At 43.6% G+C, this 51527-nt stretch overlaps 1 long non-coding RNA gene and 3 other non-coding genes across 4 annotated transcripts; 2 read left to right on the top strand and 2 right to left on the bottom strand.

Annotated features, from left to right (window-relative positions):
- Positions 1 to 15958: 15958 nt before the first annotated feature.
- TRNAL-AAG (transfer RNA leucine (anticodon AAG)) lies at positions 15959 to 16040 on the bottom strand. The gene has a single exon. It is a non-coding gene; the product is annotated as a tRNA-Leu (tRNA).
- Positions 16041 to 18888: 2848 nt separating this feature from the next.
- TRNAM-CAU (transfer RNA methionine (anticodon CAU)) lies at positions 18889 to 18961 on the top strand. Its single transcript has one exon. It is a non-coding gene; the product is annotated as a tRNA-Met (tRNA).
- Positions 18962 to 28907: 9946 nt separating this feature from the next.
- TRNAM-CAU (transfer RNA methionine (anticodon CAU)) lies at positions 28908 to 28980 on the bottom strand. Its single transcript has one exon. It is a non-coding gene; the product is annotated as a tRNA-Met (tRNA).
- A 79-nt stretch (positions 28981 to 29059) lies between these two features.
- On the top strand, positions 29060 to 50376 carry LOC143685222 (uncharacterized). Its single transcript, XR_013176474.1, has 3 exons — positions 29060 to 29320; positions 37710 to 37766; positions 50251 to 50376. It is a non-coding gene; the product is annotated as an uncharacterized LOC143685222 (long non-coding RNA).
- The last annotated feature ends 1151 nt before the right edge of the window (positions 50377 to 51527 follow it).

The raw sequence follows: 51527 nt of genomic DNA, 5'->3' as shown, positions 1-51527 counted from the left end.
TGTTGCCTTGGGGGAACATTGATAGAGAGTGAGGAATAATGAAGAAGCAATTGCTATTTTTTATTGCAAGCTCATAGTATTATTTGAATTCTTGATATGATAATACCAAAATCTCTGCCGTATGTGATCTAGTTCTGATGCTTGCAGTCTCTTCAAGCTGTAAATTTTGCCTTTTAGTATGCCTTGTAGTTTTTTGTTGAAAACTAGACATGATGTATTGGGTAAAAGGAATTGAGATAAACAGGTTTTCAGTGTAAGATTTTATACTTGGCTAGGAGTTAGGTTGTGTTTTCTCAGGTGTCTGTTTTTGTCTCCTGGTTGTCGTGGGCTCTCCTCAGGCTCTCCTCGGGCTCTCCTTCCCGTGGGCCTGAGTCCTGAAGTTCTTTTCAGCTTTAATTCCGTGTATCGCACAGGATCCCTATGCATGTAAAATGTAGGTGGAGGGGAAGTGTTCTGTGATCCCACGACTGGGTCTCAGACTTTTAGTGAGCCTGTGCCACCTTCACAAATGCTTCTCCGCTTTTTTCCCCCACGATGGTTGAAACCAGAAGGCATGAGAGGGTTGGATTTTGGTACTTTCCCCTACAGTAGTTAGGCTCGGTAAAATTGTCCAGGGCTGGGCTTTGCTAAGGAGAAAAAATTCTGGGGGTATTTCAAAATAGTTACTTTACTCTCCCACATTGGAGACACAGGGACTTTGTCTTGGATCTTCACAGTGAGAACCTGGTAGGGCTTCTGGAGGTAAAACACATGACAGTGTGCACATGTTTGGGGAAGGTCCGCTAAGGCTGAGTCTCCAGGAATCTCTACTTCTCAAGGTAGACCACATTTATTGTCCAGGATGGATGGATCTAAAAAGAGCTATTGATTTTGTTTTCAGCTTTGTTTTTGTTGTGAGGACAGAAGCAACAACTTCCAAGTTCTTTCCATGTCAGATGGGAAACCAGAAGTCCCACAGTATTATTTGACTTCTTTAACTCAGAATATATATTTCTTTAATATAAACAAAAATTGAATGAGAAATAATGGATGGGATCTGAATATTTATAAATCATGGCATACAACATTAGGAAGATATGCACTGTTTCAAAGGATGAAAAACACATCATCAATTATTGCAGTATAAAGGATGCATAAAGTAGTATAGTGGAAAATCAGCTTGTGAAAATAACTTGGGTCCAGGATATGGAAACCCTGAACACTAGGTTAAGAAGTGTGATCCAGTGAAGATTTTTTCCAGGAGGGATATGAAATGATTGGAGTAGCCCTTTAGAAGATCTAATATGGCAGATCCATAAGGGATTAAAGAAGGAAAGACTGAAAATTGGGAGGCCAGCTGAAAGACTATTATTGCACAAGTCTAAGAGAGAGAGACGGAGAACAGTAACTAGGACAGGGGCAGGTTATGTACAAAAGCCAGTTTCCTGTATAAGATATAAGAAGGAATTGAAGAAAATTTTGAAATTTTGACCCAAGGTTCTGGAAGAGAAGATATGCAATTTACAGAGAGGGCCATATTTGCAAAGATTGATTGGAAGTGGATGATTCCATCAAGAAAAGCTTCCTGGTAAAGGTGAATTTTGTGTTCATCCTTTAAGGATTGGCTTTGAGGTTCCATTCACCAGAGAATGGATTCCTGACTCTCCCAGATACCTCTAGTCAAATTGACAAACCCACTCACAAAATGTACGACTGCCCGAGTCCATGCCAGCGTGGTGTGTTACATTCATTTAACAGCCACAGTCAGGGGAGGAACTATTATACAGGCAGAGGCAGTGGCAAGGAATACATCTGATAAAACAGAAAAGATAAAGCTAGAATGGGCATAGCCCAAATACACCTAAAGAGTGGGAGAAAGACCAAAGGTGATGGTGGAGTTATACAGAGAAGGTCGGGTTTAACAAATGAGTTTGAGTGCTAAATCAGTATACTGATATTTCTTTTAGTCACCAATATCTTAGAGCAGCTAGAAGTAAAAACCTAGAATTGTAGAACTGTAATCCATACCAAACTCTGAAATCTGTTCTATAACTAATTGTTATGATGTGCTTTGAAATGTACTGCTTTTTTGTATTTATGTTATTTTTCACAAAAAAATTGATTGTGATGATAAATGCACATTGTGAACCATTGATTGTATACTTTGGATGATTACATGGTATGTGACTATATAATATATATCAGTAAAAAAACAGAGAAGATAATAAACCACTTTTAACAGGAAGCCCATGAATTTGCATACAAAATGACAGAAGAGAAAAGTAAAATCTAATCCTCAGTTCCTCCTAAATATTATCTTTTAGGTACTTGCTTTTTAGTGGCTTGATCTGCTTTCTTTTTCTTCCCTGCCACCTGGACAACTGGATACTTTGGACCTGTTTCTGGGATTGAGGTAAAGTGGTGACAGCCAGTGCTCCAGCATAATGAGAATTCATTTCACTTGTTGAAGCATATATTTCTACCTGATCTTTCCAAAACTCAAAACTCTCACTTTCTCTCTGAAGATAAAACAAAACAAAACAAAAACAAATGCCATCTTAGCTGTATGTAGAAAGTGACATCACCAGAGCATACCTCTTCTCATTTGGATTTGCATCAAGCAACTGTCTTCAGCTATAGGATCTTAGCAAATCAGTTGCTGAAGGGTTGGATTCCAAAAATCCTGAAAGAGGTAGGCAAACACCTTCAGGTCACATCTGTAGGAGACATCAAAGGTCTTGGCATGGCAGATAGGGTGCAGGTAATTCTGGTGGCAGGGGGTATTTTCTCCTGGCTTCAAGTCTGATAAAACCAATTTTCCCCAGCGTGCAGGTGGTACTTCAAGGGCTGCCACTGGCAAACGAATCTTCCTAGAGAAACAACATCAGTCTATTACTTACAATTTTGGTTATGATTACAGATTACATCAGTACTTCCACTCACTACTGCTGTCTTAACAGCAAGGGAGAGCATGAGGTAGTGCACCCGTTTTCAGAAAGTATAAAGTATTATGTTAACGATAATGACAATAATAGCTTCTGCATCCTAGATGCCTTATGTGAATTATCTCATGTAATGCTCCTAATAAGTCCTTGAAGTGTATATATTATTATTGTCCTCATTTTAGAGTTGAGGAACTTGGAACTTGAAGAAGGTAATGAATTTTCCCAAGCTTTACAGGGCTCACAAATTTCCAGCACTCAAACACCAAGTGAATGCTTTGCAACCATTATGAGCAAACATTGGTTTTCTTATTTCTGTCGTGTTTGGGGTACACACTTATTTGGTCTTTTCAACCACACTGAAAGCTCCTTGGGTACAAGGTTCATGCCCTCTTTTCCAATTGGCTTAAGCACAGCGCTAATCACATTAAGACCCCCTTCTATTTCTTACGTGGGCTGGTACAGTTTCAACCTCCCTACAGCACGGATACTATCTTGGAGCAAGTCGCTCCTCAGGACAAGGTAGAGCTGAGAAGGCAATTTAAAAGGTGCTCTTAAAGACCACATCCTTGATCAGCTGGGAGACAGGGATTACCCAGCACTCTTCACCTCCAGAAGTCAGCCTTTCCAGGGGCACTTCAGAATAAGTTGCTGCTCAGACCCGTGCCGTACACCCTCCCCTCTTCTTCTTCTCACTTCTAAGGAATTGGGGGTGTGGAGAGCATGTCCAGGGCAGACGCAGATGGGCAGTGCCCAAGAGATGGAGAAGATTAACCCAGTCTGCTCCTGCGGCCTGTCGGTTCCTCATGCGGAACCTTCTAAATGGATTTCAGAGGCTCCATTTCACAGTTCCTCATCCATGAGTCAAAAGAGTTAAACAAATGGCTACTTAGTTGGTTTCTTGTCCTTGTGGAAAACCTCACCCATGGGGTTGAGGTTTGAGACCAGTCTATACCGCTTAATTTGTTTAGCTCTGGGGCCTAACAGGTCGTCCCTTACTCTAATCTTATGTGATGGATGTCATGAGAAAAACATCAGTTTCAGAGACAGTCATTTCTGTGCTTGAACCTGAACTTTGTCACTTACTAGCTGTGATACCTTCAACATCATAAAACCTGTTTCCTCATCTTCAAAGAGCTCATTATAACACACATACAACAGGATTGTTGGGTTGATTAAATGAGATTATATCTGGGAACAGCTGGTGTATGGTAGACTTCCAGGATTATTAGCTGCTGTCCCATCAACGGTAGGAGGGTAAGTCAACGCTCCTAAATTAGCACGGAAGGGCTGATAGCATGGGTGGGCCTCACCTTCAGATCAGCTCTGTGTGTGGATTATTATTTTAAGCCAGAGTAATTGCAAAGATGATTCACTTGCTTCAAAGTAACTTGGAGTGCTTGTTAAAAGTGCAGATTTCTGGGATCATCACAGAATTGGAATTTAAACCTCTTGGAATGAGTTCCAGGCAATAGTATTTTAACAAGCTCCCTAGATGATTCAATTGCTTGGAAATAACTACATCAGAGGATAATTCTGTTTTTTTAATTGGAGAACTGAAGTACAATTTCTAGTGGGGCCAATTTATTTATTTTGGGACAAATACTCTTATTTAAGGACTGAGGACACATAAACAATTATATATTATTGTTGCTATAATTTAGTAACATTTGTAAAACAAATAACACAGTAAGATTCTCTAGAATCAATAATATATGATATGGAAGTTGAGAAAAGGTCTTCAAGGATGGGGAACATTTTAATCATCCCCATCAAAAAAGGAGCAGACAGGAAAGAGTATGAGCAGAGATGCCTCAAAGAAAGTTCTGGAGAGACCAAAGAATCTCATGTGTCTGAGGCTGAAGAGTTTCTGGTGGAATGTGGTGGGTGATAGGATGGGAACTGATTGAACAAAAGCTGGAAAATCAGACTGAAGAGTTTGACTAGGCCTTGAAAAGCAATGGGATTGGTTACTTTTTAACCAAGTACTGAACATATATCTTATTTATACAGATTAATAACATTAGTAAGAACTACTGTGAATTTTTTTTATTATGTGGTGTACTTGATGGTATTATCAGTTCTTAAAATTAGTCTACAAACTCTGTTTATTGGGTTACATGGCTACAAAGTGATACAACAGAGACCTAACACAATGTGTGTGGGACTGTGGAACCCGTGCACTTTCAGCTAATAAGCAGAATCACAGATATGTCTGTTTTGCTCCCTTGATAGTCAGTTCTGTGCCTAAAGGTAAGACACCCTTTGTTGTGTTTTTGAAAAATTCTTATAGAATACTTGGTATTGTATTGAAATACAAATTCCAAAACTTTGGAATGTTTCTGATCACAATATAAATTTCAAAACTAAATTTTGATTAGAGTTGGGAAAAGCTTCTTTTTAGAAATAAACCAAAGATTCTCCATGGTATATGCTGAAAGCTTAAAAATTCATCAAGTTTCACCTTTTTTCTTGGCATCCAGGAAGACACACACACTCTCTCTCTCTCTCTTTTTAATGCTGTATAGGGGGTCACATTTCATTATTTTTCTATCCCATTATTGCAGTACCATTTGTTGAATTTTTTTTTTTGTTTGTTTTGGGGAAGTGGATGGGCTGGGAATCCAACCCGGGTCTCCCGCATGGCAGGCGAGAATTCTACCACTGAACTATTCTCGCACCCACCTGTACTCTTTAAAACCTATATTTGATGTTCCAAGAGTTTATCCACCTATCACCTGGCTCTTATTTGTTTTTATATTTTTGATTGTTCTGTTGTGTATCAATGAAAAAGAATTAAATTATGCTGTGTTAACAAAGTAACTCAAAATCTCTGTGGCTTAAGGCAGCAAAAATCTATTTTTTTGCTCATTCTACATATCCATTGAAGGATGGTTGGGGTGGGTTTTCAACATGATTCTCACTCTAGGACTGTGGTGATGGAGCAGTTTTATTGGAAACGTTGCTGGTTTCCATAAGCAGAACAAAAGAAAGTTCTGGAAGGTTTCAAGATGGTAACTAAATATCTGCAGGATGGAAGTGGTGCACACAACTTTCATTCACAACTTAGTGCCAGAATTAATTACATGGGCTCCCAAGAGCACAAGGAGGTCAGCAAGGGCAGCGCCACCACCAGCCAGAGGGTTAAGGAAAGAGATATCTGCTGACCAACACTGTAACTACTGTGTACTGTATATAGTACCTTATTGTCAGCTGCCCGAAAGTCTTCTTCAATTTGTCAGGAAAAGTCATAAGTGGGAAGGGAACGGAAAGCAACTCCTGTTTCAGCTTTGAAGGTAAAACAAATTCTTGAAAGCCTGTTATTTCAAGAAATTGCACTCCTAAGCTACAGGATCGAATGATTAAATTGTCTCCTATATCCTCAGTATTCATTTAGCCCGTAACTGCCACTGAGTACTCGGTGACGTGCTAGGTGCTGAGGATCCAACGGTGAAGAGGAGACATACGTCACTCCACTCATGGAATTCCACCAGGAAATGTGGAAGCTAAAAAACACTAAAAACAGAAATAACAAATGCTCTGACTGATGAAATACAGGGTGCTGTGGAAGTGCAGATGCTTCGAGAGACCCACAAGGTGTCAGGGTTTCCTGCACGGTGCAGATGCAATGTGGACAGGTGGGAGAGGCTCCTGAGCTCGGGGCGCCCCGCTTTGCTTAGAGAGCGAGGTGGGAAGAGAGGTTTCCCGGGAAGGTGTCACTTCTGTAATACGTAAAGACGGTGAGGGAATTAGTTGCATGAAAGGGTGGTGAAGAGTAGTACAGGGGGAGAAAGGGACATGTGAAGGCTGAGCTGGGGAACTACACCTGGTTAAGGGCTGAAGTGGGCTTGTGAGCCGGCCTGAGATTCTTGGCAGAACAAAGCAGCAGAGGAGCTAAAAAGGAGTCACTTGAGAAGAAAAGACTACAGAAAACAGGCTCTGGAGAAGAAGCAGTCTTCCCTTGTGACACTTGGAGAAAGTGATAAGATTTTCCTCATTAGGATAGCAGAAAATATTCTCGGAGTTTAAAAACATGTTTTAATAGGTCAGTTGGGAAGGAAGAATACTTCAGTTAGATATAAAATAATAGGATACTTGAGGCAATCTAGTGGCAGCTGCAATGTACTTTTTGAATCACTTTATTTTAAAAAGACAGAAAAATTAGAATACAAAACACAATCACATTGGCAGCCTCTTCAACAGAACCCATGACAAATATCCTCACAGCTCCCACACGTGAGGGGTGGCACTGGCCGTGAGAAACAAGGCCACACGGTGTAGCAACATCAGAGGGAAACAGAAATTAAAATGGACCTGATGGCCCTGAGGGCCAGGGAACTGAGGACCAGTGGCAAGCACCCACCAGCCCGAGGCGTGTCCACCAGCGAGTCCTCGGAAGGCCGCCCTCATGGCAGCTGCTTCCCGGGCTCCAGCTCAGCAGTAAGAAATCCAAAGGAAGGGCCGATGCGCCCAGTGCTGTGCGCCACGAACCCTTGAAATGAACCAGTTGAGGCTGCTTTCTATTACAAAACCCCACAGCAGGTGGAAAATGCTGGGCGTGGAATCTAAACTGATTTGCACAGACATGTCAGGAGTAAATTAAAAATAATCCATACAAGTGGACAGCACAATCTGCGCGGTGGTAGCACAATACTGTAAGTGTAATGAGCAAAGAGGAGGTGAGTGTAGTTGGAAGAGGAAAGTTGGAGTTGTGCATGGCACCAGAAGGAGAGCTGGAGGAGAAAATCTGGGACTGTATAACTCAGCAAAACCTAGAGTGGACAAGGATGGTGTTTGTTGTATAAATGTCAGAAAGTTCTTATGTGAGCTAGAGCAAATGTACATCACTATTACACGATGTCAATAATGTGTTATATGGGAAAAATACAATTAATGCAAACTAAGGTCTATGGTTGACAGTAACTTTGTAACACTCCTTCACTAATTGTAACAATATGGCACTATATCAAAGCCAGATGTCAGTAACAGGGGAAATGAGGGGTAGGAGATTTTTGCCTTTGGAAGAGATGCGAATGTTCTCCTATTGACTGTAGTGGTGAATGCATAACTGAGTGATTAAACCAAGATTGATCGTACACTTAGGATGGATGGCATGTAAATGAAACTGTGGCTTTATTTTTTTAATGCTTCAGGAGAGGTGGCACGTACGAGTCCTGGAGTCCCAGCAGGCAGTGGGCCTGGGGCTGCTGACATAAGACAGGAGGGGCAGCCGCAGCTGCTTTCCGAGGAGCTCCTGCTCCCAACATGGCCAAAATGCTTTGGAGTTTTTAAGCGAGTCTAAGAAAAGTCTGAAATAGACGAGACTGTAGAAACAGAAGCTGCAGCAAGGGGGAATTCATGCCAAGGCATCAACTAAAAGGACAGCCAGAGTTAGTGGAAGGAAATCCTCCTGGTTTTGTATTTCCCACGGAACTAGTATTTTATGCAGGTGATCCGTCAACACAGAAGCAAGACTCCGTCTGATCCTATGCGTTTGCCTCAAACGTCACAGCTCTGCGCAGCGCTCCAAACAGGCGCGTGGTGTTGGCGCTCGGGTGCCGCGCGGCCCTGGCGGCGTGTGGGCACTGGGACCCGTCACCCGCGCTGCCCTGTCCCTGCGGTGACAGACGCCTTCCGCCTCCAGGCTGCCCAGCAAAGCCAGAGGGAGGCTCCAGGGGGCAAAGACGCTGCTACTGCTCTGCTTCCACCTGCAAAGGGACATGGGGAAGAAGAGGAGAAAGGGATAAAGGGGCATTTGGGAGATAGCTGATTTTTGAGCAGTCGTTCCAACCAGGAACCACACTGTCCCCTCGGGGCTGTTACTGACCATCTCCTGGGCTGCGCTGGCAGACCACCGGCCCCTCCGCCCCCACCCAGCGGAAGTCAGAAAGTCCTGGCTGCTTGGACTCTAGGTCTTATCACCACAGCTGCACTTGGATCGTGACAACGATTCCCGTTGACTTTTCAAGTAATTTTATCTTCAAAATACCATGAATGAGAACTGCCTTTATCTCCATCTCTTCCCATTAACATGCTCCAAACTATTGAATGATTTGAAATAATTGCAAATATATATTTTAAATTACTCTATGATTTTATATGAAGGGCTCTAGTGCATTAAGTTACAGACACCTATGAAATTATTTGAAGAAATCCTTTTTGTATCTGTACCTACTGTACAGAAGACTTTAAGTAAAACAACATTTGCTATTTTGTCATCTTTTTCTAGTTTGCGTTGACTATTAAGGTGATGTGTCCTTCAAAATTAAAGGCCTAAAAGAGCAAACTGACTAGCCGAAAAATTAAAATTACATTTATTTGTTGGCTAGCAGCATCACTATGTAAATTATACCTTGTCCTCTACTACCATAAACGTTGCCATGGCATTTCTAAAATAAGAGCTTTACAGTTCATTCAGGGAGGTTCAAAAAAAAGCAGAAAGCACTGACAGATCACACGCATCCATGGTGAACTATAAAATAGATTGTGGTCCAGACTCCAAGCACGTGGGGTTTTAAATTAAAACCCAGTAGAAATAGGGTGACTGCTCTAACTGATCTAAGAGTTCTAAAGGAAGAAAGGCATTGGTTTAGCTGGCAGGTTCAACCTGGCATTCTGTTAACAAAACTCAGCACAACTATTTGCATTTGTTATAGCCTCTTCTGCTCTCTGACATAAATATGTAGCTGTAATTATTATCTTTTGACTTAGGATTTGTAGCTGACAGCTACAATGCATTATGAAGAAATCTCTTGAAAATCATCTTTCAGATTGTTTTATAGAATAAACTTACAAACTGCTACTAGAGTATTCTCAAGGACTATATGTAAATATAAAATGTATGCCTGAGACTGGTTTTTGCAGGAAACTGGACTTTGCCTCTAAAAAGCTTTTATATATACATTCATAGAAAATCCTCATTGTTTAACCATTCTGGGAGCATAAATCATTCAATGGATCATGTCTGTATGTTGTGCAATGACTGAAAAGCACATAAATGTACTCTACTTTGAATTTTGTAAAAAAAAAAAAGTTGTAGGTTATCCTTACTTCTCTGTCCATCTCAAGTCGTGTGTGTTGTGTGTGTGCACACGTGTGTGTGACAACACATTGTAAAGACCAGAAATTATTTTTAAAAAATGAAGGAAAATGGAGACCTAAAAAAATGATTCAGATTAAAGATTGGGGGTAGACTGAGAAAAAAGCAATTTCAAAAAAAAATGAACACTTCATAGTAACAGAGAAGAGTCATTTCTGGGGACATAAAGCTAAGAAAGATGTTTTATCCTACTCACCTGCCAGACGTGGGAGCCACCTTACAAAAAATAAATGAAAATCATGCTAACTAAATACGAATAACAAGAAATACTGTTGTTGGTGACTACACAAAGTTATGAGAAAATGAACAGAAAAAAAGTCCTTCCAGGCAATAAAATAAGTGCAGAAACATACGCCTCTCAAAAGAGATGTAAATTTTCATTTGACATTTCAAAAAAAAGGAAAAAGAAATTAGGACAATGATAGACGCTATGAAAGATCAGGATAAATAAGAATGACAAAAAGTCAGAAATGATACATTTGGACAAAATGAAATTGTTAAAAGTTAGAAAGCCCAGGAAAGAAGAAGAAGTAAAAGGGGAAAACACTGCGGATGAGAAGACCAGACCAGAAGCAGCGCAAGGCGAGTAAGAGAGCAGGTAAAGCACGAGGGGGCCTGAGGCTGGAGGAGGCGGATGAGCGCGAGAAAAGGACAGTGGAGAGCCCGGGCCACGGGCGGCGCGGCGGGCAGACAGGCTGGGCGCCCTCTCGTTCTCCTCCTCCTGCTCCTCCCTCTCCCGGATCCTCCTCCTCTTGGTCCTCCCCCTCCTGGGTCCTCCTCTTCCTGATCTTCCGCCTCCTGGTTCCCCCTCCTCCTGCTCCTCCCTCCCCCAGGCCCTCCTCCTCCTGATCCTCCCCCTCCCAGGTCCTCCTCCTACTGGTCTTCCCCCTCCTGGGTCCTCCTCCTCCTGCTCCTCCCGGGTCCCCCTCTTCCTGCTCCTCCCTCCTCCGGGTCCCCCTCCTCCTGCTCCTCCCTCCCCCAGGCCCTCCTCCTCCTCCTGGTCTTCCCTCTCCTGGGTCCTCCTCCTTCTGATCCTCCCCCTCCTACTCCTCCCTCCCCCGGGTCCTCCTCCTCCTCCTGATCCTCCCGCTCCCAGGTCCTCCCTCTCCTGGGTCCTCTTCCTTCTAGTCCTCCCCCTCCTGGGTCCCCCTCCTCCTGCTCCTCCCTCTCCTGGGTCCTCCTCCTCGTGATCCTCCCTCTCCTGGGTCCTCCTCCCTCTGGCCTCGTGGACACCACGGGCAGGAGGGGTGCTGCAATTCCAGGCAACAGCCCCCCTCCGCGCCTTCTCTATGACAGAGGTGGGATCCTCAGACAGGCACTCCCCTAAACGGAGCCAAACAACCTCCTGGAGTTGAGGGGCGAGAGCTCAGGTTTCAGGAAGGACTCAGGGGTTAGAACTCACGTGGCAAATCATGAAAGCGGAGAGAGCTGAGTAGAAGGAGCTCTGAGACAGCAGACGTCCTCCTGAGGCGCCGGCAGTTGGGAGCGCTCGGTTGGCTCCATGGTCCTGCACGTGTCCTCCTCACGGCCCTGCTCTTGAGCCTGCCTTCCTTTGCGGCACCACAGGATGCTCCAGGCTCATCCCATCTACTTCCTGTCCTAGCGTTGGTCATTTCCCCGCAGAGCGCTGGTTCTTTTATTGGAGGATAGTATTAGGAACTAAGATCTGGGTGCTTAGGCATGCTCAGCGCTGCAGGGTTTTTGTTGTATCAGGTCCCCTCAGCTAACAGAGTTGCAAAATGTGTTCGTGTACTTGTGTGTGTGTGCACATAAATGTCTAAGCACGTGATACACACGCAAACATTCCTAAATGACCGTGTGCATCTACAATAAGCTAAATGAGTTCACATTGCTATCTGCAACTCTCATCCTTGACCTCATGGAACATTCTAGGCTTCGCCTCTTGCTCCTTTGTAACCTTTCAGTCAACAGAGAGAAACCTGGCCCTCACCACCCACACCGTTTAGGTCGATGTTCAATTCCAGTATATAGATTTACTGGTTTCAGAATTGTCAGAATGCTCGGAGGAAACAACTTTATCAACTCTTTAGTCTTACAGATTCCAGTACTTTACAAAGTTACTTAGGTCAGCACCTTTTTCTCCACTCCCATCAATGAAGTTATTTTCTACACTTGTAAAACAGTTGAAATTCATGTGTCTGCTTTCCATCCTGAGGCCCTGATACAGGAAATCCTTGCAACAGTTACTGGGTAACAAAGCCTTCTGTTCTCAAGGCTTATTTTGGTTACTTTCTCACAGATTCCAGTTTATGAGCTGACTTTGTAGCAAACAGCTTAGAATGTCCTGCAGCATCCTGACCTCATTTACAGTATTTAAGACATGAGATCTACTACTCCGTGGGGTTTGAACACTGTCACAAGTGCATGGAAAGGCAGTTCAAAAATCACCTGTTCCCTGCCAGTGTGTCTTTAACTGAAGAAGCGTTATGAAAGCAGTTGCTGTGTTTATGCTCACAGCCAGAATTCTGTAACATTGTGCTGTCCTACAATTACTATCAGAAAACAACTGGTGTGAACCAACACAGCACGCTTGTGATCTGCAAACCACAGACTGTTTACACATTTTGTTCCACTGTCAAGGATGATTATCTGACCCTTTCCTTTTCAATAAATATTCCACTAATCAGATCCACTACTATGATGGCAGTTTAAACAGAGAAATCTCACAGAAAACAAGACAAAAGTGTAGTTGAATTGGACAATTAATCCTCCACATTCTTAAGCTTAAAAAGACTTCAGTGTTCCTGCATATCCAAATGACAGATGCCCATAATAAAATTCACATTTAATGCACTCAAAGGCACATTCCATACTGAACTTCTCATACATGGATAATGTGATTCAGAAAAGAGCTTTTCATCCATGTTTTCTAGAAGAAGTAACATATTCAGAACTTGGGAAAAATTTAAAACTCCTCCAAATTCAACTAATGAAAAGGATTAGTTTTTGTAATAACATTTCAGTGAGCTTTATATTTAGAATAGCAACCATAGTCAAAGCTAAAATAAATTAACACTTTAAATAATTTATATAAAGTCTGTTTAAGTCACACACAATTCTAAAGTAGAGCAGTTTCGTAAAGGACTCCAGCTTATCATGTAATGAAATACCTAAATGAAAACATGTGATGTAAATAGAGTGAAATAACTAAAAGTTAATATTATACTTAAGGGTTCTTATTCTTAATATTGTAAGTGTAAGCATAACAAACAACAGAGATTAGAATTAAGATACAATTTACTTATTATGATTCTGCCTTTTATTATTTTGTAAATTCCTATAAACATCTGTTCAAATGCTATATTTGAAAGGCACATACTATTTTTCATATACTCCCTCTTAGTATTTTATTTAAGTGTCAGTCTATTTCCCTAATAACTATTTGAAAGTTCTTTATTATTTCTGGATATCTATTAACAGGAAAAATGACAGCTTTGTATACTTGCTGGTGTGATCCACTAAAATTTTAAGCTCCTGACTTTTCATTGTGAGATGGAATAAAAATGTAACGTTTGTTTGAAAGATGAAAAACTAAACGGAAAGAGTGGGTTCAGTAAGAGTGCAGGGAGGAATAGGGACCGAGACTGCCCCGCTGGCTGCAGCTGCTGCGCCCAGAAAAGCGCGTTCTCGCATTAAGCCAGCCCCGCGGGTGCCATCGTAGGCAGGGCCTTGGAGGGGCGACTCCAGATGAGGCGAGGCCCCCGCGTCCAGGACGGGCCTCGGGCCTCCACTGCATCCTGCCTCAGCACAGGAGCAAGACGCTGAGAGCCAGGAAACCCGAGGCGGGGAGCTGCCCGCGGACCCCTTCCCCCCGCACGGGCCGTGGCAGAGGCGCCGGGCGCCCGCCTGGACCGTCGCCAGCACAAGCCTCGCTCTGCCCATTTCTCTCGACTCAGAGCGGTGAGCTAACAACCCCTCAAGGCCACCCCGCCGTTTCACCGCAAGTACTTTCAGCAGCTTCAGAAACTGAAACAAGCACATTTTGTTAAAAAGCAATGGATTTCTATTTAATCTTCAAACCCTCCCAGCCATCCTGTTGTCACTAAACAAATGAGGGGGGTGAGCCCCAGTGAAGTCACAGAGTTCATCATAGAGCACACAGCTGTGAAAGGGACAGCTGGGAGATGAGCAGGGCACTCAGGCAGGGCTTCAGAGCATCCTATCACAGGGACATCTAATGGGGTGCTGCAAAGGTGAATATTGACTATTCCGGCTGCTCCCTAGGGTTGCTACAATAATGTGGGGATCATGGTTACCCTAGGATTCTTCTGATTTTAGAGAGAAAAGAAACCAGAAAATAGGCCTGCTGATAGCTTATGAGAAGGACAGAACAATCTCTACAACTCATACACATGCTTCCCCTCTTCCTCGCTTTGTTGTTTCCTATAGTATTCATCACCGTCTGATTTACTATTTATTTCCCGTTTTTATTTGCTTGCTATCTTTTTCTCTCCTAGATGGCAGGCTCCATGAGGGAAAGGATTTTTTGTTGTTGACTTTTATTTTTAACTGTTCAATCCCTGGTACCTGGGGCAGTACCTGGCACAAAGGCAGCAGTCAATAAGAGAATGCAGAATAGTGAGGTGAAGCTTTTCACCCTTTACACCGACAAATAAAACAAATACAATTATCGTGGTAGTGCTGACTGATAGCATTTTAGGAATTATGTTAGTTTGTTGTGGCTGCTGTGACAAATGAGTACAACCCTGGGTGTTAACAAGCAAAGGGATTGTGTTTTCTCACACTTCTGGAGACAGGTCAGAAATCACCACAGGCTGGAATCAGGTGGGGCAGGGGGCACCCTCCAGGGCCTCAGAGAGAACCCGGTCCGTGTCTCCTCAGCTTCTGGTGGCTACAGCTCCCCTCTTCTGTCTGTGTGAAATCTTCCTCTGCCCTCCCCTGCGAGGACATCTGTGGTTGCATTTAGATCCTAATTTAGTCACATCTGCAAAGACCTCCTGCCAGCAGGCCCCGCCACCTTTTGTCTGTTGTTTCCTGTTGTGTTTATGCCCCAGGTTGTATCACAGGCTCCAGGAGGAGGACGTGGATGTGGTTGAGGTCGTTTCTCCCCTACACAGGCTTCCTGCACTGACCGCCCACGGGGTCTGAGTGAGGGGTTCAGGGCAGCAGCAGCTTCAGTTTCCTGCTCTATCTGGGTGTGCACTGTGGACAATGTGACCTGACTTAATGCATACGAACAACTGAGGCAATATGTGGGGTCAGGAGGCGCTAAATAGGTGCTCATTGTCCTTGAAACAATGTCCTGCTGGTCACACTGTGAGGAACGGGCCTTCCTGGGGGCTGTGGATGGGTCAGTTAGTGACCTTCAGGGAAAGCCACAGAAACAAGAGTCACCAACATGACCTCCACTCATACGATTTGACTGACAACTGCACTTGTAGAAAGTTCTTTAAATACAAGCTTATAAAATGCTGAAGAGGAGCTAATTCATTACAAAGTATTATATCGTTAAAGCGGCTGATGAAACACCTTGAGACACGCCCCTGAAAGGGAATAAGATGGAGAAACACAAGGGGAAGCAGCTCTCCCTGCACTGGTGTGGACACCGCTGCAACAGCCCTGAGCTGAAAAGGCGAAGTGGGGAAAGCACAGGTCCCCGTGGGCGTGGACAGGCGAGGAGACCCCTTGGCAGCCTGAAAGCCCGGCCCGGGGATGGCACCGGGTGCGGTGCAGGGGAGGGCGCTGCATTTTCCTGATTTCCAGCCGCGTAAAAGTTTTCCTCATTTCAACGTGAGCATGTGTCCTTAGTCTCGAGGGAAAGCTGCACAGTGGTCGGAAGTCTGGTGACAGCGGCAGGTCCACGCTGTGGTCAGCGCCAGGTGCCCTACGGGTGAGGGTGGGTCTCTGCCGCCGGCTTCGGGTGGGGCCCGTGGGGTGAGTCCACAATAAAGGAGGCTGGCAGCGGTGGGATTCGAACCCACGCCCCCGGAGGGACTGGAGCCTTAATCCAGCCCCTTGGACCGCTCGGCCACGCTACCCCACGGCCCTGAGGGCGGGTAATGGACACAGGAGATCCGCAGGGAGTCTCCTACCCCTGCGGGCTGGCCACACGCCCGCCCGCGACCGCACAAGCGCCGAGAGAGCTGCGCGCGGTTCGCGATCAGGCCCCGGCGGGACCCGCGTGAGCCTCTGGGTTGGGTCCCCGCGCCTGGCGGTGGAGGAGGCGGCCCAGGCGCACGTCCACCCGCTCCAGGGGGGGAGCCCCTCAGCACCTCGGGGTTCCGGACCCCGCCGGGATGGGGCGCCCTGGGAACCCCACGGGATGGGGCGCCGGGTCTGTGGCAGCGCCGGGTCTGCCGAGGGGTCCCTAACGGCTGCCACGGAACACAGAGGCGCCCCCAGGCTCACCCTCGGAGCTCGCGTCCCGGGCGTGTGTGGGCGGGACCCCTCGCTGTGGGGGTGGGGAGGGCGCGTCCGCGCGCACTTCCTGCTCCATGTGCTCCTGCACTGAACCCCCCAACCCCGGGGCATCAGTGCGCGTTTGGGGCGGGGTCCCCGGCGCCTCTTCCTCTGCCCCCTCGCACGCCGCGCACGAGGCGTCACGCGCAGCCCAGGGCATCCGCGCGTCCCGCAGCCTCCTGCCGTCACCTCCCTCCCAGGACTCGGGAGGCGGTGTGGGACGCGCGGGGAGCGCAGGAGGCGTGCGGGGAGACGCTGCGGGGAGCCGCCGCGCACAGGCACGCATCAGAGCCGTGTCCTACTGGCGTTCGCTGCACATCCTCCTTGGCCGCGTTCAGTGTCTTAAGCAATGCCGCGTGAGACCCCCACGTGCAGAGAACGGAGGCTTCAGAACGAAAGGACAGGTTCGAAGGAAACCACGTAACTTCTTGCCCGAGGTGACGGATGGTGACCGAAGATTTCCACCCGCCCCTCAGGTTCAAACGTAGGAGGTCCTCCCGCCCCGAGGCTGACCCTGCGCCCCGAGGGCCCTTTCCCCGGCCCAGGCCCCTTGCCCCAGCTCGTCCTGCGCAGCTCACCTCCGCCCCCCTCAGCTTCGGGGCCTGGAGACCTGCGACCTGAGCCGCGGACTGCACAGGACCTGCCACCTCGGGGGCCCTGATGGGCTCAGAGCCAGAAGAGGAGCTCGGCAGGCGGGAAGGGCGACTGCAGGGGGGCGCAGCTCGCGGGGCCGGCCTGAGACTGGAAGCTTCGCGTCCCCGGGCGGTACCTCCCAGCGGCCGGGCAAGGGGGCGGGGGGACGTCGTGGGCAGTGGCAGGACCCATGCGCTCGGCGCTTCCCTTTCCTGCCCGCCTTCCGCAGGTGCAAGGAGGAGTGGATTAGGGGCTCATTTTCTTACTCTCTCCCTGTATCTGCGAGTAGATCGTTCTGACATTCTTTTTAGGTGAAAACCAAGGAGTAGGCAGAGGCAGCTTTGAAACAGAACAAAGACCCAGGTTTTGCAGAGAGAGCGGCGGGAGGAAGCAGCCGATGGAGAAGGTAAACCACTCTGATCCACTCCCGCCCGTCTGTCCAGGTGCACACGCTGACCCTGCCACTTCCTGACCGTGTGCCTCGGTTTCTCTCCTGTAACATGGAGGCAATCACAGTAGGAATCCTTGACTCATGCTGCACCTTGCGAGCCCCAAAGACCTGATACGTGTAAACGCTCAGAACAGGGTTGGGCTGCAGTAAGGGCCCAGGGCAGCGAGCTTTAATGAGGACGCCTCTCCACGCCCGCGTCCTCCCTGCAGGTCACTCCTCCCTCCTCCTCCTCCTTATGCCTCTACCAGCCTCTCACCGGTTTAGCTCCGCAGCTCACACTCCACCCGCTGGTCTCTCCCCTGGCTCCTCAGACTCTTACTCCAATAAATTGTTCACAACTCCGTATTTATCTCAGGAAAAATGCAAACTATGAGTCTTATGAAAGCATAACAGTCTGCAGAAGATAAAACTGACAACGCACAGAAGTGCACGCGGTAAAATGCGTTATTGGCCAAAAATAATTCACGAATAAAGTTTCCTATCTTCACCAAATTTAGATTTGCACAGTTTTGCGCAGGAGAATGGGACTTGATGAAGGAAAGTAAAGCAAAGCATGCAACCAGGCCACTTTAATCTTTAAGTCACACTCTTGAAAAAGGCTTCTCAATCTATCTCCTGAATTCTTACTTTTCCAAACATGATATAAATCATATGAAGAGCGCATGAGATTTCTAATTGTTGGCAAGTCTCTGTCCAGAAGTTTCATTCCAATGGAGGAAGATAAGGTCCCAGCGTTGCTTTTGCCCATCACAATAACCCTGTGAGGATGACTGAACTTTTATTCTACTGCCATAATTTCCCTTCTGGTGAACTCAGTTCTTGAGTCATTGAAAGCTCAAGCGGCAGAGTGAAGAGCATCTGGTGGTCAAAGGGCAGTCTTGCCTCGTTTTTCTAGAGTATGTTCCAGAGAAATAGGAAAACACTAATAACACCTGGGGTTTCCTGGGATTTGCCATGTGCCATGCAATGTCCTGTCGCTACCAAGTCACTCCGTCCTCTAAACTGCCCCAGAGACAGGCGCCGTCACTGCTGTGGTCACTGCGCTGACGGATCAAGGGGGCACAGAGCTGTAAAGTGACTCCAGGACGCCACCCCGCTGCAAGTGAGTCTCAGTGAGGGCGGGAAAATCCACTCTGCGGCATATCTATTAAATTAAGGATAGAATCCTTATGAAATTCTTTGATCAACGGTTATTGAGACGTGCTCAGAGCAACTGCAAGCACGTGGCACAGCACACATTCCTTTCGGGGAAGGGCGCTGCGCTGCAGGGGAGAGCGTTCCGGAGCTCAACGAAGCTTGATTCGCCTGAGCAGTGGAAGCTTTCCCCGAGGCCTTCCATAACTGCCTTCTTAGCGCAGCGGGCAGCGCGTCAGTCTCATAATCTGAAGGTCCTGAGTTCGAGCCTCAGAGAGGGCAGGCGCTTTTGTCGGCCGGACCTCCAGGGACCCCAGCCGCGGGTGCAGCCTCAGCCCCACCAGTTCCTGAGTGGCGAAGACAGGCCCGGGCCAGGGCTGCGCTAGCCTGGGCACCCTGGGCACCTCACACGGTGAGGAAGGGGACAGCGCCACGGCAGAGGCCACCGGGCAGCTGCCAGCTGGACCCCCCGGCGAGCGTTTCCCAGGACGCTGGTCACCGTTTCTCCCCTCACCCTTCAACTTCGTGGAGGAGACCCACCCCTCAGGGCCCTGGAGATGCATCCTCAGCCCCGCTGCAGCCCAGGACCTCCTCACAGGACCTGTTGGGCAGGCACTCCTTGGCCAGACATCTGGGCACTCACCTGGCCATGCTGACCCTGAACACTGCGATCTCCTCCACCAACTTCACACCACCTTCCTTCGGTATAGACAGTTTTTGAGTCATTGACTGCAGCACAAGCTAAGGCCAAAATCTGCTAAGGCCTAAATCGGCATCAGTTCCCTGTGACCTCTGTGGTAAAATTGGCACAAATTTACTGGCTTAAATTAAACCAAACTTAGTATTTTATAGTTCTTATATATTTTAGTATTATATAGTTCTTTATATTTTATAGTATTTTATAGTATAGGTTAGAAACCTGAGGTGGAACTCAAATCGAGGTGTCCGCAGAAGTGTGCTCCTGAGGCTCTAGGAGAGACTAGTTCCCTGCTCCTCACCACATCACCCTGACCACAGCTGTGCGGTCACATCTCCTTCTCTGACCCCAATCCCTCTTGTGACTACACGTAATCCAGGATTATCTCCTCATCCCAACACTCTTTACGTAATCACGCCTGCAAAGACCCTTTTGCTCCATAAGGTGATGAATTCACAGGTAGTGAACCATAGGACAGGGACGCCTCTGGGGCCCATTATTACACCTTGCATAGCCTGGTCTATTCCCCGATGGTTCACGTCTGTCCCTTGTGAAAAATTATCCCCCCATCACAGATCCACCAAATTCTCAACTCATTATAGCCTCAATTCCAAATCCAAACTCTCATCATTTCAAAGTCCCTAATCTAAAGTATGTGTGGATAAAGCTCTGGGTATAATCCATCCTGGGATGCAATTCCTCTCCTGCAGTGAACGTGTGAAATTTAAGAAACAAGTTATCTGCTCCCAAAACCCCAGTAGTAAGACACGTATAAGACAACAGTTATAGACATTCCTATTAAAAAGGTGGATACACTGAACAACAAGAAAATCAAAATGAGACACTGGTCTCAAGAATTTTGAAACCCAGACAGGGAAACAATACTAGGTTAGGGACTGGGACAGTGCTCTGTGGTTGAGGCTGCCTGTGGCTGGGCCTCTGCTCTGGGTATAGACGGGCCCCAACCACACTGCTGTGGGGGCTTCTAGTGTGCCCCGAGGAAGGCCGTGGGATCCTTCTCAAGCTCAGTGGTACTGAGTGGGGGGAGGGAAGAGGACCGGCCCTTCCAGGACAGTAATTTCCTACCTGATATTTTCTTTCTTCAATTCAGCTTTTGTGGGATCCTTCTCCAGTCTTCACCTTCCACCAGAGTTTTGTACAGGTCAGATTTGTCCTTTTTTTCCCACTGAATTTCTGGGAAGAGGTTTTTAGTAGAAGTCTTATGTCGCCTTGTTGCTGATGTCACCCCTATGTTTCTTTTTACAGCTTCAAATTCTTCATTATGTGCCCACACTGTCATCTTAATATCCATTAGCTCTTTTTTGTCTAAACCTTATTTATTGTTTTTTAAAACAGTTTTATTCACACACAATGAAATCCATCCTAAGTGTACAATCAATGGCTCTTGGTGTAATCACGTTCTTATTCCTTCACCACCACAATCTTTATGAGAGCATTGTTATTTCTTCTGAAAAAAAAAAATCCTGTGCCTCTTTTACACTCTTATTGTTGACATCTAGCTTTGGTGTAGTGCCTTTGTTACAATTAATGAAAGAGTATTACAATGTTACTGCTAACTATAAAGAAAACCTTCTTTTAATCATTTGCATCAATTGCATTTTCCCCCCCATGTACCACCTGTGCTGGTTTGAAACTGTTATGTTTCCCAGAAAAGCCATGTTCTTCTATTCCAATCTTGTGGGTGTGCACCTACTGCTCAGCGGGAACTTTTGATTAATTGTTCCATGGAGATGTGACCCATCCTATTTAAGGTGGGCCTTAGCCCACTTACTTGAGTCCTTTAAGAGAGCCAACACAGAGAGCAGAGAAATGAAGCCAATGGAAGGATGCAGAGAAAAAGAAAATCCCACCAGAGAAGTGAAGGGAGGACCCACCAACACTTACAGAGGGAAAATACCCCATGAGTAGCCAGAGGGGCCTACAGGAGTTGAGAGAGCCACCTTGAAAACAACCCAGGAGAGAGGTACAACAAACATTCCATGTGACAGAAAATCCCCAGACACCATCGGCCCTTCTTGGGTGAAGGTATCCTCTTGTTGATGCCTAAATTTGTACATTTTCATGGCCTTAGAACTGTAAATTTGTAATCTAATAAAGTCCCTTTGTAAAAGCCAATCTATTTCTGGTATATTGCATTCTGGCAGCATTAGCAAACAAAACACCACTCTATTATTAACACCTTATAGTGATGTACATTTATTCTAGTTCATGTAAGAACTTTCTTATATTTGTACAACTACCTGCAGCCATTGTCCATTCCAGGTTTTGCTAAGTTTTGCAGTCCCAGGTTTGACTCTTTAGTTTTCCTTCTGGTGATACACAACCCCAGCCTTACTCTGTCAACCATACTCACCCTCAGCATTGTCAATTACACTTACAGTATTGTGACACCATCATACAGTATGGTGCTATGTATTTCCAAAGATTTACAATCAACCTTATCAAACATTCTGTACTCCTTAAGCATCATTGCCCAATCTCTACCTTCTTTATATCTGCTGATATCCTATGCTTTCAGAGTTAGTTCATCATAAGTAGTTCATATCAGTGAGATCATACAATCTTTATCTTTTTGTTTCTGGCTTATTTCGCTCAGCATAATGTCCTCAAGGTTTATCCACATTATTACATGCGTCATTACTTCATTTCTTCTAACAGCTGCACAATATTCCATCATATGATACCACAGTTTATTTGTCCACTCATCAGTTGACAGACATTTGGGCTCATTCCATCTAGTGGCAATCACGAATAACATCACTATAAATTTTGGTGTGAAAATGTTTATTTGTGTCCCTGCTTTCAGTTCTTCTGAGTATATACCAAGTGACAGGATTGATGGATCATATGACAATTCTATACTTAGCTTCTTGAGGAATCACCAAACTGCCTTCCAGAGCGGCTGCACCATCGTACATTCCCACCAGCAATAAGGGTACCTATTTGTCCACATCCTCTCCAGCACTTGTAGTTTCTGGGGTATTTTGTTTTGTTTTGTTTTTTTTAATAGTGGCCAGTCCAGTAGGTGTGAAATGGTATCTCATTGTGGTTTTCATTTGCATTCCCCTAATAACTACTGAAATTGAACATCTTTTCATGTACTCTTTAGCTGTTTGTATTTTTGTTTATTCATGTTTTTTTGCCCATTTTTAAATTGGGTTGTTTGTCTTTGTGTTGTTGAGTTGTAGGATTTCTTTATATATTCTGGTTATAAAACCCCTACTGGATATGTGGTTTCCAAATATTTTCTCCCACTGAGCAGACAGCCTTTTTACTTTCTCAACAAAGTCCTTTGATGCACAAAAGAATTCAGTCTTGAGGAGTTCCCATTTATCTATTCTTTCATTGCTAGTGCTTCTGGTGTAAGGTCTAAGAAACCACCACCTACCACAAGATCTTTAAGATATTTCCCTACATTTTCTTTTAGGAGTTAATGGTCCCTGCTCTAATGTTCAGGTCTTTGATCCATTTTGTGTTAACTTTTGTATAAGGTGTGAGATTGGGAGATTGGGATCCTCTTTCATTCTTTTGGATATGGGCATCAGTTCTCCCTGCACAAGTTGTTGAAGAGGCTGCTCTTTCCCAGTGGAATAGAGTTGGACACCCTGTCAAAAATCAATTAGCTGAAGATGAGAGGGCTTATATCTGAACTCTCAATTTGATTTCATTGGTCAGTTTATCTATCCTTATGCCAGTACCATGCTGGTTTCTCCATTGTAGCTTTGTAATATGCTTTAAAGTAAAGAAGTGTGAGACCTCCCACTTTTTCATATCAAAGGGGGAAAACCACATGATCCTCTCAATTGATGTGGAAAAGGCATTCTTAATCACTTTATTCATATTTTCCTTTGTGCTGGTTTGAAAGGAAGTATGCCCCGTAGAAAAGCCATGTTTTAATCAAAATCACGTTTCATAAAGGTGCAATAATCCCTATTCAATATGTATGTTTGAAATTGTAATCAGATCATCTCCCTGGATGATGTGATTTAGTCAAGAATGTTAAGCTGGATTAGGTGATGACATGTCTCCACCCATTTCGGTGAGTCTTGACTGGTTTATTGGAGTCCTATAAAAGAGGAAACATTTTGGAGAATGGGAGATTCAGAGAGAGCAGAGCAGAACGACACAGCCACGAAGAGCAGAGTCTACCAGTCAGTGACCTTTGGAGATGAAGAAGGAAAATGCCTCCTGGGGAGCTTCATGAAACAGGAAGCCAGGAGAGAAAGCTAGGCTGTGTTCGCCAGATGAGAGATGAACCCTGATCATGTTCACCGTATGCCTTTCCAGATGAGAGAGAAACTCCGACTGTGTTTATCATGTGCGCTTCCACTTGAGAGAGAAACAGAGAGACCGTGAACTTCATCAGCCTTCTTGAACTAAGGTATCTTTCCCTGGATGCCTTAGATTGGACATTTCTATAGACTTGTTTTAATTAGGACATTTTCTTGGCCTTAGGACTGTAAACTAGCAACTCATTAAATTTCCCTTTTTAAAAGCCATTCCATTTCTGGTATATTGCATTCCGGCAGCTTGCAAACTAGAACATCCTTCATTTCCTTGAATTGATTTAGGAGATTTATTTGATGAGTTGTTCCAATTCCTGAGTCTCCTCTCACTTTTAGTTTGTTCCCTTGACTGAGCCATATCTTCCTGTTTCTTAGTATAGCTTGTAATTTTTTGCTTATGTTCAGGCATCTGATTATCTTTTTGGGTTAACTCTAAAGGTCTTTTTTCTCTTTCTGATCTAGGGTTAACTGTCAGTTGGTTTTGTAAAAAGGCTCTTATTTGATGCTTGATCCAACTTATTTTATCTCAGATTTCTCCTTCTAGCTGCTCCAGAACATTGGAAGCTAGAAGGAATAAATGTTGTTCTTATCATCACAATTGACTTTATTTTCTTTTTTTGTGAAAAGGAATGTATATGCAAAAAAAAAAAGCAATAAATTTCAAAGCACAACACAGCAATTATTTGCAGAACAGATTTCAGAGTTTGGTATGGGTTACAGTTCCCCAATTTTAGTTTTTTACATCTGGCTGCTTTAAGATACTGGAGACTAAAAGAAATATCAACATAATGGTTCAGCAATCATACTCGTGTGTTAAACCCGACCTTCTCTGTATCACTCCACCATCACCTTTGATCTTTCTCCTACTCTTTAGGGGTGTTTGGGCTATGGCCATTCTAACTTTTTCATGTTGGGAGGGGCTGTCAGTCATATGGGATAGGGAGATGGAACTATCTGATGTTCTGGAGAGGCTGGCCTCTGGGTTTCAGGACTTATCTGGACCAGGGACCCATCTGGAGGTTGTCAGTTTCTCGAAAGTTATCCTAGTACGTGGAACCTTTGTAGAATCTTATATATTGACCTAGGCATACTTCAGTATTGGCTGGTGATCCAACTTATTTTATATCTTAAGCATAACCCATGTTTAAATGTTCAGATTTTCTCAGCTCTTCGTGATCTGAATCTTACCCTGAATATGCAGTGTGATTTTTAAGATTGCACTTTTTGTGAAATTGTTTCACCTCCAAGGGAAGATTCCTTTCCTCTGTTTCTTCTCCAGCAATCTTGATCTGGTCTATTTGTTTTCCTGTGGATTTCCTCCCCAGTCCCTATGATTTGTTTAAATCCTCTCCCTCTCTCAGTGCCCAATTTTCCTTATACCTTTCAGTTGTGTACCCATCTTGTCTTACAGCAACTCAATTTTGTTTTGTTTTGTTTCTGTGAGGCTTTTCTACCAGCTTGAATGGAAAGAGACATGATAAATGAAAGAAGGCTGTAGAATCCCTCAAATTGTACAGACAGAAAACAGACTAATAAAACTACTCAGCTGAGAACACTTTCCTTCCTTCACAAAATTGGAAGGATGCCACTAGTCTGAGGGTGAAGCCTCAAGCCACAAAGGACTATTCCAATCATTGGAACCTAATTTTGTTAGCCTGTCTGGATTTTAAAGTTCTTGGGAACAGTGTCTAATTTTTTTGTTCAATTGTATCTCTTTTTAAATTGGAATGCCTGTATATCTTATACCTGTCCTACCATTGGGTTTTTTGGAGAAAACTTGTTTCTTGAATTACACAGGTTCACAGATGGAGAGTGTTTTAGTTTGTTAAGCTGCTGGAATGCAATGTAGCAAAAATGTAATGGTTTTAAAAAGGAGATTTATTAAGCAGCAAGTTTACAGCTGAAAATGTCCAAATTAAGGTACCAACAAGAGGTTACCTTCACTCAAGAAAGGCTGATGCCACCTGGAACACCTCCATCAGCTGGGAAGGCACATGGCGATGTCTGCTAGCTTTTTCTCCTCATCCTATAAGACTTCCCTAGATGCGTTTTCCTTCTTCCTCTCCAAACATCTCTGGCTGTGTGAGCTCTGTCAACACTGAAGATTTTTCCAAAATGGTTCCTTCTTAAAGGGCTTCAGTAAGCAACTCCACCTTGAATGGGTGGGGACACATCTCCATGGAAACCACTTAATCAAAAGGTTAGCACCCATTGAATGGATGTGAAATTTGTTGGTTTTTCATGTTAGTGTGATGCTCCGATATATCCCAGAGTAATTTGGGCAGTGAATAAAGAAGTATTTGCTAAGTCCCCTTGGGGACTGGAGAGAAAGGAGGAAATATTCAACTTCCCCATTTGAAGAGTTTCTGATGTTCTCACAAGCAGTGGGGACAACCAGATCAGTGGGCCAAGCCCTTGATCTTGGGGGTTGTGCCTGTGCAACTTATTCCTGCAAAGGACAGGCTAAGCTTATGTGGGATTATGCCTTGGACTCACCCCTAGAGGAACTCTTTTGTTGCTCAGGCGCGGCCCTTCTCTCTAAGCCAATATGGCAGGTAAACTCACTGCCCTCCCTCCTATGTAGGACATAACCCCCAGGGGTGTAAATCTCCTTGCAACGTGGGACAGAACTCACAGGATGAGCCTGGACCTGGCATCAAGAGATCGAGAAAGCCTTGAACCAAAAGGGGGAAGAGAGAAATGAGACAAAATAATATTTAAGTGGCTGAGAGATTTCAAATAGAGTTGAGAGGTTTTCCTGGAGGTTAATTCTTATACATTATATAGATATCTCTTTTTAGTTTATGGTGTATTGGAGTGGCTGGAGGGAAGTACTTGAAACTATTGAGCTTTGTTCCTGTAGCCTTGATTCTTGAAGATGAGTTTATAAAGATGTAAGAAAAAAAAGAAAGAAAGAAAAAAAATAGAAGCTGTCAGACCCAAGCTCTCTCATCTTCCCATCTCCAAAATGTCAAAGTCATGGTCATCTGTGACATTTTTCTCCCCTTTGACCCTTGTTACAAAGGAGAAAGCTGCCCTTTCCTTAGAAGGTTTTGATCACTCCAATGGCAATTATCATCCCACACAGGTTTTGTATCATTGCTACATATGTTAGTATCCATAAACTACATGGAGCATTGTTTGCTGTATTTTACACATTATATAAATTCTAAAAGATCATTCTGAACTTTGTGTTTATTACTCAGCATTACCTCTTCAACCTTTACCCATAATAAAACCTGTAACTGTGACATTTTTCTCCCCCTTGACCCTTGTTACAAAGGAGAAAGCTACCCTTTCCTTAGAAGGTTTTGATCACTCCAATGGCAATTATCATCCCACACAGGTTTTGTATCATTGCTACATATGTTAGTATCCATAAACTACATGGAGCATTGTTTGCTGTAATTTACACATTATATAAATTCTAAAAGATCATTCTGAACTTTGTGTTTATTACTCAGCATTATCTCTTCAACCTTTACCCATAATAAAACCTGTAACTCTAATTCATTCATTCTACTTGGTTGTATGGTATTAAATTGTATAAATATACCATGATTTTTCATTTTGTTGGTAGGTAATTACGTTGTCTCCAGTGTGGCGTTATTACAAACCAAGTTGTAAAGAACATTCTTGAATGTGTCATATACATGTACAAGATTTTCCTTTGGTATTTGCTTAGAAGAGGAAATCCCGGTGCCTAAGGTATGGTATGAACCTCGTCAAATTTACCAGATATTTCCAAATGGCTCTCCAAAGTCTTCCAATTTAGACTCCCACTACTTGTATGAGAAGTACCTACTACACTTACCACACTTGGATTTTTTTAAATTAGCCAATATTTGGCAAAATTGCGTGCTATTTTAATTTGCATCGCCCTGATTGCCAGTGAGAGTGGGCATCATTTCAAATGTCGAGTGGCCACTCAGGTTTTCCTCTTCTGGGAGACTGCCTTTTCCTAATTATTCTAATGAATTGTCAATTTTATTCATAAAGAAAGAAAAGGTAACCACCCACACTGGGTGGGTCACATCTCCATGGAAGGTCCTACCCAACAATTCTGAATGAGGATTAAAGAACATGGCTTTTCTGGGGTACATGACAGTTTCAAACCGGCACAGGGAGGAATTGTGTCCCAGGATGGGCTATACCCTGAGCTTCACCTAATAATTTATATGATTTAGAGGGTGAGATTAAGGACTTTGAAATCATGAGATTTGGATTTGGAATTGAGGTTATAATGAGTTGAGCTTTGGGGGGCTGTTGGGATGGAGGGATAATTTTTCACGTGGGACAGACGTGAACCATCGGGGAACCAGACCAGGCTATGCAAGTGTAATAATGGACTCCAGAGGCGTCCTTGTCCTATGCTTCACTACCTGTGAATTCGTCACCTTATGGAGCAAAAGGGTCTTTGCAGGCATGATTACGTAAAGAGTGTTGAGATGAGGAGATAATCCTGGATTATGTGTAGTCACAAGAGGGGTCGGGGTCAGAGAAGGAGATGTGACCGCACAGCTGCGGTCAGAGTGATGTGGCGAGGAGCAGGGAACGAGTCTAGAGCCTCAGGAGCACACTTCTGCGGACACCTCGATTTGAGACCCTCCTCAGGTTTCTAACCTACGGAACTATAAAACAAACTAAGTTTGTGCCAATTTTACCACAGCGGCCACAGGGAACTGACGCAGATTTTGGCCTTAGCATGCGTCGCAGTGACTCAAAAACTGTCTCTCCACCGATGGAAAGTGGTGTGAAGTTGGTGGAGGAGATCGCAGCGTTCAGGGTCAGCCTGGCCAGGTGATGTGCCCAGGTGTCCGGCCAAGCAGCGCCGGCCCGACGGCTCCTGTGAGGAGGTCCTGGCCTGCCTCAGGACTGAGGTGGCATCTCCAGGACCCTGAGGGGTGGGTCTCCTCCGCGCAGCTGGAGGGTGAGCGGAGAAGCTGTGACCAGCAGCGGGAAGAGGGAATTCCCATCTCCACCTCTCCCGGGGAAGTCCTGGGGCCCAGTTGGCAGCTGCCCGGTGGCTTCCGCAGCGGCGCCTGCCCACGACCGCGCGTGGCGTTGTCCGGCGCCCCCAGCTCTCCCCGCGGGCTGTGCCCAGAGCGCCCGGGCTAGCGCAGCCCTGGCCCGTCTCCGCCGCTCAGGAGCTGGAGGGGCTGGAGGGGCTGAGGCTGCAGCACCCGCCGCTCAGGTCCCTGGAGGTTCGGCCGACAAAAGAGCCTGCCCTCTCTGAGGCTCGAACTCAGGACCTTCAGATTATGAGACTGACGCGCTGCCCGCTGCGCTAAGAGGGCAGCTACGCAAAGTGTCCGGGGAAAGCTTCCAATCCTCAGGCTCATCAAGCTTCCTTGAGCCCCGGAAAGCTCTTCCCTGCAGCGCAGCGCCTTTCCCCGAAAGGAATGTCTGTTGTGCCACGTGCTTTCAGTTGCTCTGAGCACGTCTCAATAACCGTTGATCAAAGAATTTCATAAGGATTCTATCCTTAATTTAGTACATATGCCGCAGAGTGGATTTTCCCGCCCTCACCGAGACGCCATTTACAGCAGAGGTGGCGGCCCGGAGTCACTTTACAGCCCTGTGCCCCCTGGATCTGTCAGCGCAGTGACCACAGCAGTGACGGCGCCTGTCTCTTGGGTCAGTTTTTTCATATGTCCAAATAATGCCCTTTGGGAATTTTCTCCAGGATTATTAGACCCAGTCAGGGAACACTTATTGCCTTTAGTTGTTTGTTTCTCTAATCTCTCTCACTCTTTTTAATTGTGAAATCTTACTGACAACATGAACTTTTCCATTTCAGCCACAAACATACAATTCAGTGGGATTAATCACACTCACAGTGCTGTGCTACCTTCACCACCATCCATTACCGTAACCTTCCATCACCCTAGATAGGAATCCTCCCCCTTCTCCCAACTCCCCCACTCCAGCAACCTGAACTGTACTTTCTATGGATTTGACCACTCCAGCAATGTTGTACAAGCTGTCCCTCAGTGTCTGACTTATTTACCTCAACTTGACATATTCGAGGCCCATCCGTGTAGAAGCAAGTGTCAGACCCTAAATCCTCTTTAAAATGTTGATGGGCCTTTGGGTTGCTCCTTTCCCTGGCCACTGTGAACGATAGTGCTGCGAACATTCGTATAAAAATATCTTCTGGAATCCCTGTTTTCAATTCCTTGTGGTATATGCCTACAACTGAGATGGTTGAGTCTCATGGCAGTTCCATGTCCAACCTCCTGAAGAACTGGAAACCTGTTTTCTACAGTGGTTGTACCATTTCCATTCCCACCAACAATGAACGAAGGTCCCATTTCCCTGCATCTTCACTCGCACTTGTTACTTTCCATAGTTTTAAATAATAGTGATTGCAGTGGTTATGAGGCGGTGTATGAGCTAGGGTTCTCTAGAGAAACAGAATCAGCAGAAGATAGCTGTAAATATAAGATTTATAAAAGTGCTTCACATAAACATGAGGATGTAGGGCAGGCTGTGAGCTGGCAGCTCCAGTGAAGGACCTCAATGAACTTCAGGAGAGGCAGGCTGGTTGAGGCAGGAAGAAGTGATTTTATCTTCTGAATCCTCCTTAAAAGCTTTCCGGTGATTAGATTAAGCATCACTCATTGCAGAAGACACTCCCCTTAATTGATTGCAGATGCAATCAGCTGTGGATGCAGTCAGTGTGGTCATGATTTAAGTCCATGAAATGTCCTCACAGCAACAGACAGGCCTGCACTTGCCCAACCAGACGACCAGGCACCACCCGGCCAAGTTGACACATGAACCAGACCATGACAGTCCACCCATGTCAACTTAGCATCTATACACATCACCTTAAACCAGACTTAATTTCTAAATAGAAAACAATAACAGACACATTTTTTCTTCACCTAATAACACTCAAGTGTCTTGCATACAACTGGAAATGCATTAAATCTCTCCAGAATGGGATGCAAGTCCTTGGGTAATATTCACTCTTAAACTTGATATCCTACAACTTAAATATGATAACATGAACAAAACAGCTTATATCATATGATAAAGGGGATAAAATGGAGAGGAAAACAAAGGTTTGATTTGTACATAAATATACAGATACTAATTACAAAACAAGGAAGAAATAGTCATACCATTACAGTCTTCCTTTCTGCAGTTGATCACGTGGTCATAGTTCATATTTTTCTCTACCTTCCTCCACTACCCATTCCATGCTCCCTTTACCCTCAGCAAGAACTTCCGCTGGCTGTGGTTCTTTGACTGCTGGGGTGACGCAAAACTTCATCCCTGAAATTTCAGAACTATTGGTAGTCCTGCCTGGATTGGGTTGTTGCAGTTTTCCATTGATTTTCATCATAGGGCATGGTAGTACTAAAAGATGCTCTAGGGGATCTCCTATATTCCAAGAAAATTCCTCTTTACCTCCATTGTGTAGTTGCAGTTCTATTTCCCCCTGATAGTCAGGATCAATCACCCCAGCCAGTTAAGTAATCCCCTTCTTGGCATGTTGATCCAGGGGCATGAGTAGCCCAAAGTGACCAGGTGGTAGTCTTAGATTCCAGTTCAATGGAATCATTGTTGTTTCTCCTGGTGGAAGCACTCCCCCTTCTGGAACTAAAACCTGTAGACCAGCAGAGCTCAGGGTTGCAGGGGAAGGAAGCAAAAATTTTCGTAGTGAATCATTAGAGGTAATAGTAAGTTGGTGCCACCCCCATTTCCACCCCTTGGTTCCTGGACCCATGGATCTTGGCTATGGGAGAAACAGCACCATAGCGTGGATGCTTAATTAGAGCATACACAGCTTCCTGGAGAACATTACCCCAGCCTTTCTAGGTATTGCCACCTTGTTGGCACTACCATTGAGTTTTCAAAAGGCTATTCCACCATTCTATCAATCCAGCTGCCTCTGGATGATGGGGAACATGGTAAGACCAGAGAATTCCATGATCACATGCCCGTTCCCGCACTTCAATTGCTATGAAGTAGGTTCCTTGATCAGAAGCAATGTAGTGCAGAATACCAGGATGGTGGATAAGGCGTTCTGCAAGTCAAAGATGGTTGTTTTGGCAGAAACATTGTGCGCAGGGAAAGCAGGGACATATATCTAAAGTATGTGTCTATTCCAGTTAGAACAAATCACTGCCCTTTCCAAGATGGAAGTGGCCCAATGTAATCAACCTGCCACCATGTAGCCGGCTGATCACCTCGGGAAATGGTACCAGATCAGGAATGAGTGTGGGTGTCTGCTGCTGACAGATTGGGCACTCAGCAGTGGCTGTATCCATTGGAAATCCATATTGCTGAGCCTGTGCATAACCTCCATCCCTACCACCATGACCACTTTGTTCATGAGCCCATTGGGCAATGACAGGAGTTGCTGTGGAAAGAGACTGACAGGTATCCACAAAATGGGTCATCTTATCCACTTGATTATGAAAAACTTCCTCTGCTGAAGTCACCCTCTGGTGAGCATCCCCATGGGATGCAAATATCTTCAAGTTCTTTGCCCACAGAGAAAGGTCTATTCACATACCTCTTCTCCAGACCTCTTTGTCACCAATCTTCCAATCATGCTCCTTCCAAGTCCCTGACCATCCAGCCAAACCATTAGCAACAGCCCATGAGTGAGCATACAAGTGCATCTCTGTCCAGTTCTTCTTCCAACAAAAATGAAGAAACAGGTGAACTTCTCAAAGTTCTGCCCACTGGAAGGATTTCCCCTCACCACTGACCTTCAGGGTTATCCTGGAAAGGGGTTGGAGTGGTGCAGCTGTCAACTTTTGGGTGGTACCTGCATATCATGCTGAACCATCTTTAACCCAGCCCTGAGTTTTCTCTTCCTCAGTCAACTGACTGTAAGGAACTCCCCAAAAGGCCATAGCTTTAGTCTGGGAAAGAGAAGGTAATGTGGCAGGAGTGGAGTCCATGGGCATTTGGGTCACTTCTTCATGTAACTTACTTGTGCCTTCAGGACCTGCTCTGGCACTGTCTTGTACGTACCATTTCCATTTCATGATAGAATGCTGCTGAGCATGCCCAAATTTATGGCTTGGTGGGTCAGACAACACCCAGCTCATGATAGGCAACTCATGTCTTATGGTAAGTTGGTGGCCCATGGTTAAGCGTTCAGTCTCTACTAAGGCCCAGTAGCAGACCAAAAGCTGTTTCTCAAAAGAAGAATAGTTATCTGCAGCAGATGGTAAGGCTTTGCTCCAAAATCCTAAGGGTCTGTGTTGTGATTCTCCTATAGGGGCCTGCCAAAGGTTCCAGACAGCATCTGTGTTTGCCACTGACACTTCCAGCACCATTGGATCTGCTGGATCATATGGTTCGAGTGGCAGAGCAGCTTGTGCAGCAGCCTGGACCTGTTTCAGGGGCTCCTCTTGTTCAGGTCCCCACTGAAAATTAGCTGCTTTTCTGGTCACTGGATAAATGGGCTGTAGTACCACACCCAAATGAGGAATATGTTGTCGCCAAAATCCAAAGAGACCAACTAGGCATTGTACCTCACTTTTTGTCATAGGAGGGGCCAGATAGAGCAACTTATCCTTCACCTTTGAGGGGATATCTCAATGTCCCACACCACTGGATGCATAGAAATTTCATTGAGGTGGAAGGCCCCTGTATTTTTGTTGGATTTATTTCCCATCTTCTAACATGCAGATGCCTTACCAGTAAATCTAGAGTAGTTACTACTTCTTGCTCACTAGGTCCAATCAGCATGATATCATCAATATAATGGACCACTGTGATGTCTTGTTGGAGGGAGAAACTATCAAGGTCCCTGTGGACAAGATTATGCTATAGGGCTGGAGAGTTGATATACCCCTGAGGTAGGCCCTTCCAGCTGCAAGCAAATTGTTTCTGGTGGTCCTTACTAACAGCTATTGAGAAAAAAGCATTTGCCAGATCAGTAGCTGCATGCCAGGTACCAGGGGATGTATTGATTTGCTCAAGCCATGATACCACATCTGGAACAGCAGCTGCAATTGGAAGTACCACCTGGTTGAGAAATATGATAATCCACTGTCATTCTCCAAGATCTACCTGTTCTCTGTACATGCCAAATAGGAGAGTTGAATGGGAATGTGGTGGGAATCACCATCTTGCATCCTTGAAGTACTTAAGAGTGGCAGTAATCTCTGCAATCCCTTCAAGAATCTGGTATTGCTTCTAATTTACTATTTTGCTAGGTGGGGGCAGTTCCAGTGCCTTCCACTTGGCCTTTCCCACCATAATAGCCCTCACTGCACGAGTTAGAGAGCCAATGTGGGGATTCTGCCAGTTGCTCAGTATGTCTATTCCAATCACGCCTTCTAGAACTGGGGAAATAACTACAGGATGGGTCCAGGGCCCCACTGGACCCACAGGGAGACAGACCTGAGCTAAAATTCCATTGATCACCAGACCTCCATAAGTCCCCACCCAGACTGGTGGACCAGAGTGATGTTTTGGGTCCCCTGGAATTAATGTCAGTTCTGAACCAGTGTCTAATAATCCCTGAAATATATGATCATTTCTTTTTCCCCAGTGAACAGTTACCCTGGTAAAAGGCCATCAGTCTCCTTGGGAAAGTCTTGGAGGAAGATTAACAGTATAAATTTGTGGCAGAGTAACAGGGTTCTCCCCCAAAGAGTCCTGGCTTCCCTTCATTCAAGGAGGTCTGGGTCTGTAAACTGTCTCATGTCGGGAAATTGATTAAGGGGCCGTGACCCTTTGTTTTTGTTATTCAAGTTAGACTTCTGTTCATTTGACCTAGAACTCTTCTGTTTATACAACTCCAACAAGGATTTCGTAGACTACCCATCTATTGTATTTCTAGGTACCCCATGATTTACTAGCCAGTGCCAAAAGTCTCTGTGAGTCAGATTATTTTGACAGCTGCTTTGAGTCTGCTATTATGATAGCCACATCCACCCTGTCTTTGGCTATTAAGTGCTGCCACCTGGCTTCTGTCAACTCGGGATCTGTTAATCCCCATTGTGTTTAAGGATTCCAGCTCGGTGACAGCAGTTCTTACAGTAATATCTACCTACAGAGAAGTGCAACTACAGAGCTCTTCAGGGATGATGGCGCTAGTCACAAATTTATTTCTCTCTGTTCTGATAAAAGGTGCATCCTCTGGACATTCCTGGGATGTAAGAGCAGGCTTTGCATGATAAATCCACTCTGACATTCCAATCTCTCCAAGCCTCTTGATCCCCTCATCTACATTATACCAGGGCAGTTCTGACATTTCACCCTCAGGTAATGTCGGCTACCTTTTGATCCATGTTTCAGCCAACCATCCAAACAAACTGTTAATGCCTTTTCTAACCCCTCAGGCTATAACATCAAATGCAGAATCTCTGCTTAGTGGGCCCATATCAATAAATTCAGCCTGATACAGCCTTATATTCCTCCCACCATTATCCCACACCCTTAAAATCCATTGCCACACATATTCCCCTGATTTCTGTCTATATAAATTGGAAAACTCACACAGTTCTTTTGGAGTATAATGTACCTCCTCATGTGTGAGATACTTTGTAACTCACCTTTAGGGGCCACTTGAGACTTTACTTATTGGTCTGGAAGAAATGAGGGGTGGTCAGGATGGGTAATGAAAAGAATTAAGCGTGTTTTTCAAGCCAATTGCTTCAGGGCATTCATTTGCAGTTTCATGTGGTGAAACATGCTTAATCACTCCAGGCAGAGAAGCAAGGGCTATTTCCCCATGGGGGGTAATTACATGCTTCACAGGCACTGAAGGGTTAATCCCTTCAGATGTAGGTTGGGTGGCCAACTCTGCAGGCTGGAGGTGGGGCGGTTATATCCTCAGGGCAGACTATTACAGGGTTATCTAGAGAAGACTCAGCATGACCTAGGGTTTCAACCTGTCCTCCAACATCATTATCAATCCATACGTCACCATCCCATTTTTCAGGGTCCCACTCCTTTCCAATCAATGCCCTCACTTTAATGGCAGACACATGCAACATTGAGATTTCAGTTTAAGTTGTAAAGTTGCTGCTCTAACAATGAGATTCTGAGTCTGATTTTCAGAGATCTCAAGTCTATGTCTACAGGAAATAAGATGTTGCTTCAGGGCACTTGTAGAAACTACAAGTGAGTAGTGAGTGCTCTCCCTCTGAGTTTAACTATCCCAACAACAAGCTTAGAGAATAGTCTGAGGCTCAAGCATACGGCCCTCTCCAGACGTTTTGTTAATGTATCCTGTCCTGGGCATGTGGGCATGGTTCTCGGAACTCCTCTATTGGCATGTATCCAAATTTCCTCTCTTCTCTAGGGAATTCTCTCACAGTCCCAGACACTCTGCTGTATATCCCAAGGCCAGCACATTCTGTCCCGGGCAGCTGAAGTTTGACTGTTCTCCCATGCCCTTCTGTAGGAGAGTTCTGTGAGCTGCCACGTACCCACAGGGCACGTTCTGGGGTGGTGAGCCGGAGATGAGTGTCTTGGTTCAGGCTGTCAGGGTGCCACCAGACAGGCCGGCTCCCAGGACATGCATGAGGGCCGCTCTGCTCTCGCTGGTGCGGGCAACTGGGCTGGCACAGAGAGCATGCACCAGCGCTGCTAAGGGCCACCTTGCTCCTGATTTGGTGTTTGCACTGTTAGTACAATCCTTAACTGGTTTCTGGGGCTCTGTAAAAGGTGACCTGACAGCACTTACTTGTTGTTTAAAACTCCTATGTGGGATGGGAACCACTCACTGAGCTACCTTCCACAACACCCTTTCAATTATAAAGGACTTATCATGTGCTTGTTCTCTGATAGGGCTGGAATCCACCCCCGTTACTCTGTCTGTGTGTGAACTCTCTAGCTACTCTTACTCGCCTGTTTTTCCATATCAACTATATCACCAATTTGGTTAGCTATAGAAAAATATGGGATACGATTTCTTTTTAGTAAGATTGTATCACATTTATAAGTGAATTTATAAAGGGAATTCATGTATTTTTTATGACATTTCCAGGAATGTCTTGGAATGCATGTCTATTTCTTCAGGACTACTTCTCTGGCTTTTAGGAGTCTCTAAACATTTTTCTTATATAGGTGTTGTGTATATCTTGCTAAGTTACTTCTAAAATGTTTTATTTAGTTAGTTTCACTATATTTTGCCATGTAAATTGTGTATCTTTTCTGTTCTATATTCTAACTGGTATTTGTTTGGATAAATTGATTTTTATATTGAATTAAAACCTGCTTCTTTGATAAATTTTCTCATTGTTTTTAACAAACTCTCTACTCAGTCTTTTGGGATTTTTCAGGAACATAATTATATTTGCAAATAGAGATAATTTTATCTCTTACTTCCCAGTTTTTATGCCTCCGATGGCTTTTTTTGTTTACTTGTAATGGTTAATATCTTCAACAAAATGTTAAATAATAGCAGACATAGTGAGCAACTTGTTTCCTCTTAATTATGCCAGAAAAACCTCTACTAATGCATTATACAAGGTACTGGTTTTTCACCTAAAGTATCAAATACAGTGTTATCATATTAAAGAAATAACTATTAACACTATTTTATTAAGAGCTTTTTAGCATGAACCTGTTTAATTTTATCAAATGTCTTTGCATGCACAAAGGTGATTAACTTATTTGATATGATGGATTATATCAGTGGATTTCCTAATATTTTCTAACTCTTGTTTCCCTGGAATAAAACCCATTGGTTATGATTTAAATTATGTCTATTTCTGTATGCTCATAGCTTTCCTGTCACATTTCCTTAAATTTTTAAATTGGAATTTATAAAGTGAGATTTGACTCACAGTTTCCTTTTTTTTGTTGATATTTGTCAGGTTTGTAGTCAATGTTACAACTGATTCATAGAAAAACTGTGTCTTCCTCCTTTTACTATTTTGTTTAACAGTTTAAATAGTATTGGGGCTACCACATTAATTTGCATAGAGCTGTACAAAGTAGTCTCATAATTTTTTAAATTTTATTTGCTTGATGCTTATTTACTCCTTATCATTTCTAATTTTATGTTTTTGTGCATTCTCTCCATTCTCATGACTAGGTTATTCAGTAATAAAAAAGAGACTTTCTTTGGATCAAGTGAATGGACCGTAACAAGGTAAGATCTTTTATAAATTTTATGTAACAAGGAGTTGCAAACTCTTATTCAAGAACACCATTTTTCTTGGTGTTCTGGTTTGCAAGTTGCTGAAATGTGACATAGCAGAACTGGAAGGACTTTTAAAAAGGGAAATTTAATCAGTTACAAGTTTACAGTTCTAAGGAAGTGAAAGTGTCCAAATTAAGGCACCAACAAGAGGTTACCTTCACTCAAGAAAGGCTGGTGGGTCAGAACCCTCTGTCACCAGGGAAGTCACGTGGCTGGCATCTGCTGGTCCCTTGCTCCTGGGCTCCATTGCTTTCAGCCTCTGTTCCTGTGGGGATTCCTTACTTTGCTTCTCTAGGGCTGGCTTTCATCTCTTGGCTTCCTTTGGTTCTCTCCAGTTTCGGCTTGCTTAGCATCTCATGGCAATGTCTGCTGGGCTCCAAGCATCTCCAAACATCCGTGTCTCTGTCCTCTGAAACACTGTTATTCAAGTGTGTACATCTGCTCTCTCTAGGCTCTGATGCTTCTGTCATTTCTGACTCTCCAAAACGTTTCCTCTTTTAAAGAACTCCAATAACTAATCAAGACCCACCTGGAATGGGTGGAGTCACATCTCCATCTAATCAAAGGTTAACACCCACAATTGGGTGTGTCCTATCTCCATGGAGATAATCTAATAAAAAGATTCCAACCTACATTATTGAATCAGGATTAAAAGAAACGGCTGCCTACCAGATTGAATCGGGATTAAAACATGGCTTTTCTGAGGTACATAATATGTTCAAACCAGCACACCTGGTAAACTCAAAATGCGGAAAGTACTTCCTTGGACTTGCTTATATGGTGTATTTTCCTTGCTGAACTCAAATCACAGAAAACATTTCTTAGAACTTGCTAACCCTGGCGTATCTACTGCTGAGAATCTGTAACAGATGTTCCCGTGACCTACCCCTCTTATTCTCGTCTCCTTATTTACTTTTCTCATGACCAATATAAATGCCAGAAACCTATGAAATCTCTGGTTATATCAAAAGATCCTCTGCTGCCAGTGATTAAAGGTTTTTATTTTCTCACCTATTTTACGAAGGTCTTGTTTCAGGACTCTTGACAGAATTGAAAGAGAAAGTCCAGAAAAACACCTAAGTGCACCTGGAAATTTACCTTATGATTAGGGTAGAAAAATGGAGTCTGTAATAAATGAGTTTAGGAAAATCAGGCAGCCACTTGTATAAGGGTGAATCTGAAGCTTTACTTCACCCCATACACCATGCTTAATTCCCAGTAGATCAGAAATCTAAATGTAAAAGAATAAAAGGAACTGTAAAGATACTAGAAGATAATCCCAGGAGTGAGGAAAATCTTTCTAACTGTGGCACAAAACTCAGAGGACCTACAAGAGAACTCAAATTCAAAGAAAATTTTGATTTTGCATTAAAACAAAATAAAAATAATTTTTTTGCAAGGCAGGATTCGCTGTTAACAGAGGCAAAACCTGGGCAAAATTTCAAATTATATTATAAACTTGTTATCCCTAATATATTAAGGAGCTCTAAACATTGAAAATAAAAAGGCCAATAACCCAAAAGTGAAAGGAGCAAAAAATATGCACGGTTCTTAGAAAAACCTAAGATGGCCCAAAAACATAAGAAAAAAAGATGCTCAACTTTATTCATAATAAGAGAAATGCAAATTAAGACTTTCATTTATTGATGGTCAGAAATCTAATATTTGGTGTTATGCCCTGACACTGGGACTTTGGGGAAACATGCATTCTCACCCAGAGCTGACAGGAGTAGAAAAGGGTGTGCCCTTTATGGAAAGGAGCTTGATTGTAGCTCACAAACGTTATGTGCATTTTCCTCCTGCTCAGTAAATCCACTGTGAGTAATTCATCCCAAAGGTGCATAGGTAAGCATATAAAATGACATCTGACTTCTGTCGTTTTCTTATTTATATTATAAACGGACTAGAAAGTATCCAGATGTCCATTAATTGGGGAACAGATTGATTGATCTGTGCCATATACCGGCAGCTGTAAAAGGAATGAAGAAGGGCTCTAAACTTTTGCATGGTATAATCTCCAGTAAAATATAAAAATAAAAAATGAAAGAAATACACTTTAAAAAATTAAATAATGTAAGGGTCAGTGTATATTTTATGCTGCTATTTTTATAAGAAGTAAGGAATGGGAACAATATATAAATATAATGTGTTATATTTGCATAAGGCCACTCTGGAAGGACAGCCTCAATCTAATGACATCTAAAGAAAACAATACTCATCGAGTTCTTGCACATTTCTAGCAGTTTTTCTGAGACTTGAAGGTCAGTTTGCCTTCAAAAATCGTCTCACTTTTTTTTCATAAGTATTCTAAATGTATTGTTCCATTGTCTTCCAGTTGAAAGCGTTACTATAAAAAATCCAATGCCAATTTCATTTTTTCTTTTATTAGTGCCTTGAACTTTCTACCTAGATTTACAAAGGATATTTTTTTCTTTTTATTTAGTCATTTAAGTACCTTATATATATTTATTTAGTCATTTCAGTACCTTATATATATCATACCACTGCCTTCTCACCTCCATGGTTTCTGATGAGAAATTGGTGCTTAGTCTTACTGAGGATTCCTTGTATGTGACAATTGCCTTTCTCTTGCTGCTTTCAGAATTCTGTCTTTATCTTTGGCATTTGACATTCTAATGAGTGTGTTTCTCTGAGTAGGTTTATTAGGATTAATTTTGTTTGGAGTACATTGCGCTTCTTGGAAATGTATATTTGTGTCTTTCATAAGGTTGAGAATATTTGGCCATCATTTCCTCAACTATCATTGCTGCCTCTTTTCCTTCTCCTGGGACACACAAAAGCATGTGCTTGTATACTTCATGCTGTCACTCAAATCCCTGAGGCACTACTCAATTTCTTTTGTTTTTCTGACTGTATAAGTTCAATTGTTCTGACGTCTAGTTCTCCAGTTCTTTCTTCTGCCTGTTCAAATCTGCATTTTATGCCTTCAGTGTATTTGTATTCACTATCATTGGGCCTTTCATACCCACAATTTCTGTTATGTTTCCTTTTATACTTTCAGATTCCTCTTTATGCTCACATATTGTCTTCTTAATATCCCTTAGCTTTTTATCACATTTTCCTTCATCTCTTTTAATTAACTTAGGTTTGTTTGAACATCTTTGATTTGTTCTTCCCACTTCTGAGTCTCCTCTGAGGTTTTAATTTGTTCCTTTGACTGAGTCGTAGCTCCCTGTTTCTTAGTATGGCTTGTATTTTTTTGCTTATGTCTAGGCAGCTGATTATCTCTATGAGTTAACTCTGAAAGTCTTTCTCTCCCTCTTGTGTAAGGTTTCATAGTAGACTGGGTTTATGTTAGAGCTGTTATTTGACTCATGGTCCAGCTTGTTTCAGATCCTTGGCATAGCCCACATTGAACTTTCCAGCTTCCCCCCAGGGGCCCTTTGCTTGCAGCCTCCTCAGTGGCTTGTGCTCTGCCTGGAACTCTGCAGACTTGGGTCCCTGTTCTGGGATAGGCGTAGGGGTCTCACTCACTGTGTGAGTGGCCTGTGGTCTCCGTCATGGTAAGGGGACCTGGGCCACTGCTTCTTAGTGTCCCCAGGCTGCACGAGACCAACACTGGGCAGGAGCAAAATTTCCCACCTGATATTTTCTTTTTCTTCAGTTCGGCATTTGTGGAGTCCTTCTCAGCCTTTGCCACCCTCCAGAGTTCTAAGCAAGTGGGATTTGACTTTTATTCACTAAATCTCTGGGATGCTTTTTCAGGGGATACCTTAGGCCGCCATGCTGATAACATCCTTCTCCTAAATATATTGCTATTTTTTGTTTTAAGCCATCTATTATCTTTTTTCTTTGCATGGGCTGGCACCAGGAATGGAACCTGGGTCTCTGGCATGAGAGATGAGAATTCTGCCACTGAGTCTCTGTTGCACTGCCCTCTATTATCTTTTAAGCACATTTTTTAAATTAGGGAAAAAAAAGACTTTTGCATTTACCTACAGAATTACCATTTCTGGGATTGTTTTTCTTCAACCTGGAGGACTTCCTTTAACATTTCTTTTAATGCAGGTTTCTTGGTGATAAATCATTTCAGCTTTTATATATATGAAAAAACCTTTAGTTATTGATATGTACTGTATATTCACACACCATGTAATCATCCAAACTGTATAATCAATGGTTCACAATATCATCATATAGCTGCCTTTATCATCATAATCGACATTTTGTTTACCTTTTTGTGAAAAATTATATATATATACAAAAAAGCAATAAATTGATTCAGTCAAGATGGCGGCTTAACAACGTGCACATTTTAGTTCGTGCTCCAGAACAACTACTAAATAACAAGAAACAGTGCAGAACAGCTCCTGGGGCCACGTCAGTGACTAGACACACAGTGTGCCCCAGTCTGGACCAGCTGGACTGGCTGTGAGCCCCTACAGAACCGTAAGTTCCCAAAGCTGTGGCGGCCAGCGCCCATCCCCTACAGGCTGCTTCCCAGAGGTGAAAGGAAAGAGACTTTACCAGCAACAGGGACTGAGCACAATCAAATACCAATTGTGGAATTAATTAACAAATTCTGACTACTAAAAATAGGCCCCCAGCTTAGGTGAACCTGGTCAAAGCAGAGGTTGCTCATTTTTGCCCCAGTGCCAAGGAGGCAGGGCTGACAGAAAAAAGGGGAAAAAAAGAAGGAAACAGAGGTATTTGTGGCTGTGTTTCTACAAAGTCTTGACTGCCTTTGGATATAGCGGCAGGACTTCTCAGGCTGCAACTGCCCCAAGTGTAGGCAGAAGTGAACTCTTTTGGGGGCTTGTCTGGAGCCTGTGCCTTCCCCAGGGGAGGGGTGAAGTCAAACTCAGGTGGAACCCCTCCCTTAAGGAATTCAGACACCAGGGCTTGGCAATTTGAAGCCATTAAAACCAGCCTACAACCTCTCCTCTGTCTCCACCACGCCCCCAGCAGGGAGAGTCTGCCAAAGTTAAAGATACCACATCATCTTATGCTGGTGGGACCTGCAGGCAGACAAGTGCCATATACTGGGCAGGATAAGAAAAACAGAGGCCAGATTTCACAGGAAAGTCTTTCAACCTGCTGGGTCTCACCCTCAGGGAAAACTGACACAGGTGACTCTTTCCTCCTGATAGGAGGCCAGTTTGGTCTGGGAAAATCCGGCTGGGGTCTGTAATTGTCCCGGCCCGCGGGACGATCAACCAGGCTCTAAGTCCTGTAAGGGAGGAACGGTATGGGACAAGAGACACGAAGAATGACAGCAAGACAAATATTCTGATCAAGCTGCAGAAGTTTATAGAAAAGGCTGGGTATATACACACTCTAGGTGAGAAGGTAGCAGTACGGACAGGTGGCCATCTCTGATTGGGTGAATAAGGACAAGGGGATGATTTGGGGTTGGTGACTGCTGTGGTCAGGGTGGAGGGCAGATGGACAGTTAGTTTTTTTGGTGTAAACTATTACTACTTCCATGAAGAAAGCTAATTATAGCTTAGGCTGTTCTTTGTTTCAGCCCTGGCAGCCATGTTACATGTTTCCGGCATTGCTGAGGGTGGAATTTATACATGTTACTTTAATTGTCTCCAACATATAATACCAAAGTAGATCCTCCTAAGGGTGGGGTGGGGAGGAAAGGCACCATACAAGCAGGGCAAGAAACAAGAAAACAAGAACTGAAAAATTCTCCTCTGCTAAACAAAACTTAAGCTAGAGGTCCAGATAAAGCTGAACTGAATGTCAAAGAACAGATAGACAGCAAATTCATCCAGCAAGAAAACCCTAGGTAAAAGAAGTGAAAGCAATCTCCAGAATAAAATAATTAAGGTAATTAAATGCCTAGACACCAGCAAAAAATAACAAATCACACTAGAAAATTGAAGATATGGCCCAGTCAAAGGAACAAACCAACAATTCAAATGACATACAGGAGCTGAAACAATTAATTCAGAATGTACGAACAGACATGGAAAACCTCATCAAAAGCCAAATCAATGAATTGAGGGAGGATATAAAGAAGGCAAGGAATGAACAAAAAGAAGAAATGGAAAGTCTGAAAAAACAAATCACAGAACTTATGAGAATGAAAAGCAAGGTAGAAGAGATGAAAAAAACAATGGAAACCTACGATGGTAGATTTTCGAGAGACAGAACATAGGACTAGTGAACTGGAGGACGGAACATCTGAAATCTGACAAGAAAAAGAAAATATAGGGAAAAAATGGAAAAATATGAGCAGGGACTCAGGGAATTGAAAGACAATATGAAGTGCACGAATATACATGTTGTGGGTATCCCAGAATGAGAAGAGAAGGGAAAAGGAGGAGAAAAACTAATGGAGGAAATTATCACTGAAAATTTCCCAACTCTTATGAAAGACTTAAAATTACAAACCCAAGAAGTGCAGCATACCCCAAAGAGAATAGATCCAAATAGACATACTCCAAGACATTTACTAATCAGAATGTCAGAGGTCAAAGAGAAAGAGAGAATCTTGAAAGAAGCAAGAGAAAAGCAATCCATCACATGCAAGGGAAGTCCAATAAGACTATGCACAGATCTCTGAGCAGAAACCATGGAGGCAAGAAGACAGTAGGATGATATATTTAAATTATTAAAAGAGAAAAACTGCCAACCAAGAATTCTATATCCAACAAAATTGTCCTTCAAAAATGAGTGAAAAATTAAAACATTTTCAGACAAAAAATCACTGAGAGAATTTGTGACCAAGAGACCAGCTCTGTGAGAAATACTAAAGGGAGAAACAGATACGAAGACAAAAGAGAGAGGTGTGGAGAAGAGTGTAGAATGGAAGACTATGAGTAAAGGTTAAAAAAAGGAAAATTAGATATGACATATAAAATCCAAAAGGCAAAATGGTAGAACAAAGTACTACCCATGCAGTAATAACACTGAATGTTAATGGATTAAGCTCTCCAATCAAAAGACATAGTCTGGCAGAATAGATTAAAAAACAGGACCCATCTATATGCTGTCTCTACTCAAAGGACATGAGGGCAAGGACACAAATGGATGTTGACACACCAATGTTTATAGCAGCATTATTTACAATCACCAGGAGATTGAAGCAGCCAAAATGTCCATCAACAGACGGTTGGCTAAACAAACTGTAGCATTTACATAAGACGGAATATTATGCTGCTGTAAGACAGAATAAAGTTATGAAGTATGTAACAACATGGATGGACCTTAAGGACATTATGCTGAGTGTGATTAGCCAGAAACAGAACAACAAATACTGTATGATCTCATTGATATGAACTGACATTAGTGAATAAACTTGGAATATTTCGCTGGTAACAGAGACCATCAGGAGCTAGAAATAGGGTAAGATATTGGATAATTGGAGCTGAAGGGATACAGACTGTGCAACAGGACTGAATATAAAAACTCAGAAATGGACAGCACAATATTACCTAACTGTAATACAATTATGTTAAAACACTGAATGAAGCTGCATATGAGAGTGATAGAGGGAGAAGGGTTGGGGCTTAAATGAAATCACAAAGAAAGATAGACGATGAAGATTGAGATGGTAAAATCTAGGAATGCCTAGAGTGTATAATGATACTTACTAAATGTACAAATCTAAAAAATGTTTTTGCATGAGGAAGAGCAAAAGAATGTCATTACTGCAGTGTGCTTAAAATAGATGATAATTAATATTTTAAAATTTCAACTTATGTGTGAAATTAAAGCAAAAAATGTTTATTTGGTAAAAATTTATACTTTGACTAGTGCATCTCCTAATATAACTTATGTGTAGGTAGTTGGTTGAACAACATAAGTACATGGAACTTTGTATAGGACATGAGATTTTGTTGGTTTGTCCAGGTGATGCCCTGATGAATCCCAGAGTGATTTAATTAGTGAGTGGAAAAGTATTTGCAAAGTCGCCTTTGGGGAATGGTGAGAACGGGGGAAAACTCAACTTCCCCAAGTTGAATTCTTGATATTCTCACAAGCAGCGTGGACAGCCAAAGCTATAGGCTGAGCCCCCAGTCTTGGGGTTTGTTCATATGAAACTTAACCCTACAGAGTATAGGTCAAGTCCACTTAAAATTCGACCTAAGAGTCATCTCCAAGAGAACCTCTTTTGTTGCTCAGATGTGGCCTCTCTCTCCAGCCAACACAGCAAGCAAACTCACCACCCTCCCCCTGTCTATGTGGGACATGACTCCCAGGGGTGTGGATCTTCCGGGCAATGTGGGACAGAAATCCTAGAATGAACTGAGACCTAGCATCAAGGGATTGAGAAAACCTTCTCGACCAAAAGGGGGAAGGGTGAAATGAGAGAAAATGTCAATGGCTGAGAGATTCCAAACAGAGTCGAGAGGTTATCCTGGAGGTTATTCTTACACATTAAGTAGATATCACCTTGTCAACCAAGATGTAATGGAGAGGCTGGAGGGAACTGCCTGAAAATGTAGAGCTGTGTTCCAGTAGCCATGTTTCTTGATGATGATTGCATAAGGATATAGCTTTCACAATGTGACTGTGTGATTGTGAAAACCTTGTGTCTGATGCTCCTTTTATCTACCTTGTCAACAGAGAGTAGAACATATGGAACAAAAATAAATAATAGGGGGAACAAATGTTAAAATAAATTTAGTTTGAAATGCTAGTGATCAATGAAAGGGAGGGATGGGTAAGGTGTATGGTATGCAAATTTTTTTTTCTGTTTTTGTTTTATTTTTCTGTTGTCTTTTTATTTCTTTTTCTGAATTGATGCAAATGTTCTGGGAAATGATCATGATGATGACTATGCAACTATGTGATGATATTGTGAATTGCTGAGTGTACGTGTTGGGAATATTTGTGTTTCTTTCGTGTAATTTTTTTTAATTAATAAAAATTTTTTAAAAAGCAATAAATTTCAAAGCACATCACAACAATTAGTGGCAGAACAGATTTCAGAGTTTGGCATGGGTTAGAATCCCACCATTTTATATTTTTACTTCTAGCTGCTCTAAAGTACAGGAGATTAAAGTAAATACCAGTATAAAGATTCAGCACTCATTTGTTAAACATGAACTTCTCTGTATAACTCCACCGTCACTTTTATCTTTCTGCCACTCTTTAGGGGTATTTGGGCTATGGCCATTCTAACTTTTTCATGTTGGAAGGGGCTGTTGATAATATGGGGTAGAGAGATGGAACTATCTGATGTTCTGGAGAGGCTGGGCCCCAGCATTTCAGGACTTATTGTCCAGGGACCTATCTGGAGGTTATAGGCTTCAGGAAAGTTACCCTAGTGCATGGAACCTTTGTAGAATCTTATATAATACCCTAGGTGTTTTTTAGGATTGGTGAGATTGGTTTTGGTTGGGGGCTGGCAAGTTATAATAGGTAGCAATGTCTAACCAAAGCTTGCTTAAAAGTGATCTCCAGAGTAGACTCTCAACTCGATTTGAACTCTCCCAACCACTGATACCTTATTTGTACACTTCTCTTCCCCCTTTTGGTCAGAATGAAATTGTTGACCCCATGGTGCCACGGTCAGGCTCATCCCTGGGAGTCATCTCCCACCCCACCAGGGAGACTTTCACTCCTTGAGGTCATGTCCCACGTAGGCTGGAGGGCAATGATTTCACTTGCAGGTTTGGGCTTAGAGAGAAGCCGTATCTGAGCAATGAAAGAGGTCCTCCAGAAGTAACTCTTGCCTAAGAGCATATATACAGGCTAAGCTTCCCCACTATATACACAAGCTTCACAAGAGCAAGCCTCAAGATCATGGGCTTGACCTACTGATTTGGGTGTCCCTAATGTTTGACACACTATCGACGGTTTCCACGTTGGTAAAGTTTAATAGTTCCATATTTTTTCTCCCATCCCTCAAGGGACCTTGCCACTACTTTTTAATTATCTGATTAATGCACTCTGGGATTTATCCAAGCATCACATTAAGTGATACAGGATTCAAGTCCTTCATTCCTATTCTGGACTCCCTATATTTGGATTGTTCAAATGATCTATCCAGACAAGTTGAGTTAGATTATGTACTACACAAAATTTACATTCTGGACAAAATAAAACTTTCTTCCTTTGGTCTCAAAGAGTATATGAGGTTCTAAAACACAGAAAAATGCCTTCCTTACTGCTGTATTCTGAATTACTTTAATCCTGACCCATCGGTTTTGTTTTTATCTCTAACAGGTTATACATATATAAAACAGCTTCTCAAAATCCAGAAATAACAATTACCACTCAGAACTAAAAGTGACTATAAGAGCTTATAATTGCCTTTTGTTCTTGAAAGGTATTTTGAAAGATATGTAGAATTCAAGGTCGACTTTTTCATTCAGTGCTTTAAAGGTATTGCACTATTAAACCTTGGATTGCATTGTTTCTAATGAGAAGTTTTCAGTCCTTACTTTGGAGTACTTTTTTCCATATTTCTTCTGCTTAGGGTTCATCGAGCTTTTCGGGTCTGAGAGTGTATAGTTTCAACCCAATTTGAAAATTTTTCATCTATGATTTTTTTCAAATATGTTTTCTATTATGGATTATGAAGCTCTATGATTAGATGCTTAAAATATTTTGGTTTGTCACTTCCCTTTGATGAAGGGGGCTCTCTCTCCACCCCTCTCCTGTCCTTTTGGGATGCAAATTACACCTATATCTGGCTGTTGGATGGCGTCCCCCAGTTCACTAATACTTTATATGTTCATTTTTTACTCTTCTTTCCTTTTCCATCTTTCATTTTGGATACTCCTATTGTCATGTTGTGTACTTCACTTTTATTTCACAATGTATAATTTTCTCTTAATCCCATTCTGTGAATTTTTCATTTCCTCCATTGTATTTTAATCTCCAATCAGAGTTTCCATCTCCCTCCTCTCTTTTCTTTCTACCCTTTCCTCTGCCAGGTAACATGAGCTCCACAATCATTCACCCCCTCTCTGTCCCAGTCTCTTCTTCTCAGTAATTTGGACAGACTTGCTGCTGAACAGGCTTCTTTCATTCTGTTAAATTTCTCAATCTGAAGGAGAATAACTGTTTTCTACCTCATTTTTATGGAATTAAAAATTCACAAATGTATACTATAGGCCTTATATTTCCAAACCTTGTATCTCATCTACTAATTATAACTTGAAGGCTCCTACCCAGTCACAACGTATGTGTGTTTTATTGAATGCCCTATAGCACTTAGCACTGTATAAAGTTTCAGTAATAGGGAGAAATGCTGAGGAGTGTCTTGAAAATGAGATTGATTTTCTGATTGAAAGGATACGAGACATCAATAGTTTACAGAATTATAATAGTTGAGCAATGAAGGTCAGCCCACTGCCATTTCTCTTGACAAACACCCCACACACACAGACACATGTGACACACAAAATGTGAATGCCCTCCTCAGGACAAAGTTCTTGGGTTGAACTTTCTCACATGAAAACTTTGTTCATATGATTGAGGATGGAGAATGAGTTAGAAGACATACAAAGTAAATTTCTTAGTTCCCTACACTATAACCTGAGACGAGATGCAGGGTCATACAATTTATTGAGGGAGTGGTCTTCACCATGGGGACCAGGAAGTAGTTAAGCAAGAATACCAGGTCAGGTGAAGTCTGGCCTTGGCCTGACTCATGTGGCAAGCGGCTCTGGGGTCGTTGAGACAAAGTCCAGTATAGATGTCTCCAAACAGCCAAAGTCGTTAACTGGTAAAGGTCAGATGGACTAGCTCTTGGGGAAATGGCTGTAGTGGCTTGTAAAAATAAATGGAAAAATGAAAAAAGAAGAGGTCGGGAAGAGTGCAAGATCATGTGCTACTCTAAAACAACTGGATGAGTAGAAAATACCCCTACATTTCAATTTTATGGCTGAAGTGTCACCATTCCATATGTTATCTATTAATTTAGAAAAAATAACAGCTTTTATTTACTTGCTAACATAAAGTACTAATTTTGGTTTAATATCTGGAAACTATCTGCAAGTTCAGTGTTATTGAAAGGATTAACTGTTTGGCACAAAACAATTGTTTAATAAATAAGAATAAAAGAAATGAAAACAACAATAATACTGATCTTTACTGATTCCTTATTTATTTGCCAGATAATCTTCTAAAGTGTTTTATGTGTATTTTACTCATCAAGTTATCCCATCAATTTATTACTATTTCCATTTCACATATGAGAAAAGGGAGTTCCAATGAGTGGAAGCAATTTGCCCAAGTCACATGAGCTATTAAGTGGACTATCTGAGCTCTTCAGTGCAGGCAGTATGAACTGGTTGAACAAGGTCTCAAGTGAAATGAACAGAGGTGGGTTTCAGGAGTGGTTAGGGGACAACTTAATCTTGCTATGTATAGTAATTAGAATAAAATTGTGGTTACATTCTGAATAGTATGAAAAAGTTAAAAATAACTTGAAAACATTTGCCAGTGATTTTACCCAAAAGCCAAGGAGACCCTCTCTGATTACCGTGTGTCCCTCCCGTAGGTCTCCTACTCCTTCTTGGTGTATTCCTCTCCGCGGACTCCCTCAGGATCCGGCGGGTTCACTTACCGGACGTGTCCATTTCTTGGTTGTTTGTGTTGCCCCCAAAGAACGCGAGGCTCCATGAGAACGGTGAGTTTTTACCTCCGTTCAGTGCTGTGTTTCTCCTGCTCGGAAGTATGCCTGGCACATAAAATACCAGCAGTTCATGTTTGCTGCATTAACGGATGAGTGAAGGAAAGGCGTGGAGGGGAGAAGTCCCTGAGTCCCGGGGCCGAGGCCGAGCAGCTGGGGAGTGACCGACCTCTCCACCTGCCCTGGCCGCCCGGCTCAGGGCGTGTAGGCTCGGACTGTTTCAACTGCGGGGGTTATCAATCTTACGACGTCACGTTCTTTCCTGGAGCGGACTGACATGGGAGTTTAATTGTTCTTCTACATACATCGTTCAAAATAGTGAGATACTCCTGCAAACATCCTACTTTTCTTTTAAGCCATCGTGAGCTCGTCGCTCATTGACTCATCTTAACTCATGAAATCGATTACGAGCTGAAGACGGTCAGCACCGAGGACAGCGCGAATCCACACACTGCAGCGCCCCAAACACCTGGCCCCAGGGTCCTGCAAAACAAAGCACCCGCAGGGGTGAGCGCCTCGCACCCCAGTCGCGTGACTCTTCCGCAGTGGTTTGTATTGAAATAGTCTAAGAATCTACTTTTTTAAAAAAGAGCAAGGAATCGAGGCCCTCTGGGACTCAAACCGAGGGTCCCCTGTTTACGAGGCCAGCGCTGAGCTGCACGGGCTGACTTCTGCGTGGGATAAGTGAAGCGACGTGACATCTCCAACCGCGCCGAGGCCGGGGCGAGCTGCAGTCTCAGGGACGCAGGAGTGAAAACACCCGAAGGACCTTCCTCGTAGCTCAGGGGAGAGCGTCGCAGGGGGTCAAGGCTGGGCAATGCGCAGCCACGAGCGTGAAAAGGATCACACACATACCCCGCAGCAGGTTAAAAGGAAGCAAACCGGACCGCTGGACGTCGGAGGAAGGCGGGAAGCTACAGCCTGTGGGCAGCAGACAGTCTGCGCGGAGCTGCGCGTGGGCCTGGCTCTGCCCCCGGTGGTCCCGCCCCCGCGGCCCCGGTCGCGGAGACGCTGGCGCCTCGCCTCCCCGGCCCCTAGGGCGCAGGGCGGAGGAGGGGTGCGGAGGGCCCGCGGGGGATCGGCCCTCGTGGGGTGGCCGCTGGCGGGACCCGCCGTCCGGGGCCGGGAGGACCGACCACCGCCCC

This window comes from Tamandua tetradactyla, chromosome 5 (assembly GCF_023851605.1).
Source record: "Tamandua tetradactyla isolate mTamTet1 chromosome 5, mTamTet1.pri, whole genome shotgun sequence".
In the NCBI taxonomy this organism is placed as follows: domain Eukaryota; kingdom Metazoa; phylum Chordata; class Mammalia; order Pilosa; family Myrmecophagidae; genus Tamandua; species Tamandua tetradactyla.
The sequence above is the reverse complement of the archived record's forward strand: the minus strand, read 5'-3'. Positions and strand labels throughout refer to the sequence as shown.